Source organism: Rhipicephalus sanguineus, chromosome 9, assembly GCF_013339695.2.
Source record: "Rhipicephalus sanguineus isolate Rsan-2018 chromosome 9, BIME_Rsan_1.4, whole genome shotgun sequence".
Lineage (NCBI taxonomy): Eukaryota > Metazoa > Arthropoda > Arachnida > Ixodida > Ixodidae > Rhipicephalus > Rhipicephalus sanguineus.
In genome coordinates, this window is record NC_051184.2 from 64,523,179 (window position 1) to 64,595,267 (window position 72,089).

The following is a 72,089-nucleotide window of genomic DNA, read 5'->3' on the forward strand; positions in this document are numbered from 1 at the left end:
CTATTTACGTTCGTCGGTATTTACCATCAGGTAAAAGCTGGTTAAATTACCGCCCAGTAGATCATCCGGTGGATATTGAAAGAGCTTGAGCATGGCAGAAAGGGCTGGCATAGTAGGATTGCTTATGTCTGTGGCCAATACACGAAGGGGAGTGGTCTTTATCTTTATGCTACGACGCAACAGCTGGTTTAACACTTCATTTCTAATGGAAACAAAACATGCACTCTTGCATTTGGCGTTTTTGTTGGCCTCTACAATTTTTGTCTCGACAAAAGAACTTATTCTTAGCTCTACCTAGATCCTAGAACCAATATTTAGGCATTGACGGCATGTTTACAACATCATGCTACTTGAAGCTCTGGGTGTCAGAAAACATCGAATAAAAACTTGGAAACACGGAGGGATTCGACTGCACATTAAACCAATTCCAGTCATGCGTCCGAGCGAGTAACGTTTCCCAGAAAGTAACTCACAGACTCAAAGGGCCCTACAGTTTCCTTTAATGAACCGGACAGTCAGAGCAAGCTGTAGAAGCTCCACGGAACCACCACAAAATACGTGCAGGTGATAAAGAAATCCAAAATCAGCAATGTGAACAACGGTTTCATGGAGGCTCTAGAAATTTCGAAGTAAGTCTATAGAAACCAACCGGGCCTGTTGGCTTCGTCTCTGGTGTCTACAAATGAACCCCAAATGGAACATCAGTTTTATGTTCACCGATATGAACATATCTTAGGAGCAAAACTTATTTGAGTGCTGATATTGAATATGTGGTGTTAAAGGGGTCATGAACCACTTTTCCAAGTAATGATCTGATGACCTTAGTATCGGAGTTTACTGCCTCCCGAATCGATTGCCGCAAAAATTTCTTGAATCCGTCAAGAATCAGCGGAGTTACGGGGGTTTGGCGCACGCTCTCAGCTCTGTCTCACTTTTCTCGTGACGACGAGCGCACTGGAAGCTAGACAGGGAGGGATGGCACGGGGGTAAGAAGCTACGTCAGCGCGCGTCATGAAACGCGATCGCTCTACCGCTGTGATTCGCACGCACGAGTGCGGCTACCGTGTAAAGTTAGCAGACTGAAGAGTGCGGCGTGGGCAAGTGGCGGCACCCCGGCAAGAAGCGCATCTCATCCGGCTATCGGCCAATAAGCATGCTATGTCTCCGCGACGTCAACGTGCAGACGCCCCGCCCATAGATGAGAGTGAGAACAGGCCTCTGTTTGAAAAGAGGGCGCCTGAGGAAACGGCAACTTCGCGCTCCGCTTGTGGCCTTTACGCGGCGCGTACGACTGTAATATTTTGCAGAGCAGTTTAGAGCCGTGTGAGCTTTCCGCAGGTTGTGTTTTTTCAACAAGCCCAAGGGGTGCTTCATGACCCTTTAAAGGAGGAACTACGTAAACAGGATTAACTTTCGTTCGGCAGAGACAGTGTGGGAATAATGTGAGACCTGCGTTGACTGAGCTTTGGAATTTGCACTTGTGTACCAATCCTTGTTCCGAATTTAACATGCGCCTTAGCAGTGCAGATTGTAAGTTATGATAGGTTATACAAATAAGGACGGCTTACACAGGACCTATCATAGCTATTAAAGCCATGTGTTAATGCAAATATTGTACCACTTCAAGGAAAAACAAAAATTGATCATCATAATTATTTCTCGTAACATTTCTTTTAAAACCTATGCAGTAAGGGAGCTGTATTCCCCAAGAGTATATATTGATATTTCTTTTGCCGCAACAAAGGCAACTGAATACTTCCTGCAGCGTTTCAGAAACACAATTACAGGTTTCGAGTTTTATTTCATTTCCGACAATAGAAACAACATTTTCAGCTGTTATAGACTTGGGCTATGAAATACGTAATTATGTGTAGACTTCTGAAGTACTGTAAAAGCTTATACACACTACGATTATGTTATAGTAGGCCATGCTACGCTAGTAAAATAGCAACAACTATTTTAAACACTTACCGTTTCGGTGCCCGGCGATTGTGGTGTCTATGCGAAAACGAGGAAAAAAGGTGGGTTTACCGAAAGTAATGATTGCAATGTGAAGCTCGCCAATGCAGCTACGTTTGTAACTTCTGCTATGCAGAAATTTGATGCCACAGAATATATGAAATTGAGAACTGCATACGAGCCTGTACCACATGAAGCTTAGAGAGGAGGTATGAAATAACAAATGCTTACTAGGTTCTGCAGAAAAATCATTATTTGCACAGTTATACTGGTTCTGGGGAACAACAGCTTCATGAAACCGAACAACGGGCGAGTAAAATAAACTACGATGCCGTTCCGATGGACCGTTCATCGTTCTAGAGGAGCGCGTTACGTTCGATAGCAAAAGTAGCCAAATAAGGTCTTACGTTTGCTTGATTTAGGATGGGTATCAATGGTGACAACAGGATGATAGTGTACAGTATTTAGAAACTGGTGAGACTACCGTAGGTACTGGATACGCGCAAGAAGAATGAGGAAATAATCTTTTGGTAAAGGAGGAAGATTGCCAAAATATTATTTATCTTTCGCGAGCGTTATATATTGTAAACTTGTTATGTGAACTGCCAGAATGCCAAAGATTTGTTTTCAGTTGATAAATATAGGATTATCTAGAGACACACAAGCATCAGCATTCCCAAGCCAATCGTTTCAATAAACAAGAAGAGCTTTTTATTGTACACAGAAGATGCAAGACTCATGGGGCATCGAGTTACACATCTTTGACTGCCTTATCATTCGTCAGTTATCCAATGAACAATCATCGGTCGAGAAGATGTTGTTCGCAGCCTCTGATGGGCAAGTTTCATAAAGCACCACTGCAACTTTTTTCATTCAATTTGGCTTGTAGCAACTGCTTGTTTATATACCGCCATATTGAAATACGAAATATGCTGTGTCGCCTTTTTTTACTTAAGCTTCGCAGGGCATAAAGTATCCAGTAAGATTAAGGCAGACATAGAGATTGAACAAAAAATAACACCACTTCCATTCCTCAAGGTGCAGCTTCTCAGGGAGTAGCTCACAGACTGATTAGGCCCTATAGTTTTCTTTATTGTTACGGACTCTCAGAGCAAGCTGGAGCATCTCCAAGGAACCACCAGGTAATATGAAAAACCAAAATGAGTAATGTGAACAAGGATTTCATATAGTTCCTCGAAATGACGAATGATTGTCACACAAACTCACCGGGCCTGATGGCGTCGTCTCTGGCGTCTATAAGTGAAATCCCAAAGGCATATGAGTTCTACATCAACCGATGGTAAGAGAAACGCTCATATGGGTGCTCAAGTTGAATATGCTGAGTTAAATGAGGAACTACCCAAACAAGAACAGCTTTTGCTCACTGAATTTAGTATGTGAAAAGTGTGAGACCAGCATGGATAGAGATTTGGAATTCTTCCTTGTATTCCAATCCTTGTCCGCAGTTTAACATGGCTGTGTTAGAGGGTGAACCAAAGTTATGAGAGCTTATACAAAAATAGAGGCGTGGCACAGAAGCTATCATAGCCATAATTCCACACGTTCATACAAGCATTGTTCCACCCCATGGATAAACAAAAAAGCTTGTTCGTACTTTTTTCGCTGAATATATGTTTTAAAAACTACGAAGTAAGTTGTATTGATCATGAATACATAATAATATTTCTTTTCCCGAAAACACAGCCACTAAATACTTGCTGCAGCGCATTAGAAACGCTACTGCATGTTTTCGTATTTGTTTCTTTTCTCAAAAATACAAACGGCACTCTCAGCTGTTATATGTATACTTGGGCTATCAAACACGCTGTGACATGTAAGCTTATTAAAAACTGTTCAAGCTTATGCAGATTATCACTACGTTATAATAGGTTATCCTACGTTAACAAAATAGCAGCAACTGATCAAACACTTACTGTTTCGGTGCCCGGCGATTCTGGTGTCTATACGGAAACGAGGAATGAAATTTTATTACACGAAAGCACTGGCTGCTAGTTCAAGCTCGCCAATGTAGCTATAGTTTTTCACTTCTGGTATGCACTGTTTTGATGCAACACAATACATGAAACCGAGAACAGTACCCTAATCTGTAGCACTATATGCTTGGAAGAGCTTGAACAATAGCACGAAAGAACAAATACTTCATGCGTTCCGTAGAGAAATCACCATTGCCACAGTTATATCAGTTCGGAGAAAAAATTGTAACGAAACTTGGAACATTTTGCGAGTATACTAAAATAAGATGTCGTTCCTGGGAAGCGTTCACGTCTATACGTGTTCACTTCCGTTCCATGGCAATGGTGAAGATATAAGGTGTTACGCTAGCGTGAGTTAGGATGAGCATCAATGGCGACAACTGGATTATTGGGATCAATAATGAGATGCTAACGAAACTAGTCATAAACAAGGAGCGAACCGAACAGTATTGAAGAAACATTCCTTAGGGATAAGGAGAAAGAGTGCAAGAGATAGGAGCTATTTTTCGCAAACGCAATATATTATAATTACACGTATGAGCATTCTGTAGCGATATTCTAGGATTTAAAATCGTTATGTAAGCTCCCAAAATGTCAAAGATGCGTCCACAGTTGACGAAGATAGGTTAATACCGAAACATAGAGCATCAGCATTCCCGAGCCGATCGTTCTAATAAACGAGAAGAGCTTTGAATTATATACATAAGTTGCAGAGTTCATAGGGCATCGAGCTACACATATATATGGCTGACTCGTTATTGGTCAGTCATCCAACGAAAGACTGGTCCGTCTAAGTGGAGTTGTTCGCATGGGAAAGTCGCCATATAACACCACTAGAACTCTTGTCTCTCAATTTTGTGGCTTCTAGCAACTGTATCTTTGTATACTGCCATAATAAAGTGCGAATCAAATGCTGTCACCTTTTTGACGCCCCCTTCAATTAAAAAATAATATTATGAAAGCGCGCTGGTGATTCTTGCTACAGGAAGAGGTGTAGGCCTTAACAGAAGAATCTGAACAGAAGAATAAAGCAAAAACTGGTTGGAACACTTACTGTCTTCGTGCCCGGCGATTCTGGAGTCTATACGGAATCGAAGAAAGAAATTCGATTACCCACGAGTATTAGCTGGTGGTTGACGATAGCGAATGAAGCGACATTTTTGATACATATAGTTTGGAGCAGTTTCATGACCACTAATCTGATGCCACACGGTATATGAACTTTAAAATGCTATTCGGGCAGGAACCCCCCTATAGCTGTGCACAAGTCCTATTTGCATGTAGCTATTTTACAGGCAGCCATGAGCTGCGTAGCTTATTATTTTATAGGTCACCGCGAACAACCAGCGAGAACTTCGGCCTAATGAACACGGGCAGCATGACAGCTTTGCTGATTTCCTTGATTGAAACGCGAAGTGGAATAGGGAATCGTTTGACGGAAAGATTACCTTGACGTTTGATTTCTGGCGGAGACGAAAAGCACACGTTTGAGTTTTGGTTAGCTGTCGTATCGCACGCTAAAATAATTAAAGTAAAGAGACTATGTATATTTCGTTTCTGTATAAAGCAACTGACTAACTAAGCTTCGCTCGCATGATTATGTAATCGGAATAGTTAAGCTTTGCGTTGCAGAACGTATGAAATCAGAAAATGAGAACAATAAGGGGTTACTTATGGCAATTTAGGTCCACGTATTCAACCGATTCAACTCCTGCTGGTTTCAGCTGCAAGAAATTAGCTGGAAAACTGAGTTGAATTTTCAGTTTTTTTAATGTGAATGCACTGCCATGGCAAAACAGCAATATGTTGATGACACCGGGAAATAGCATAGGTGAATTCGATGTGGAAACGCACAGGGCAAATTCTAGAAAGAGCTTTACGTCAAGTCTTTCAGCATGTCGAAATAATTTCACAGAGACTTACCGGGCCCGATGGCTTCGTATGTGGTGTCTAAAATAAAATTCCCAGAGACGTTTCTGTGCTAAATCATGCCACATAAGTGCTCCAAACATGTTATGATTTTTCGTCTTCATCAATGTGGTACAAACATGAACAAAAAATGGAAAACAAAAGATTCATGAAGGTGAAATAAAAAATGATCAAACTTAATGACTGATCGGTCGAGAGCAAAAAGTTTCAGGCGTCTACAACTCAGAAAGCCAGGAATCTTGATAAACAACTTCATCTTTAGCGATAAAGTGGTAAGTAGTGCAAATTCAGTGAATGAACCTCGTGAGGTGCGAAATGTTACAGCAGAGTAAGACATAGATGTCGCATCTTCACATTTTAAGCCGTAAGCATGTAATCTATATCACTTTGGGAGATTACGAACAAACCAGAGGGTATATATTGATTCTCACTCAATATTTTCCTAAAAAGGAATTAGGTGCCACGAACAATGATGTTCATTGAATTCTTGGACGGGTCACTTCTAGATATGATTGTGAGCCCGAGAATATCTGAGAAATAGACCACATTCAATGTAACTGGAGAGAAAGTTCTTTGAAGTCTTGCGGACAAAGCCTAGATTTGTGCGATGATTGTACATCATTGTAAAAGTCACTACTACTATATACATACACACGTACTTATCAGCAGCTAAAAGCTGCTGATATTACCGCGCAGTAGCTCACCCGGAAGATATTGCAAGAGCTTCAGCCTCGCAAGCAGGGCACGCATGGTAGCATTGTTGATCTCTACGGCCGACACACTATGCTTAAGTGTCATTATCTTAATGTAAAAACTCAAAAGCTGGTCTAACGTTTGATTTCTGATAGAAATAAAACGTTCACTTCTCCGTTGTTCATGTTTGTTGGCCTCCATAATGCTGCCTGTATTGATAAAAAACTTGTCACCTGTTCCTAGATCTCAGAACCAACAAATAATCTTCGGTATCATGTTTAGAACATCATACTACTTGAAGCTTCGATTCCCAAACAGTAAAGATTCCCACAGAGTAACTTTACCCTAGGGAGTAACTCACAGACTGCATTGGCCCTACAGTTTTCTTTAGCGTGTCGGACTATCAAAACAAGCTATAGATTCTCAATGGAACCACCAAAAACTATGTGCCAGGTCATACAAAAAACCAAAATCAATAACATTAACAAGGATCTGGTCAAGTCTTTAAAAATTTCGAAGTAAAGCTATTGAAACTTACTGGGCCCGTTGGCTTCGTCTCTGGTGTCTAAAAGAGAGATCCCCAAAGCCACGTCAGCTTTAAGTCCACCAATGTAAATGTATCTTAACAGAAACGCTCATTTGTGTACTGACATTGAATATGTGGAGCTAAAGGAGGAACTTCGATGAAGAAAGCGCGTGAATGATTGATACATACATGGGCAGAACTTTAAAATTTGATTTTCTATACCAATCTTTGCCCCCAATTTACCATCGCTGTGTTAGCGATGTACAACCAAAACTGCGATAGCGTGTACGAAAAAGGGAGGCGTGACACTGGATCTATCATAGCTATCAGATCCACAAGTTCATACAATGTTCCACCACATGGAAAAACAAAAAACATGATCACCTTTTTTTCTCGAAGCTTTTATTATAAAAGCTGTGAAGTAAGGAAGCTGTATTCTTCATCAATAAATATTCATATTTCATTTGCATGAAATAACAGCCGCTGAATACTTTCTGTAGTGTGTTACAAACATTACTGCAGATTTCCCTTTCACACTATTTTTGACGATATGAACGGCACTTTTAGCTGCTATATATGTCTCCGAAGCAAATTATGCGTTGTGGGCTTCATACCACAGCAGCTCGAAATGTTAACACAACCTTGCCACCACATTGACGAAGTTGATTCAACGTTTTGACAACATTACGTGCTACAAGGCTAAGTACTATAAACACTTTTTTACACTATGTTTGCGTGACAGGAGGCCATGCTACGATAATAAAATAGCAACAACTGGTTCAAGCACTTACTGTTTCGGTTCCCGGCGATTCTGGCGTCTATGCGGAAGCAGGAAAATAAATTGGATCAAACGAAAGTAGTGGTTGCTAGTAGATGGTCGCCAATGTAGCAGCATTTTGTCATTTCTGGTATACACTAATTTGATGCCACAGAATACATTCTACAGTGAACAGTATCCGAATATGTACCAGTCATTGCTTGAAGGGGCTCGAAAAGGAGGTAGGAAAAGTCGAATACTTCATAGGTTCTCTAGAACAATCCCTATTTCCACAGTAATATCGTTTATGGGAAATTGCAGCATCAAGAGAGTCAAGTTAGAACGCCGCACGAGTAAAATGATCTACAATGTCGTTCCTGGCGAGCATTCATCACTCTAGAGGTATGCGTTTTCGTTCAATGGCAAGGGCAAGCTAATAAGGTCTTACGTTTGCGGGATCTAGGACGGGTATCTGTCTTGAAAACATGATTTTTGGATTCATCAGTAAAAAAACTAGCGAGACTATCATAAATAATGAAGGCACCGAACAAGATTACACAAGTAGTCCTTTGGTACAAGGAAAATATTGTAAAAGATAAGATTTCTCTTTCCCAAGGGCTATATATTGTGGTTACACATGGGAGCATACTGCATCGATAGCGTGGCGTGTAAACAAGTTATATAATCTTCAGAATGCCAAAGATATGTTCGGAGTTGATAAAGATAGGATATTCTCGAACCGTACAACCTCAGAGGGTTGTCGTTTCAATAAAGAAAAAAAAATTTCTTGCTGCTGTGATGCTCTAAGGCTCATTGGCTATCTGCTGACATATATAATTAGCGCATTTCCTGTTGGTCACTTATTAAAAAAAACACAGGTCCAGATGAAGTTGTTCACGGCGTTTTTAGTGCAAGTCGCTATAAAACACCCCCAGAATCTTTTTCTACGATTATTACAAGCAATATGTGATGTTCTAAATTCGTCATCTATTTAAATCAAAGCATAGAAACAAAGCGCGCTGGTGATTGCTGGTACAGGGAGAGTGTAGACTTCAACGAAAAATTCTGAACCCTTAGAGATATCGTGGTAAAACCAGAGCCTAAAGAAACTGATACTTATACAAATATTGAAACGATGTAAGAAACATTTTCAATAAGCTATAGCGACCTCAGCAGTTGGAGAAAGCAAGAAAATTAAGATCGTGACTGATAAAGGTGAAGTGCAAAATCATCAAAATTAACGACTCACCGATCCGGAGCCAGGAGTTTCGGGTGTCTAGACATGCGAACGCCACAATTTTTTTTCAGCAAACGACATCGTGTTTATCGACAAGAGCGGAATTGTGCAACATTATTGCGTGAATTGACCTCATGAAGTGCGACATGTTCCTACAGCAAGCTAAGGTATAAAGGCAACGATTGAATAATTTCCGTAAGCGCGTGATCTGTCACTATGTAGGAATACCAACAAACCGGAGCGATAGGTTGGTTCGACATTTATGAAATGAAATCAATCGCCACGAATATTGATGTTTATTGCATTCCCACGTTGTTCACTTCAGCATATCATCATGTCCAGGAAAAATCGGCGATATAGACTGTACTCTAACTGAAGAGCTAGTCGCTGGTTTCTACGGAGAAAGGTATATTTTTCAAGACATGTTTTTTAATGAGGTGAATTATCGGCAAGCAATTCGTAGACATTGGGGGAAATATGTGCTCAAATGGAGTGCGTTGGAATGCTTCCTTTATAATCGCCTTGGTCGTTACGAGGACATGCAGATAAGCCATGCCTTGCTGCGATAGCTGTCCGTCAATGTAACAAGGAAACTAGAATTTTCATGGTACCTTCAAGAAGCATTTCCGTATCATACGGAAAGCCAAAATGAAGATGTGATCAAAGATGCCATAAAGTCCTTCGAAGTGTCGAAGTAATGCTGCAGAAATTCACCGGGCCTGGTGGCTTTATCTCTGGTGTCTAAAAATCAAATCCCGATAGCCATATGAGCAATGATATCCCCGACACAGATATATCCTGACACACACGTCCACTTTGGTATCGACATAGCACATGGTAAAACGTAAAAAAAATGCGTGAACAGGAATCGATCAATATTTCCTAAATATAGCTTACATGTACCCACTTTCTCACTTTCACAGACACAGCTTTGGACATTAGTTTGAATAGCACGTCAGTCCTTGTTGCCAATTCAACGTGATTACACTAATCACGTTCAAGCAAAGTTAGCATAGAACATACGAAAAAGATAGACGACGCAATAGCCACCCTGGCGACGAAATCTTTAACTCTGTGCGGACATTTTTTTTCCCAACAAGGTGAAAAAAAAAGAAGCATGATCGTATTTATTTTCAAGAAAATCTCTACCAAGAACTGCAAAGTAATAATGCCACTCTGCTTAGCGTGAATGCAGATTAGCAACTCTTTTTCCGAACTACCGGTAACACAATGCTAGCCGCAGGGTATTATGGGCTTTGTCTTTTGTTTCCCTTCGAGCAATAAGATCATCACTACGCGCTGTTTACTGTCGGCCTCAAAAATGCTCCAACTTTGACATACTACGAGTTGTCTGAAGGCAATGAAAATAAAATAACAACCTGTTCAAATACTTACTGTTTCAGTGCCCGGTGATTCTGGTGTCTATGCGGAAGCGAAGAGAGAAATTGGGTTACCCGAAAGGAGTTCATTACTGGCGCTAGCGAATGTATCTATGCACATGTGACATTCAATATGCACTAATTATATTCGCGCAATATATGACTCTGAGTACAGTATATATGCCTCAAGTATTATATGCCTCGGAACTATTCAAGAGAATGTACACAAAAATACAAAACTTTACGCTGTACAAGTCACCTTTTGTAGGAAAATTAAGAGAGTAGTGAAACACAAAATGAGGTGCCAGTAAAGAAATGTGCAATGCCATTGATCGTTCAAGAGGATAGTGTTTCCGACCAGTTGAAAATGGGGAAATAAATAAGGCCCAGTGCTTGCCTCATCCGGATGAGTGTCAGTGGTCATTAAACGATTATTAGGTTTAGTAATCAGAAACAAACGAGACCATTGTTAAAAATGGAACTATCCTGGGTGACTTCATCACTATTATTTCGAGATTAATTTAAAAAACACTGAAACGAACATTGATCACTTTTCGAACATACCTTTAATTTAATTCTATGTCGAAGTATTGCAAGAGAAGTTATTTTATTCCGGTTAAGATAAAGTGGTAATAGCTAACTAAACTGCCACAACGCCAGATAAGTTGTAAGTTGACATGTGTATGGCTCATAAAAAAAAACGTTCATTGTTTTTGGGCAGCTCTTTCAAGACTCAACCAGTATTTGTTCGCTCATACATATACGAACTTTTTATTCGTCATTTATTCAAAACAAAACAAAAAATACTCACCGGTCCCGAAGGAGGAGTATGCGGCGTCTGAAGGGCAGGTCCCAATTAAACTCTATTAGAACTCTTGCCTTGCATCATTAGAGGTTCTAGCATGACATCGTTATGATTCCATCGTAACATCTTAACTTACTGAATCGTGTGCCGTAGAAAAATCATGTGTCGGCGGTAGCAGAGCTCACCAAAAAATGTAAAAATGCTTGTCACCAAGTCATTCAACGTGTAGAAAGAACATTATACAGACTTACCGGGCCTGGCGGCTTCGTCTCTGGTGTCTAAAAATGAAATTCCGAAAGCCATATTTCAACACTAAGTCCACTGGCGCAAATATATCCTTACAAAACAATCATTTGTGCGCCATATTATATCGTGTTTAATCAAAAGACGAGCTACTTGAAAAAGAATCTCTTATTGTTTAATAAGAATAATTAGCGTGCAAAACTATGATGTTGGCTCGGACAGGGCTTTGAAATTTGAAGGGCACTGCCGTCCTTGGTTCCCAAATCAACGTGATTGCGCCAATCATGTTCAAAGAAAGTTAGCATACAATATACGAAAAAGATGGACGACTCAATAGTCATCCTAGTGACTAAATATTTAACTCCCGACAGACATTTTTCCACAAGGGAAAGGAAAATAAACATGATCGTCTTTATTTTGAAGAACATCTGCAGCAAGAACTGCGCAGTTGTAATAGCGCTCTGTTTACTATGAATGCATATTAGTAATTCTTTTGCCGAACAACCAGTAACACAGGCTTGCCGCAAGGTCTTAGAACTGTTATTGTGGTCTTTGCCTTTTGTTTCTCTTCTGGCAATGAAATTGGCACTACGAGCTGTTATATACTCAGGCTATCAAACACATCATATTTCAGTTTCATGAATACTCTAACTTTGACATACTACAAATTTTTTGTGTGCAGGCCATGAAAATAACAGCAACTCCTTCAAATACTTACTGTTTCGGTTCCCGGTGATTCTGGTGTCTATGCGGAAGCGAGGAGAAAAATTCGGTTAACCGAACGAAAGAGGTCATCACTGGCTCTCGCGACTTTATCTATCTCTACGCTTGTGACATCTAATATGTACTAATTACATTCAGGCACTATATGACATTGAGGACAGTATCCATAAGCCTTGAACGGCTCAAGAGAACGTACCCACAAAAACGAGAATTTTACGCTGGACAATTAAGTCACATTTTGTCATAGAATAAAAAGCGTAGAGAAACCTAAAACGTGGTGTGAGTAATCTGCAGTGCCGTTCATGACGAACGTTCCTTGTGCCTCATTCGAGAGGAGCGTGTTTCCATCAGTTCAAAAATGCGAAAAAAATAAGGTTCAGTGTACGCCTCATTCGAGATGAGTATCGTTGCTCATTAGATAATTATTGGGTTTAGTAATGAGAAACGATCGAGACCATCGCAACAAATGGAAACCGTTTGGTGACTGAATGACTATAATTTGGAGATAAGGAAATAAAAAAAACACTGAAAAGAACATCACTCACTATTTGCGCAAACCCGTAATTTGATTCCACTTCAAAGTATTCTATTACGATAATGTGGTAATAGTTACATACGCAGCCAAAACGCCATATATGTTGTAAGTTAAGTGTATGACTCCTAACAAAGCATAAAAGCGTTGATTGTTTCTCGGCAGTAGTTTGTGAAGGTTACTTAATGGGCTAAACAAAGTTGAATAAACAAGAAAATGCGCGTTGATATCAGGTTGCAAGACTCCACCAGTGCTTATTTGCTCATAAATATAGTGAATTTGTTATTCGTCAGTTATTCAAAAAATAATACTCACCGGTCCAGAAGGAACAGTATGCGGCGTCTAAAGGGCAGGTCCCAATAAAACCCCATTAGATCTCTTTCATCGCATCATTATTGTTTCTAGCATAGCATCATTATCACACCATCTTAACATCTGGGCCTAGAGAACCGTGTGCCGCAGAGAAATTATGTGCCGCCGACAGGGAAAGTCAAAATAACAAACGTAAAAAATGTAATGGCTTAGCTCGGCTATGGCAGGATATACGTAGCGTGAGCAAAGTTCAGCTGATTATTCTTAGCTCTACTGGTTGTCTAGGATTAGCTTGATTATCATGCTTACTGCTGCTTCAAGGACACACACATGGTGTATGCATTATGTGACGCATGTATATTTATTTTTTGCTCAACGCCATTTCTCTCAACGTCATTGTAGTAACACGCTGCCGTCTCTATGGCCCCAAAGCACGCGCAACGCCGGCGTTGGGGCCATAGAGACGGCAGCGTCTCTATGGCCGCGTCTCGTGTCCGGTCGCAACGCCCGACGCATTGGTCACATCTGGTCGCGCATGCGCAGCACGCCTCTTGGACGTGCACGCGAAGCTGCTCAAGGACGGCCAGTGCAGCTAACGCTACAAAAAAAATGCTTGTCTTCAAGTCATTCAACGTGTTCAAAGAACATTACACAGACTCACCGGGCCTGGCGGCTTCGTCTCTGGTGTCTACAAATGAAATCCCGAAAGCCATTTCAGTACTTTTTTTACCGATGCGAATAAATCTTTGCAGAAACACTCATTTGGGCACGGCATTGTAGTGTGTTGAAGTAAAAGATTAACTATTTGAAAAAGAATGTATTATTGTTTATTGAAGATAGTTAACGTCCGAAACTGTGAAGTCCGCTCGGAAAGAGATTTCGACTTTAATTTGGAGATCACTGCAGTCCAACGTGGTTGCGTCCGTCGTGCACAGCGAGAGTTACAATAGTACACACGGTAGAGATGAACGACACAAAAGCCAGCCTAGCAAAAAAATCTTTAAGTCCATGCAAACCTTGTTCCACAACCATGGCGAAGAAAATGAGCACGATGACCTTTATCTTGAAAAACATTGGTATAGAGAACTGCTGAATAGTAATGGTGGTCTGCTTAGCGTGATTAAATATTCGTGATTCCAGAGTCATTTAATACATTTACTGGTCCTGAAGCTTCGCCGTAAATCTATGGGGGAGCTTTGTGTGCTGCAAGCGGCGGCCGCGGCGCGGCGCTGCGTCCAGTCTGTTGCCACCGGGCAAACGGCAGCGAATGCGGCTGCGGGTGTCAGAGCAAAATATCTTGGCGAGTCAGAGCGCAGTTTTCACCTTATGTCCTGTATTGTGCCTAGTTTGTTGTGCCTGAGGGTTGGAAAGGATGCCGCGTAGCTGCTGCGTACCATGGATTCGTTAAGGATGCATGGGAAATGACTAAACGGTGCCGGTACTCTGGTTGCATAGAGACAGCGAACGGCGGGAAATGTGGAAGCGCGCCATACCACGACGAGAAACCGGTGGTTTCACATTTGACTCCCCGCATGTGCGTGTCTGCGAAAAGCGCTTCGATGAGAAAGACATTGCTCGCGTGCACCAATGGCTAGTCGGAGGTGGTGTGACGTCGCAGCGCGATGTTCCGAAACTTTTGCCGGACGCTGTGCCGAGGCCTTCCGACAGCCTCCCGGCGTACTTGTCTAGTGCAAAAACTTGTCCAGAGCTCGCCCGCCTACATAGCAAAAACGTAAAAGATGCACTAAAAGAATGTGTTGTGCATGTGTATCAAAGCAAACATCTAAACTAAATAAAAAATATTTGGTTGCCAGTGCTGGTATCACAGGGTTTGAATTCGCTGAAGCAAAAAAAAAAATTTAACCGTCGTGCAAAGCAAGCCTGGTTCTGACACGCTAAATGTACATGTAATCAACACCTCACGAAGACCGAGACGCTAACGAATGCCGGAAAAAACAAAAATAATTTAGTGGAAGTCGTAACTGAAGAGCGGAATAAACTCACAGGGGCCCTTAAGCACTCGCCTTAGACTAATCCAACGGTTAAAGCCATCTTCTTTTTCTTCAGTCGATATATTGATCCTCCCCCGCCCTCCTCCGAAAGCTGTCTGCACCTCAGGTGGTTTTTCACTGCCTCCAGGATAGGAGGCATTGCAAGGTTTCTGCGCTTCACCTGTTTCTGCACTGCCCCCGTGATCGGTCCAACGATCGCGGAGGCAATGCAAAGCGGCGATGTCATGTGATGACGTGATCGTATGACGCTACGTTATGTGACATCATGATGACATCACAAATTTTGGCGATCTGTGACGTCATGAGGACGTTGTGTGGTGTCGTCACCACGTGATGATTTTGTGCATTACTCGCGTTCACGCTGCCGACGCGGGACGCCGCCGGCGCCGACGGTCAGTTTTCGCGCCTGATGAGTCATCTAAGGCTTCTGCCTTAAAAACAGTAAAGAAGCACTGCGAAAACTACACAGTATTGCATGAGCAACCGTACTTTAAACGCGGCACGGCGCCGTATTGATAAACGAACGCAAAAGAAAACACAAACACAGGAAAAAGCCGTATAAATATTCCTTGGTGCTCGTCAATTGCTAAATTCAAAGCACTGATTCATTCAAACTGACTGTTGGTTCGATAAAAAACATCACAGTTTCGCCGCAAGGGCGAAGCAATGAATGCGATAGCAAGAAACTAATGCTATACGAAGTGAGGCTCGCCAATGGATACTCTCAGTTTGAACAGCACTCCTGTTGCAAAGCCGGCCGAAGCAGCGAAGGAAACTAGCGTGCTTCAAGTGTCGGGCTGTGACACTTGATAGTTCGCGCTCATCTTCTGTTTGTTCGTTTAGCGGCGTCGTTTAGCGGCGCTCCGTAACATGAGCGCGGACATCACGTTGAAAGCTTCAAACATCCCTCTTTCCCTCACCACGAGACAACCGCGCGAGCAGACAGCGGAAGGCCAAGGTTCTCCTTGCGCAAATATAAGAAGCGAGCGAGCGAGCCGACGACTTTAAAATGCGCCCGTTGCGCTCCTAGCGCCATCGCGCTGGTAATGAAGAAACGATTATAAGCGCCGGCCATCTCTGAGTCCGTCCAGCGGCAAAGGGTGTGTATATAACGCTCGCCGCTAGCTACGTGGAGGACCTGCGTTCCGTGGCGTAGTGGCTAGCGCCGCTCGCTGCGGAGCAAAAGGTCCCTGGTTCGATTCCGCGCTTCGGAAGCATTTTTCTGAATTATTTTTGTTTAGGCCTTATATATATATATATATATATATATACATACTTATTCATATACGGTGCATGACGGCGGCGACGGCGACGGCAAAATTCAGCCGAGACTGTCCATATAATTGCTATCGCAATAATACGAGGCTATATAAAGACATCTTCGTATACAAACACTAGGTGTAAAGGCTGGAAGATTTCATATACGCGTTGAAGAGTTGCAGCCACTGTACTTTCGCGAGACATTAAGATCGGCCAGAGCCCTAGAAACACTGAATCATCCACAGATTTCCACTAGATTTTTAAGAAAACGGAAGAAACATCCTTTTATAGCGGTAGTATATCGCACAGCGGAGGCAGCATGCGGTTCTTGCCGACGAATTTCGTGCTCCAAGGCCTCATTCGACGCTAAATTGCACTGTATTAGAGCTTCCCCGAATGTAACTGAAGGTAAAATTAATCTGAAGATATAATCAGCGTTCAGAGGTACATTTAATCACGTTTTTTCACTTCCGATGCTTGTCGTAAAACAGCAGCGCCGGCTGCGCTCCGATGCCCCCACATGAGGTGCCTCGATGTGCTCCTCCGGAACAGGGTGCAGACACTGTTTTTGTGGACGTCATATTGGTTCAAACGTTCGCGTTCGGCGGCAATGCCTGGCATGCAAAGGTGGAACGCTTTCAGAGAAATCCGCAGAAATTTGGCTCAGTTTATCCCTTCTGGCGGTAGGGCTTCCACATATAACGTTGGTAACAAATATATTATGCACTAATTATTACGCACGAAGCATTTGATGGAGAAATAAAGGCATTCAAAGCGTATCTATCGCTCTATCTATCTCACTGGCTTCGAGTAGTTTCGAGTAGTTTTAGCGGGAACGGCTAAGTGTCTAACTTCACACGCGTTTGGTAGTGATGCTTTGGTCAAGTCAAGTCGTACTACCTTAATCCGTGCTAATTCAAATAGACTTAATCTTGCCATACAGGGTCATAAACCTAGCTGGACCAGTTCAACTTACTCATAATTTCGTTGATCAGGATTAGTTTAATCCATGATAGCTTTATCCGGCTTAATCCGTATTGTCTTATTGTGGCCATACTCAGTCATCTAAATGGCTAGGCCCTTTTAACTAACTCCAAATGGACTTGTTCAGGATTGGTTGAATTCGGAATAATTTAGTCTGGCTTAATACGGATTGGTTTAACGTGGCCATGCTCGGGCATCCAACAGGCTAGACAATCTCAACTCACTCCAATTCACTTGCTCGTGATTAGCTTAATGTGGATTAGCTTAATCCTGCTTAATCCACATTGCCTTATTGTGGCCATACTCAGTCATCCAACTGGATAGGCAATGTCAACTTACTCAAAATTTGATGGCTCAAGATTCGGACTATCCTAATCCAGCTTAATCGAATTGATCAGGATCGGCTTAATGTGACCATGCGCAGACACCCAAACGGCTAGTCATTCTCAGTTCACTCAACATTCACTTCTTCAGGATTAGCTTAACGCGGATTTATTTAGTCATGCTTATTCCGAAAAAAACATAGCCTAGTCGGGTCTAATCTACCTCATGGCTATGCCATCTCATCTTGGAGCGGATTAGTCTGATCCGACGTAATCTCCACTAATTTTGCCTAATCCCACTTGATAGGTGTCTATCAGTATAATTGGTATAGAGTAGCGTTAAAGTGACTTGTACAAACTCAATTACGCTCCCATATACTGACTCAAGTAGGCATTTTCTAATCTTACCCTGGTTTAATCAGGCGGCTTAAAGGGACCCTGAAACGGTTCTTCGAAGTTTTGTCAGCATTTAGACAAGAGCATGGCCTCCGATATTGCGCGCCGATAGGTTGAGCGCAATCTAGGAGGCCCAGTGTGCCCGGCAGCACGTCATCTGGCAACAAAGACGAAGCTCGCGGAGTGGATATCTGCTCCGACAGGTGCCGCCACACTACAAGCCCATCCTATTTTATTCTCCTGTACGGAGACAACCTGCAAAAGCATGCGGACAAACAAAAAGAAGTCGAGAACGATCACTGATAAGCGTAAACTCTGGCAATGTGGTTGTGTCGTCAGGGGTGAAGTTACAGCCGCAGACACGTGGATCGTGGCGTTGAACGGATAGCGATAGCGCGACGCTCATTGCAGCGACGAGCTGAAGGAATTCCGCTCGCCAGACGCCACACAAACATTACACGATGTCGCAGCTTTACAAGTCACCAAATGCTAGATATGTGGTACACAACACGGCTAGGGCAATTCGTTGTGTCCAAGAAAAGAAACCTCGAAATACACACTGTCGCTCAGTTCACGTCCACACGGAGTACGTTGTAACACAGGAAGACGACGCTCGCTGCCCAGAGGAGGTTCAGTGACGTGGACTGGACATATCCAATCAGATCAGCCGCCTGTGTGACGTGGCGCTTCCCAGACGACGCGCACTAGAAGTGGGCTGTTTGAAAACGCGCTTGGCTGAGCCGCTGTGGTCGGTGGCGATTCGCAGATTTAAAGCCTTGCAATAAATTACACAGTTTACGCACAGAGCTTCAATCGGTCTGTAAATGATCCTTAGGACTTGCTCTACCGACCCGATGTGTTTGTACAAAATCGTCAAAATCGTTTCAGGGCCCCTTTAATTGGTATCAATGAGTAGCAATCAGTATTGATTTGTATCGATTACTATTATTTGTTTTGACTATGCTTACTTAGCATGAGCTATGACTAAGTTGTATTCACCAAGCTTATCTAAGCTTATTGACAAGGTAGCCGAAGCATCTATTCGCTCCGCACAGCTTAACGCAAAGCTTAACATTCTCTTTGTAAATGCAGCTTCAAGCGATGATTATGCGATGCAGCTATAGCGAGACAAGCAAGGATTTCTTTAACAGCATGCTCACTGCCAGCAATAAAAAATGCACGGCCACATGATGGACAAGTCAACAACTAACCTCGCATATCTTGGCGCTGTCGGTCGAATACCAGCGGTCGCGTTTCAGTTTTGCTTCCCATTTTTTTCTTCGCTCGCTGTTACGAGGGAAGCGAAACATCCGTTGGCCTTTCGCGTGTGAACTAGTACACAGTGGCACACGGCAGCCTGTTATAGCGGTCAAAGAATGGATCTCAATACGTCAAGAACAACGTGTTTACGGCATCGTTCCCGCGCTAGCCTCTATGCGCCACTCGACACTTTTCAACCAATATGGCCGTCCGGCAGCGCGGAGTCTTTGAAAAGGTGTCTATACCCTGAAGCGGAGGCGCGCGCCCATCGAGGCACCCTACCCCCACACGGGCGAGGGCGCCTCTATCGGCTGCTCCGGTCCCTATATCAAACATTCCCGGAAGATTCACGACCAGTAAAAGTATTGAAGGACTCAGATAATTCTTTTGATGAACTGCCAGTAACAGAATGCTTATCGCATGCTATTAGAAACGATACCGGGGGCTTTGTATTTCGTTTTTTTTTTCTCGCAATTAGGTCGGCACTGTGAGCTGTAATATACTCCGGCTATCAAACACATTATGATTAATCTGTCTCATAAATACTGTAAGAACATCGAGTAGAACGATTTCTTGTCTGCAAGGGAGGCTACGCAAAAGAAATGGCAACATCTGGTTCAAACACTTACTGTTTCGGTGCCCGGTGATTCTGGCGTCTATGCGAAAGCGAGGAGAAAAATTCCGTTAACCGAACGAAAGAGTTCATCACTGACGGTCGCGAATGTATCTATCTCCACGCTTGTGACATCTAACATGCACTAAATACATTCACGTACTATATGACACTGAGGACAATATCCATCCCTCTACCACTATATGCCTTGATACGGGTCAAGAGAAGGTACCCCCCCAAAAAGAGAAATTTACTCTGGACAAGTTCTCTTTTGTTAGAGAATAAAGTGCGTAGCGAAACTTAAAACATTGTGTGAGTAATCTGCAGTGCCGTTCATGACGAACGTTCCTTCTGCCTCGTTCGAGGGGAGTGTGTATCCAACAGTTCAAAATGCGAAAAAAATAAAATCCAATGTGTACGCCTCTATGGGCATGAGTATCATTGCTCATTAGATAATTACTGGGTTTAGTTAGTAATGAGAAACGATCGAGACCATCGCAACAAATGGAAACGGTCTTGGTGACTGAATGACTATAATTTGGAGATAAGGAAATAAAAAAAACACTGAAAAGAACATCACTCACTCTTCGCGCAAACCCGTAATTTGATTCCACTTCAAAGTATTCTATTACGATAATGTGGTAATAGTTACATACGCAGCCAAAACGCCATATATGTTGTAAGTTAAGTGTATGACTCCTAACAAAGCATAAAAGCGTTGTTTGTTTCTCGGCAGTGGTTTTTGAAGGTTACTTAATGGGCTAAACAAAGTTGAATAAACAAGAAAATGCGCGTTGATATCAGGTTGCAAGACTCCACCAGTGCTTATTTGCTCATAAATATAGTGAATGTGTTATTCATCAGTTATTCGAAAAAATATTACTCACCGGTCCAGAAGGAACAGTATGCGGCGTCTAAAAGGCAGGTCCCAATAAAACCCCATTAGATCTCTTTCCTTACATCATTATGGTTTCTGGCATAGCATCATTATCACACCATCTTAACATCTGGAGCTAGTGAATCATGCACCGTAGAAAAATTGTGTGCCGGCGACCGGGAAAGTCACAATAACAAACGTAAGAAATGCTTGTCGCGAAGTCATTCAACGTGTTCAAAGAACATTACACAGACTCACCGGGCCTGGCGGCTTCGTCTCTGGGGTCTACAAATGCAATCCCGAAAGCAATTTCAGTACATATTTTACCGATGCGAACATATTTTTACAGAAACTCTCATTTAGGCGCCGCACAATAGTGTTGAAGTAAAGGATTAACTATTTGAAAAAGAATGTATTATTTTTTACTGAAGATAGTTAACGTGCAAAACTGTGAAGTTGGCTCTGAAAGAGATTTGGACTTTAATTTGGAGAGCAGTGCAGTCCTTGTTACCAGATCAACGTGGTTGCGTCCGTCGTGCACAGCGAGAGTTAGAATAGTACACACAGTAGAGATGAACGATGGAAAAGCCGTCCTACCAAATAAATCTTCAAGTCCATAGAAATATTGCTCCACACCCATGGCAAAGAAAATGAGCATGATGGTCTTTATCTTGAAAAACATCGGTACCGAGAACTGCGGAATAGTAATGGTTGTCTGCTTAACGTAATTAAACATTAGTAATTCGTTTGATGAACTGTCACTAACAGAATGCTTGCTGGAGGGAATTAGAAACCGAAATGGGAGGCTTTATCATTTGTTTCCTTTCTGGCAAATGATCAGCAATATGAGGGTCGATGTACTCAGCCTATCACACAGGTTAGAATTCAGCCGCCTCATCAGTACTGTGAGAACATCTACATACAACCACGCTACGCCTATGAAATACCAACATCTGGTAGAAACACTTACTGTTTCGGTTCCCGGTGATTCTGGTGTCTATGGGGAAGCGAGGAGAGAAACTGGGTTACCCGAAAGCAGTTCATTGCGGGCGTTCGCGAATCCATCCACACACTTGTGATACCCAACATACACTGCCTAGATTCGCGTAATATACGGCATTGAAGACAGTATCCCTTCCTCAACCATTATGCGCCTCCAAAAGTTGAAGAGATTTGCGAAAGCGAAGTTTACAATCGACGAGTCACCTTTTGTCGCAGAAATAAGTGCACAGAAAAATCTAAAGCCTGGTGTCAGTTAAGTAATCTGCGACGCCTTTCATGGCAAACGTTCCTCGTTCCTTTGTTGTAGAGGAGTGTATTTCCGATCAGTTGAAAATGCGGAAAAAATAGGGAGCAGTGTCCGCCTTATTACGGTCATTTCGGATGAGTATCAATGGTCAATACACAATTACTATGTTTAGTATGAGAAATGAACGAGAACGCCCTAAAAACTAGGAGCATCCTAGGTGACCTAATCACTAATATTTGGAGATAAATAAAAAACACTGAAAAGGATATCACCAACTTTTGTGCGCAAACCTTTAACTTAACTCTGCTTCGAAGGGTTCTATTACGATAAAGTATTTTATTAAGGTTACGATAAAGTGGTAGTAGCTACCTAAACTGCCGAAACGCTAGATAAGTTCGAAGTTGATTAGTGTATGACTCATAAAAAAACATAAAATCGTTCATTTTTTGCTGGCAGTCGTCTGGAAGCCTATATAATAGAAGAAAGAAAGTTGAATAAATCGGAAAAATATATCGCGTTGACACGGAAATGTAAGAAACAATCTGTATTGGATTACTCATAGATATACGGAACTCGTTATTCGTCAGTTACTGAAAAAATGACTCACCGGTCCAGAAGGAACAGTATGGGGCGTCTGAAGGATAGGGCGAATAGAATGCTATTAGAGATCCTTCCTTGCATGGTTAGGGTGTCTAGCACAGCACGATTATCACACCATCCTAACCTACTGAATGATGTGCCGTAGAAAAATCGTGTACCAGTTATAAGGGAACTCGCAATAACAAATGTAAAAAGGCATGTCGCCGAGTCATTCAACGAGTAGAAATATCACTATAAAGACTCACCGGGCCTGGTGGCTTCGTTTCTGGAGTCTACAAATGAAATTCCGAAAGCGATTTCAGCACTAATTTAACCGATGGAAATACATCCTTAGAGAAACACCCATGAATGCCGCAACTATAGTGCGTTGAATTAAAAGACCAGCTACGTGAAAAAAGAATCTTATTGTTTACAGAAGATAACGTGCGAAACAATGATGTTGCTTGGACAGAGCTTTGTTATTTCAGGAGCACTGCAGTCCTTGTTCCCAGATCAACGTGGTTGCATTAGCCGTGTATGAAGAGAGTTAGAATAGCCCATACAATAGAGATGAACAACACAAAAGCCATCGTAGCGAATAAATCTTAGTCCATACAAAGATTATTCCACAAGAAGGGCAGAGAAAAGGAACATGATTTTTATCTCGGAGAAGATTGCTACCGAGAACTGTGCAATAGCAATGGAGGTCTGCTTAACGTGATTAAACATTACAAATTTTTTTCATGAACTGCCAGTAATAGAAAGCTTGCCGCGTGGTATTAGAAACAATATCGGGGGCACCGTATTTCGTTTCTGTCCTGGCAATGAGGTCGGCACTGTGGGCTGTCAAACACATTAAGATTAATCCGCCTCATAAATACTGCAACATTGACATACAACGATTTCTTGGCTGCAAGGAAGGCTACGCCAATGAAATAGCAATATCTGGTTCAAACACTTACTGTTTCGGTGCCTGGCGATTCTGTCGTCTATGCGGAATCGAGGAAAAAAAGATTTGATTACCCGAAAGTTGTTGTGTTGTCAGTCGCGGGTCGCAAATGGATTCACACATTTGTCACAACCAATATGCGCAGATTAGATGTCGCACAATATATAACACTGAAGAGAGTACCCATGCCTCAAGTATTATAAGCTTTGAAAATAGTGAAGAGAAGGTATGAAATAAAAAAAACAGATTTTGCTGGAAAAATCACCGTTACTAGAGCTATCTTTTTTTTTTTCAGGGAACTAACAGCATCTAGAAACATAAAATGTGGTGCGAGTAAATATACATGCCGTTCATGGCAAGCATCCATCATTCTAGATGAAAGTGTTTCTGCTCAGATACAAATGCGAAAAACAAATGTCCAATGCCTGTCTCATTTCGGATGGGTATCAAGGGGACTATAGGAAGATTGGGTCTAATAATGAGAAACTAGCGGAAACACAGTGAAATGAGAACCCGCTACGTGATTGAATAAATAGTATTTGGCGTGAAAGAAAAAACTATGAAGATGACATCGTTCACCTTTTACGAGAATTCTACAGTTTCGGGTAATTTCGTCGCTTTGTAAAATTGGAAACAAAAAGTGAATGGCTGCAGGGGAATAAGAGGCTGAGAGAAGGGCGGTCCAAAGTGTCAATCACTGAGAACATGACACAACACAGCCGGATTTTGTTGCAGTCTGCGAAGCAATGGGCAGATCGCAATGACTTTAAATATGCGTGGCACCGCGATGGCAAAGTTTATGTGCGGAAAGGTGACGGGGAACGGGCTCATGTCATCCAACGTGCAGAGGATTTGACGCGACTGGCCGTGTAACGCCGCGACTAGCCGTGTAATGCTATAATTCCATTTGTACACTTCCTAATTCACGATGGATTCCCCGTATGTTTCCCCTAATAACATTGGAAAACTTGTTACTAAATCTACATTATCAGTGCTGCACATTAACATTCAATCGATCCGTGGTAAAGAAGATCTTTTAGAAATGTTTCTTTGCGAATTCAGTTTCAAATTTAATGCAATAATGTTGACCGAAACTTGGATGTTAGAGAATGACTCTTTCGCTCTTGAAAACTATGATTCTTTTTATTTGCATCGCGTTGGTAAACGTGGTGGAGGTACATGTTTGCTGTTGCTAAAGCACATGTACTCGGATAGGATTGAACATTTATGCGCTGTTACACCTGATTATGAAGTTCTATCTGTGCTTTCTGGAAAACTACTTTTCGTTGTTGTCTATCGCCCCCCGTGTGGTCGCATTGAAGATTTCTTTGCTTACATTGAAAGTGTTTTTGAATTTGCGTGTCAGTGCCAATATACTATTTTCCTTGGTGGTGATCTGAATATTAATATTCTTGAGAATTCTCCAGGACGCACACAGTTGTTGCTTCTGATTGAGTCTTATCTTCTCCGAAATGTTATCACTGTACCAACCCGTGTTACCTCGTCGTCTGCAACTGCACTTGACTTGATAATCACTAATGAATCTACTGAATGTGTTTCTGCAGGGGTTATTAACAGAGCATTGAGTGATCACCTCCCCGTATTTCTGTTGAGCAACGTCTCATTGGTTTCTAACAAAATTACTCACGACCCATTATTTCGGACACAAAATATTAACGCCAGCTCATTAGAAGAATTTCGTTGCATGATATTAAATTTTGATTGGACGCCACTGTACAGACACACGACTGCAGACGAGGCATTTAACTTTTTTTTAAAACACTTCACAATGTTTTACAGTAAGGCATTCCCATACAGGGTTGCGAAAAAACCGAAGAAGGCCCGTAAGCCTTGGATGACGTCTCGCATCCTTAAAATGATTTCCAAGAAAAACAACTTATATCAGAAGTTTTTACAGAGTCGCGAACACCCCGATCTCGTAGCTTTTAAAAAATTTCGCAATAATTTGAATGGCACAATAAGAAAATCTAAAAAAGAGTATCACATTCGCTTATTTTCAGGCATTAGTGATCAAAAGGTTCTCTGGAATAGATTAAACATGTTGCTAAAATCTGAACGAACGTGCTCACCTGCTTCTCTTACAATTGATGGTATCAACTATGTTGGGAAAGATTTAAGTGACAAGTTCAATGACTACTTTGCATCCCTTGTTCAAAGTGAGCATGACCCTAGCACTCTCGATTACGTGAGAAACCGAGCACAGGACACCATGGCACTTATCGAGTGTGATAGCGATGAAGTATTAGCCGCTTTCAGACGTATGAAAATCAGTAAATGCGCGGATGCTTTTGGTCTGACAATGAGACCCGTGCTACATGTACTTGATGTCATTTGCCCCTTCCTAACTCATATTTATAACTTGTCCCTCAGCACTGGTATATTTCCATCAGAAATGAAAAAGGCGAAAGTGATTATTCTCCATAAGGGAGGTGCTAAAGAAACCCTCGGTAATTATAGGCCCATATCCATTCTACCAATTTTTTCCAAGGGATTAGAGCGAGTTATTTATGTGCGTATTTCAAAATTTTTCGAAAAATACGGGCTGATAACCAATACACAGTTTGGTTTCAGGGAAAGATCATCTACGGAAGTTGCGTTGCTCACACAAAAAGAACTTATTCTTCATAATATAGAAATGAAACTATTGACTTTAGGAATATTTATAGATTTTTCAAAAGCGTTCGATAGAATTAATCATAAAACCCTTCTTTTAAAACTTCCAGCTTATGGTGTCAGAGGTATTTCTTTGGATTTAATATCGAGTTATTTGCGTAATCGTACTCAGTATGTGGCTATCGACAACCACGACTCGTCATGTAATAAAGTAGAACATGGTGTTCCTCAGGGTAGCCTGCTTGGTCCTTTGCTGTTCATTATTTATATTAATGATTTGATAGAAATAGACACTAGTGTTCAATATATTATATACGCAGATGACACGAGCTTATTCTTATCGGGTTCAAATGCAGATGATTTAGTCAATCGGGCCAATATCGTCCTAAATAAGTTACATACTTGGTCTCTTAAAAATTCCCTTCTTATTAATTCCAATAAAACTAAAGCAACATTTTTCAGAGCAAAAAATCAAGTTATTTCTGTCAGAGCCACACTTACCTTAGGAGGAAATGCCATAGAAATTACTGACACAGTTAGAACGCTTGGAGTCTACTTTAATGAATTCATGCTCTGGGATAGTCACATAGAACATCTTCAAAGTAAGCTTGCACGTGTAGTTGGCGTTTTGAGAAAATTCCAGCATCTATTGCCAGAAAAGGCAAAGCTTACGTTGTACCACGCCCTGTTTGAATCACAGTTAAAATATTGCGTATTGGTATGGGGAAGTTCAACAAAAACAAATATTAGTAAACTAGTCTCTATGCAGAAAAATGCGCTTAGAGCGATTGCTGGCGTGCCTTACAGAACGCACTCTGAACCACTGTTTACCACCTACCATATCATGCACTTTACCAACATGTACCATCATCGTCTTTTACAGCTCTACAAATCACAGATTGAACGCGGCATATTGTTCTTATGTGAAGTCGCTAACCTCCACACCAACATTCTTTGCTACCTTACAAGACACCACGAGTACTGGTCTGTGCCTCACCCACGTACTAATTACGGCTTTCAAACCCTAAGCTATACATTACCTTCCTTGCTTAACAAGTTTGGCTTTACTCACACCTCGATACGCGAACTTTCCTTTAACTCTCTTCGAAACTTATTTCGTTAATGTGTACATTTTTGATGATGATTTGTGATTTTTGATTTTTAATGTGTGCACCTTAATTATATTTTGTGTACGCAACTTTATTTGAATATATCTGGAGATATAATGTGTTTGTAGTGTCACCCATTTTATTGTGCACCGTGTTTCTTTTTTTCTGCTTTGGAGTTCTTGTTTGTTATGCTACAATGTTATCCTGTGCTATTTCTGTTTCGTGCATACCGCAGTGCCGATGTATACGGGGGGAAGGGAGCAATGTCAAGCCGCGACTGTGCGGCTTTTTTTCCCTCCTCCTCAGCCATGTATATATATATTTTTTTGTATGCATGTCTGAAATAAAAACTCAGACTCAGACTCAGACTAATTTCACGTCGAATTGTTCTAATAAAATAAAGATATAAGAGGGACCTAAACCGGCAAAGCACCAAATATGTGTTCTAGGTTGGTAAATATAGGACACGTATTAAAAGATAGAAGCATTGATCGTTTCGGGGTCAGTCATATCTGGTGCCTATTTAACGGCCGAAACAGATTTGAATAAAGGAGAAATGTTTTTGGCGTTCACAAAAAAAGATGGAAGACCCACTAACTATTCATTTTCTCATAACTTGTGGGACTCGCTATGGGTCTGTTTTTCAAAAAAAAGACTCACCGGTCCAGAAGGAGGAGTATGAGGCGTCTGAAGAACACGTCACAAATGAAACCGCATTAGAGCTATTTCCTTGCATTATTATGTGTTCTAGCACAGCAGCATTGTTACACCATCTGTTATTCAACATGCTCAATATACTATCACGTTTTCACAGGTCGAAACGTACAAGACGGAGGACGCGTTGATGATTCCTGCTACAGAAGACACACACACGTAAATATTTAAAAACAAATATATGGACCAAGAAAAGTACCAAGACGCTAGCATTCCCATATAAATGCTTTCTAAACCAATGTTGCGCCTATGAAAGAAACAATTTTAGAAAACTATGATGACATTTCAAGAAGAAATAGCACAGAAAGAATGAAAGTATATCAGAGAAAATACAGATTACACAGAATTATTATCGTTCGTGAGTCGTCATATATGAACCAATAATCTCGGCTGTCTGGAAGGGCTATTGCCAGGACTCACTTTCAGCAATAAACTTCACATTTATTAATAAAGGGGCCAACTGTGTTGCTTTATGTCGTGAGACGTGCTTATCACGTGCCACATCTCTCTGAAGCGTGTAAGGCGACGGTGCGAAATCTTGGGTCATTTATGCGTATGATGATCGGGAAGTATCTGCGGCAATAGACAGCGCTCACACTGACTGCAGCTCAGGTGTGTGTTCGCCTTACAGAAACATATATACATGCATGGTTTCGAACCTAAGTGGGTTTTTGAGTTCAAGGAAATCAGGAGCTCGATTCCAGTTGCTTCCATTGATCTCCATGTCGTTGTAGTAATTACTGTGGAACGTCATGCAGAGAAAGCAAACGCTGACTTTTAGTGGCCATTGTACGTTAGCGTAAGCTCTTCTTAACGTAATTAAACGTGAGTAATTGTTTGGCTGAACTACCAGTAAGAGAATGCTTGATGCAGAGATTTAGAAAACATATGGGTGGCTCTATCTTTTGTTCCCTTTCTGGCAATAGGATCAGCAATATGAGCGTTGATATACTCAGCCTAACGCACACGATATGATTCAACCGCCTCATAAGTACTGTGAGAACATCGACATACAACGATTTCATGGTAGCAAGCCACGCTACGCCTATGAAATAAGAACATCTGGTTCGAACACTTACTGTTTCGGTGCCCGGCGATTCCGGTGTCTATGCGGAAATGAAAAAAAACTGGATAATCATGAAGTAGTACTTGATCGATGGCGCTCGTGAATGAATGTACACATTTGTCACATCCGGTACGCACTAATCAGATTCTCGCTGTACATAGCACTGAGGACAATATCCATGCTCACCCAATATGCTTCGAAAAGGTTGAACAGAAGGTACGCAAAAAAGAACTTCATGATGAACAAGTCCACTTTTGTCGGATAAATTAGAGCATAGCCAAACGTCAAACCAGGTACGAGTAAAAGAATCTGTAATGCCGTTCACGACAAACGTGCCTAGTTCCTCATTCTAGAGGAGTGTATTTGCGATTAGCTGAAAACGCGAAAAAATTTTCGAGTGAACGCATCATTTCGGATGAGTATCAATGGTCATTAGACGATTATTCTATTTAGCGATGAGAAACAATAGAGACCTGCTTAGAAAATGGAAGCCTCCTCGGTGTCTGAATTAATATTATATTGAGATAAATAAAAAAAACACTAAACACATCGCTCACTTTTCACGCAAACGCTTCATTTTATTTTGCATGCAGGTATTTTTTTACGATAAAGTATTCTATGAAGCTGTATTAGCTGTTAAAACGGCCAAAACGCAAGTTAATTGCTAAGATAATTAGTTTATGACTCATAAAAACAAAAGCGTTAATTTTTTGTGGACAGTAGTTTCTAAAGCGTGTCTAATGGGCAAAACGAAGTTAAATAGGCAAGAATTTTTAGCGTTGATATCAAGGTGTAAGATTCAGTCAGTATTCCTCTGCTCATAAATATAGCAAACTTGTTATTCGTCGTTTATTAAAAAAAGAACTCACCGCTCCAGACGGAGCAGTATGGGGAGTCTGAAGGGTAGGCCAAATTCAACCTCATTAGAGGTGCTTCCTTGCATCATTACTGTGTCTAGCACGACACAATTATGACACCATCTTAAGCTACTGAATCATGTGACGGAGGAAAATCATGTGCCGGCGATACAGTATCTCACAATAAAAAATGTAAAGAAGCTTGTCGCCAAGTCATTCAACGCGTAGAAATATCATTATAGTACAGACTTACCGGGCCTGGCGGCTTCGTCCCTGGAGTCTACAAATAAAATCCCGACAGACATTCAGCACTAATTCCACCGATGGAAATATATCCTTAAAACACTTATTTGGATGGCGCATTATTGAGTGTTGAAGTAAAAGACGAATAACGTGAAAAACGATCGATTAATGTTCCCTGAATGTAGTTAGCGTGCAAAACTTTGACGTCGGCTCGGACAGAGTTTGGGAATCTGAACAGCACTGCAGTCCTTGTTCCCAGATCAACGTGGTTGCGTCAGTCGTGCACAGCGAGAGTTAGAATAGCACATACGATAGAGATGAACGGCGCAAAAGGATCCTAGCGAATAAGTATTTAATTCCATACAAATAATGTCCCATACCAAGAGCGAGGAAAAGAGGCATGAAGATCTTTATATTACAGAGCATTGGTACCGATAACTGCGGAATTCTAATGGAGGTCTGCTTAACGTGATTAAGTATTAGTGATTTGTTTGCTGAAATACCAGTAAGAGAATGCTTGTCGCATGGTTTTAGAAACAATATTGTGGGCTTTGCATATCGTTTCTTCTCTGCTAATGAGGTTGGCGCTATGAGCTGTTATATACTCAGGCTGTCAAACACATTATGATTCATCCGCGTCATAAATACTGTAAGAACGTTGGCATACAACGATCTATTGGCTGTAAACCAAGCTACGCCAATAAAACAGGATCATCTGGTTAAAACACTTACTGTTTCTGTGCCCGGTGATTCTGGTGTCTATGCGGAAGCAAGAAAATAATTTTTGTTACCCGAGAGCACTAGTTGGCCGTCGGAGCTCATAAATAGATCTATGCATTTGTCGGAGCCAATATGCACTAATTATACATGTTGCACATTATATGACACTGCGGACGGTTTCCCTGGCTGTGTTATTATCGCTTCGAAAATATTGAAAACATGCACGCAAAAAAAGAAATAAAGGTGTTCGCTTCAAAGCTAACCATTACTACTGTCATTTTTCTTCGAGGAATTAACAGCATAGGAAAAATTAAAACATAGTGCGAGTAAAGTGATCATCGCTGTCGTTCATGGCATGCCTTCACTGTTCAAGAGCAGCTTGTTTCCGTTCAGTTCAATTGCGCAAAACATAAAGTCCAAGACCTGCCTTATTTCGGATGAGTATGAAGGTGGCTGTAGCCTTGTTTAAATATTTTATGAGAAACTAGCGAGACCACCATAAACAAATAGACAATCCTACGCGACTGAAACTAGTATTTGGCGATAGAGAAGAACAATGAAGATGGCGTCGTTCACCTGTCATGAAAAACTCGACGCTGTGATTTCAAGTCGAACAGTTCTGTAACAATGAAGGTATCCTACTGACCTCAACGGGCAAAGCGCCAAAGATGTGTCCTAGGTTGCAAAATATAGGGCTCATACTAAAACACAAGTGCGCTCATTTCGGGGTCAGTCATGTCGTAGCTGATGCCTATTTAAATGCCGAAAAAAATTGGATAAACAAGACAGGCTTTTCGCATGAACAAAAGATGTCTGGCTCATTAAGTGTTCATTTGCTCATAGATTTTGTGAAGTCGTTATACATCAGTTATTCAAATGAAGGCTGAAAGAATATGAAGGCTGAAATGAAACAGTGTGTAGCGTATGAAGGCTAACCGCCAAAGAAACTCCATTAGGACTCTTTACTGGCATTATATGACTTCTAGCACATCAGTATCACACCTCGTGTTATTTCAGCATAAATAGCATGCTACTAAAATTTGATTATCCGTAGATCGGGATTACGATTAGCAGTACGCATTGGTGACTCCTGCTGCAGAAGGCAGATTCATTGACAAAAAATTAACGAAGAAAAATATTGCTGCGTCACATTTGTGTATAGCTATGCGCTGGCAACGATAATGAGGACAACTGATCTGCTCGAGAAGCGCAGCACGAAAAGATTAAGAAAAAGACGTTCTTTGCGACCCCGGTCCTTCAGTCTATCTTCGAGTACGACACGCCGTACTTCTGCTTTTCTCAATAAAGCCTCTGCGCTTTATAACCCGTGACAATGTCGTGAATCTAGCAGTTTCATAGATTTTTTCCTAAAGTAAGGTGCCCATGTCTGACACGCTTTTATTAAGCTAAAGTGAAATCAGTAGTTCAAGGAGAACTGTAAGAGGAAAATAAAATATATGTAGAGAAAATACAGAATACACAGTAATATTGTCGTTCATGGGTCGCCCTTTTTATGACCCTAAATTAAGGGTGAGTAGAAATATCAGCGTTCGTAGAGAAACCCATGAATTGTGCTTGTTGCCGCAAGGCGTGTCGATTATTCAAGAGGTAGTGGTTGGTATTCAGTTACATATTCTGTGAGAAGCCAGTTTATGTGAACATAATGCATGAAAAGAGTCGCTCAGGCGGGGCAATTATCGGCCAGGTCTCCTAGGCAAGCACCACCGTCGGCAACATCATCACCACCACCACCAGAATCATCTGCAGTACCGCTACAAGGAACCGCTTTGGACAAATAACTTCATATTTATTTACAAATAAGCCAATTGTGCTACTTCATTTCGATAAATGTGCTGATGAAGTTCCCCATCATGTATAAGCGTGTAAGGCAATGGCGTGAAATCTTGAGATTTGCAATTCGTGACCTAGTATCCGGCCTCATTTGTGCATCTATAGCCACAAAAGTACAGCGATTGATAAACTCCTTCTTCGTGTTCGTAGATAAAAATCGACTATCACAATCTTTGATATTTGGAGCGTTCGAGCTTTGGTCATTTCTGCGTACGATCATCAGGAAATATCTGCGCAATAGACCCCACTCTGACTGAAATCCACGTCTCCGTTCACCTTACAGAAACGTTTTTGATGCATGGTTTCGAGCCGAAGTGAGTTTTCGGCATGACAGGAGTATAAGTTCATGGAAATTGGGAGGTCAGTCTCAGCGGCTTCTACTGTTCTTGTCACTGTTTTGGTTATTTTGGAAGTTCACGCTGAGAAAACAAAGGCTTACTTTGTGACCGTTGTACGTCAGCGTAACAAACTTCACTATTTGCATTCATAGATTTTAGATGCAACATTGAGCTTCGCACAGGTGTTCAAACACAGACATCGAGAACTTAAGCCGGGTAAATCCCAGCCGCAAGGCAGTTTTCATACCTCATTTACTTGAGATACAAAGTGCAAGAGTGACGTTCCTCAAGTAACAAATCATGAGTTGACTTAATGTGTGATTTCAGGTGGATGCGAAACGATGAACGTTTGTGCTTGCTTTTTTTTTTATCGTTCTGAACCCATTCTTGTCTGAATAAAAGGAAGTGATGCAAAATGATCCATGATCGAATAGCAATAGTCGGGCAATAATTGAAGAATGGAGATATTAAAGCGGTAACTTCTGTTGTTTTCATTTCCCAGTGAGTGGTTTTACAGCAAGCTTAAAATCAAAATGTTCATTAAAGTGCGTAAACTGTCACCTCAAACACCAACATTTAGGTGGAACTGCAAACGGCCATGTGCGAGCAGTACGAAGACCTACAGTGAGAAATGTAAGAATGCTTATCATGAAGTCATAACATGCCGCAATAACTTTATAGATACTCACCGGGCCAGATGGCTTCGTCTCTGGTGTCTACAAAAAATTCACCAAGGTCATTTCAGCGCTTATTCCACCGAATAATTATAACTTCACAAAAACGCTGAATTTGTTATCCAAATGCATCGCGCAGAATTTCATGACGAACTTCATGAATGAAAAACGATTATTTTTTAATGGAGATGGTCAGTGTGTAAAAAGTGTCAGGCCTGCACTCATCAGCCTTGGGAATCTATAGCAGCCTTTTCGCATTTCGAACACGGCTGTGGCAATCGTGCAAAACCAGTGTAACCAAAGCGCATGCGAAAACTATGGACGACACATAGCAACTAAATTCATAATTTTATACAGACATTGTTCATAACAAAGGCAAAGAAAAGAAGCATGGTCACCATTTCGGACAATATTTGTAGAAAGGATTGTGGAGTTTTAATGGGGCTCTGATAATGTGATCAAACATTCGTAATTCCTTCGCTGAACTACCAGCAACAGAGTGCTTGCTGCAGAGTATTAGAGAAAACTACATTGGGGGCTTTACCGTTCATTTCTTTTATGGCAGGAAGATTTCTACTACGAGCCGTTATGTACTCACGCTATCAAACGTTATCGTTTGCCGGCCTCTGAGAACTTTGATATGCTATGCAGCTGCACAGGACGTGTTCAGCTGTCTGCGTAGTATGTCAAGGTTATGCCTTCTCCACATGCTTCTCATCTAACCGGACTCAATGTCACTTTCTGTGGCCAAAATTCTAGGACTACGGACATGTACCTCGAAGGCGCAAAATGCAACGACAGCGTTACCGACAAACGTAAAGCCAGCAGGTCTGTGCGACCAGCTGTGCTTCCACAGGCGCATGTGCTTCCCCAAGCGCGCGCTTGATTCTGTCCCTCTCACTCTATTCTTCTGTCTCTCTCTTCGCCCCTTTATCTCTTTACCCAGTGCAGGGTAGCAAACCAGACGTGCGTCTGATTAACCTCCCCGCCTTTCCTTGATTTCTCTCCCTCTCTCTGTCTTGACATACTACGAGTTCTACGCTGCAGGCCATGAAAATATGAACTGTTTGAAACACTTACTGTTTCGGTGCCCGGCGATTCTGGTGTCTATGCGGAAGCGAGAATAAGATATTGCATTACTAGAAAGTAGGAGTTGGTCGTTGGCGCTCCCGAATAGATCTATACATTTGTCACATTCAGTATGCACTATATAGAGTTGCGCAATATAGGACATTGATGACAGTATACATGCCTCAAAAATTGCACGCTTCGAAAAGATTGAAGCGAAGCAACACAAAAAACAGCCTAATTATTCCGACAAAGTAACGTTACTCCACTCTTCAATCTGAGGGAAATAAGTGTTTAGCGAAGCCTATAACTTGGCACGCGTAATGTACGATGTCTTTCATAGCGAGAGTTCACCCCATACAGTTGCAAATCCCCGAAAAAATAACGTCCAATGTTTGCCTCATTTATGATGGGTGTGAATGGTCACTACAGGATTGTTGGGTTTAGCGTTCTGCAACTAACGAGGCCTTCGTTAACAATGACAGCATCCGGGGTGACTGGATAACTATTATTTGGCGATACGTAAAAACACTTAAAAAATATCGTACACATTTCGGGAAAAATATGTTGTGAAACTGCTCGTTGAAGCGCTCTATTAAAATTAAGTGGTTATGGTTACCTAAGCTGACAGAGCGCCGAAGATTTGTTCCCAAGTATTGGATTCACAATAAAACAAGCAAGCGTTCATTTTTTGGGCATCATTCATATGTGATTCCTGTTTAATGGTGAAAGGAAAGCTGAATAAGCAAAAAATATTTTTATCTTTATATAAAGTGGTATGACTAATTGGGTATTCATTTGTTCATAGGCTTAGCAAAGTTCTTATTGGTCAGTTATTAAACAAAAAAGACTCACCGGACCAGAAGGAACAGTATGCGGTGTCTGAAGGGCACGTCCCAATAAAACCGCATTATAACTGTTTTCTTGCATAATTAGGATTTATAGCAGAAAATATTTACCACACCAGCTGCTATCTTAACAAATTGGATAATATACCTCTGCGTTACATTTTTTACAGATCCGAACATCATAAATGGTTGAACATAGGATTCATATTAAACCGTAAAAGCGTTCATGGTTTGTGGGCAGTCGTTTCCAGTGCTTGCTTAATGGGCAAAATAAATGTGCATAAAAAAGCATACTGTTTGCGTTGATACAGATTCTAATAACTGCTTTAAACACTTACTGTTTCGGTTCCCGGCGATTCTGGTGTCTAAGCGGAAACGAGAAAAGGAATTGCATTAACCGAAAGCAGTAGTCGGCGGCTCACGTTCGGAAATGGCTCCACGAATTTGTCAAATATAATATGCACTAAGTTGATGTCACACGGTATATGACAAGGAGGACGGTATCCACGTTTCAAACCTTATATGTTTCAAAAACGTAGAAGATAAGGTACGCGATTAAGAAGGTAATTATGCTGCAAAATCACCATTACTACAGTTATTCCTTTTGCGGGGAAACTAACAGCATGAGTATATATAAAACGTGGTATAAGTAAAGTAATGTACATGCCGTTCATGGCTAGCGTTCGTCGTATTCATTCACTTTCAAACGCGCAAAAAACTAGGTCAATTGTCTGTTCAATTCGGATAGGTATCAGCAGTCACTATAGGATTTTTGGGTTTATTATTCGGAAGCTAGCGAAGCAATCGTAAAAAAATGAAAGCATTCCAAGTGACGAAATTTTTTCTAGATAAACACTCAGAAGGACGTCGTCGGTGTTTCGCGAGAATCTTAAATGCAATTTGATATCAAAGAATTGTAATACGTTGAAGTGGTAATAGTGACCTGAACTGCCGAAACGTCAGATAAGCTGTAAGTGGCTCATAACAAAACGTAAAACTGTTTATCGTTTATGGGCAGTTGTTTCTGACGTTACTGTTTTTAATGGGCGAAAGGGTGTTGCATAAAAAGAAATATTTCTAGCGTTTATGTAATGTCGTAAGACTCACTAATTATTTATTTACTCAGATATTTAGAGGACTCGTTATTGGCCTGCTGTGTAAAGAAAAGACGCACCGATCCAGATGTAGCAGTATGCGGCGTCTGAAGGGCAGGTCCCAATCAAGCCCCATTAGAACTCTTTCCTGGCATTATTATGATTTCTAGCGCAATATCATTATCACGCCTGCTGTTAAATAAACGTAGTGAATGTAAAATGTAAGATATTTCGCATATCGAAACGTCGTAAATTACTGGGTGTACGACTCATAATAAAACGTAATAGCGTTGATCGTTTGTGGGCACTAGTTTGTCATGTTTACTTAATAGGCGAAAGAAACTTGAATAAAGTAGGAAAAACTTTCGCCTTGTTATACAGTTGTAAGTCTCACTAAGTATTTATGTGCTCATAGATTTTGGGAACTCGTTATTCTTCAGTAAATAATAAAGAAGAGACTCACCGGTCCCGAAGGAGTAGTATGGGGCGTCTGAGGGGCAAGTCCCGATAAAACCATATTAGAGCTCAATCATTGCATTTTATGTTGTTTTTAGCACATCATAATCACAACAGCTGTTATCTCAACATAGGGATTATACAATGCTGTTAGGAATCGGAACACAAACTCGCCCAGCGAGGGCCTCTCCTAGGCCACTTTTCTGTCCGAACGAGATGGCGGCTCAGCGGAATGCTCGGATAGCTAAGCTATCACCGGCATTGTCGTCTGGCCACTAGTAGACGCTTTTTACGCTCACAATGTGAGCCACGTTCAGTTTCTCACCAATTTCAACGAGAAAGAAATTAAAGATTTAACAGCTCTCTGATACATTTCTCTTGTGGACGCGATGCGGCATCACCTCGCACAGACGTCATACCCACGCGTTCATTTACTCGGACGACTGGTGCACTGTGGGCAGGGGCTCGATGCTGTCTTTAAGTTGTCAAAAGAAACAGTTGCCCATCGTTTCCTGGGCCGGAACAGTGGTTTCCCGCCTGAGGCGCAGGACATGTGACTTTCAGTCAAATGAAGTTGATACCACCACCACCAACTTGGACTGTTTACGGTCCTGTTCAGAATTTGGACACTACCCTATTAGCAACCGCCGCACCCTAGGCCTGATATATAGGTGTTGAACCAGATTCTCTTTCATGTATTCGAGAATTTGAAATGAGGTTTCATGCTTTTTGTAAAGAAGGAATAGAATCACTTCTTGTCACAGAAGTGTAATCATCGTTTTCTTTTTGTCCAAACAAGCTTGTGCTCCTGACGTGTCCGAAACAAAAAGCATTGCATTGTAATATCGTTATTCTAGCTCCGTCAGCAGTGCGACATCCATGGTCATTGGAAGGGCTCATGAAAAAGCAATCGTAATATTTTCACTTTATTTCGAGAGGATTTATCATGTAAGCATGCAGAGCAGAGTACGGGTCTGCAGTCATCATGTGCAGAAAGTCCGTCAAACCGATCATGCGAAACGGGAGTCAAGTGTCACTGAATGCATTCAATTTTTGCATGCAGTTTCATACACTAGAACTTAAGTCATGCTTCGAGCGAACGAACGAAGAATGCGAGGAAGCCACGCAGCCAACACTTGTGGACGCTTTTTGTCGTTCTTGGCATGAGACCTAGCTTTCTGCAGGATGCATTACAGATGCTGCTATTTTGGTAAGCTCTAACATAACCCATCTAACAAAAACCGATAAAGACATTGAAATACATAACGTCGAGGTGATATACAAAGCTATCTAAACCAACGACTCAGTATTCCCGAACGAGGAATCATGGAAGGCTACGATTAGCCGTGCTTGACTGCTTTTTCAGCAAATAGCTTCACAGGGAAGTGGTCAATTAAACCACTTAATTGTGTAATTTACTGAAGAACTTCGATATATCATTCAAGGCAATAACATCTGTGATGTATGCGAAGCAAGAGCTGTAGCGTTTTAGTTTGTTTCGCCCTGCAGGATGTTTGTCCAAATAAAAAAAATCAGGCAGCTACGCACTACTGGTGCGAAGACTGAGGAAGCAGCGCACCTAGGGCCATTGCCCTCCTCCTTTACCTCCACCTCACCCTCACTTCTATTTCCCACTTCTTGCTATACTGTACAAGACTGCTATGCTTTACCCTATCACCTCCTCCTTTCTCTCCCCTTTACAATCACTGGCTTTTCCCACCCCTTTTACACTATACTATACAAGAATATCCTGCGTTATACCCTCTCACCTCCTTTCCCTCCTTCTCATCCTCACTCTCACTTATCACCCCTTGCTGTGCTATATTATACATGGCTATGCTTGCTCTCTCTCTTTCTATTTATATTTCATGTCTGCATCTATCTATTTCTCTCTCGGTACTCGCTCTCTCGCCCATCGAAGTTACTGCATCCCATGAAGGGCAAACTGGCGAGTGTCTTCTCGGAGCGAAGGAGACGAAGAAGAAGACGAGGAGAGCGCGTGCTGCTTCATGATGATAGTTTTCTGGTGTCCCCAGATGGTATAGCAAAAATATTAACAGATCCACCGTAAAAAACTAATTTCTTTCAGTGCCTATACGCAGTAATAAATAATTATGATTTGATAGTGTATTTACAACATCGCAGTAATGAAGATTTGTGTGCCGGGAAATACTGAATAGTAAAATTAGGGTGCTAGTGGCAAGTTGAAAATATGATTGTAAAATATTTACTCCGACTTAACGCAACAAAAATATAACAAAATTACATAGACGTTTTGCCACGACACTTGCATCAACAATCGCGGCCCCCTACCGGATATTTACAGTGTGGCGAAGCCTTGGTACTGTTTAACGGTTGCGCTCTCCAGCGGCTTATAGTGGATCGTCCTCTCCTGAATACCGCTCGCACTCGGAGTCTGTGCTTTTGCCTTGAATGTCGCCATTGCGCATTTTCGCTGAGTGCCGTCCAGTAAACAGCTTAACAAATTGGTGGAGAGTGCTGTGCTCCCATTCGATGCCCCTGGAGCTTCGTTCCCGTACCCTGCCATCCACCATGCTTCAAGACGCCGCTCAGCAAACGCCGCCTCCCACACCAACCACATGTCCCGGTGTCCCACGCATCCGCGATCCACCTATTTTCACTGGTGCCGATGGCACCTACGTGGAGAACTGGCTCGCAAATTTACGAGCGCAATTTACATATGTGACTAACAATGGAGTGGGCGAACTCCGCTCAGTTGGTGCCAGTATATACTGAGGATGCTACCCGCATAGGTGGCGAAACGTCTATGTACTTTTGTCATATTTTTGTTGCGTTAAGCCGGAGTAAGTATTTTAGAATCGTGAACTCACCCGGCTTTTGAAACACTTTTGCAAGTTGAAAATAATATACAACCGTATATGCAAGCGATATTTCGTGTACTGATATTTTGTGAATCTGTTCAACTCCTGCTATTTTCATTTTCTACTCACTAGCTCGTAGCCTAATTTCAAGTTTTCGTTAACGTTCCCGGGCTATTCGAGGAAAGGGCGGGAATTTCGATGGCACCATCAAGAAGTACGTGCCGGCGATGCAGCAACCCGTGATGAGAAATGGCAGAATACCTCTAATTAGGTCACTCAACATGTCTAAATAACTTCGCAGAGACTCACCGGTCCCGATGGCTTCGTCTCTGGTGTCTAAAAATGAAATTCCAAAAAGAACCTCAATACTAAATTAAGCAATACGGGTAATATTCTTATATAATCACTCACATGAGTAATAGCACAGAACACGAAGACATAATAGAAAGTGATTTAGACCAACAGTAATTGTTGACTACAGACGATTAATGCGTGACAACTGCGATGTTTGCATGAACAAACCTTTTGAACTTTTCTCTAATCTTAATAGCAGGCCTTCTTACCAATTCAGTACTGCTGTGTTGCCGGCACACAACAAAAGCCGTTGTATGGAATACGCAAAAACTCACCAGGCTCGATCCAATTGGTTAACGTAGCGGCATTTTAAAAGCGGGGACTGTACAAAGTGATGGAATACCTCAACTTCGCCAATTTCTTTTTTTTTCGCTCGAGCACCCTGGCACATGTGGAAGCACGACGCGCTCGGAGCAGCAGCATCTTCCATCTACTTAAAGCCAAAAAGACTCACGCCTAAGTTGCAGTTGTACCCTTACAAGTACCACACTGAAGAGACGATGCTAGTATGATGAGAAAGGAGGGCATGATATAATTTTATTTCAGTTTTTCGGTGCCGACTGAAGCAGGTAAGGTAGTAGTGCATATTTATTGTTTAATCTGCTTGATATGCGAAGCAAATAATAGCTGCGACAAAGCTAGGTGTCATGTACACATACCACAAAATATTCAGTTACTGCATAGAATTTTAGCTGCTTAATGTATTTGTGAAACGGTTATGCTTTGCTCATGATTGTGAAACATGGGAAAAGAACCAACTGAAAAAAATGAGACGCACTGGATGCGCTCGGAGCAGCAAAAAATGTGTGTTTTGGAAGCGTATTATTGCAGGTTTGGCCGAAAAGTCTTACTCTGAAATATGATCCGCATTTTGTGGACTATATATAATGCGGAGGAAATAGAGTGACATAATGAAAGGGCGTCACTGATGCGGTGAAAAACCTAATTCAAATCACTGAAAGTCGTTCATTGCCGTCGTTCAATTAACATTTGCTGTTCAATGCGGCGGGAATTACACTGCGAAGGGAATTTACGTTGACATTAATGGCCAAGCGTGAATACATTTATACTGCACACTGTTTGTTGCGAATGCGTCGTATTCTCGCAGTGATAGCGAATAAATCTTATTATAACACTTGCTTTAGAGAGCGTGGCTATAGAGGGATCCACTACTACTCATGCGCAACTATATTTTGTCGGCGGTTAACCGTGAAAAGCATCTGGCGGTAGTGAACAATGCAAGGAAATATTGATTGTCAATGCAACAACGGCCCTCCTCAAGTTCTCACCTTAATAAACAGAGGTGTAGCGCACTGAAACATGGGCTTCGATAGACAAACCCCTTCCGTGACGTTGATAGCAACTGCTCTTATTCAAGTTGTTCCCTTACTGAAAATAGCTGCTTCTGCTAAGGGAGAAGTCTCATAGTTAGGGCAACCTTTCGATAGTAGTTCTTCTTTGGACAAAAGTATCGCCCACGCTCGAGTGGTCGGCCCAACGAAGGCACTTGTTATATTCATGGCCAAAAATATTTTGGGCTGCCTTGGTTCTTTGTTGCCTAAACATTTCCCGTTGTAGCCTAAATCAAGACGTAGTTGCCTTCATGCCTCCATGAAGATTTATACATGCTGAAGCGCCAGATCCACACAAAAAAACGCATATTAGTTGCAGCAACAACAGCCTCTCCTCTGTTCTCAGACAAACGTGAAACTTCAAATCCTTACCGTTTCTGATTCCGTGGATTCTGGGACCTACATAGAAAGAACCAATACGAAAAACATTTGCGTCCCAGCTAGGTCTTATTTGTACTTATCCGCACAGGAAGTTCGAAGGGTCGAGCTACAGCAGTAAGAATAACTGTTCGAGGCAAATGAATGGATTATGTATTAACGAAAATATATAACTTGCTGTCGAATCAGTTACAGTGCGAAAATAGCACTTCATGTGTTGCGGTATTGGCTGCGAGTGAAAAACGACAGTCTCCAGAGGCACTGAAATAAATACACTCATGCGGTTAAATATCTTAGCATTAACGGTACTTTGAGGTGAGCGGTATATAAAACATATTTTAAACTCTCTTCTTCCGTTTCCTGGAGTCAAACACCAATGATTGTGATGCTGATGGTCATGGTGAAGATACCAATGACATGCAACGTGTGAAAGACCTGACAGTATATAGCTCTACTTACCTTTGTAAAGCCTCTCTGTTACTGATAGAAGTGGTATATTAGAATGTACCTGTACCTTTACTAAGCTTCTCGATCATTGAGAGAAGTAGAAAATTGAAGTTTACTTTTACTAAAGATCTCAATCGTTCGACGTGCACGTCAAGCATTTTATGTGGAACATAAAAACACACACATACGTGCTAATAAAAGCGCTTTCTTATGCCTAGCCGCAAAGAAAATTGATCTTCATTGCACAATGTGTCAGGATGTCAGGAGTTTTTTATTAAAAGATAACAATTGGTGCTTTGGCTTTTTCGAAAGACTTTTATCACAAATAGGAATACCGATGGTGGTACAAATATATGGGCATCTGTGCAGAGTACGTCATAACATTAAATATTGCATTTAGAGCAACCGGATTTGCCACTTGAGCAATTAAAAATAATGTGGTGGGTGTGACTGAAATCTAACGAGCATTGTTACAAGCCATGACGAATAGAAAGGATGCTTTATCGAAGCGATGAAGACAACGACTGAAATAGAGCTCGCGCTTATGTGGCTGTTCCGGCATATTGGCCGAAGCTGCTTGTCCCTCTGTACGTTTTGCAAATACATTTGTTGCTTTCTTTTAGATATTCCCGCCCCGTGACATAGATATACAACTCTGAAATCGTATTAGTGATTCTGGCAAGCGGATTTAACGTCACTACTACTAGTATTCAGTATCGCGAGAAGAGATGCTCCTGAGTTTGCAATAGTGGAGCTGAAGAACGGAATGCTTGTTTTCTTCCAAACTATCATTATATGGCACCGCAAGTGCATTTCCGCTCTTTTTAGCAATATGTCAGTATAAATAGTACCGCATTCTCAACGAAGGTGGTTAGTCAGCCAGTTCCACAAGAAAGAAAATAACACGGTTTCAAATCGCGCTAGTGTTGATCATTCGACCCGTTGGCAGTTCACAGAATGACGCAGATGCAGAAAGACAGAGAGGAACTGCGTTTAAGAACTGTAAGTCAAGACAGCTGGGTCATTCCACGAGAGATCGACACGGGTCCGAAAATTGATATTTTAGATTTTATTGAGTATTTAATATTTTATGCACCTCTTACCAGGTAGACTGAAAGTAAACTTCATTTTATGATTAACGGCATAACTTACGAGAAAAAAATTATCGAACTTATCCAACACGGAGGGACCAATTCTGTCACCTGTGATTCTCTAAAGTTTGAGATGCTCTAAAAACACAAATATTATTGTTACAAGGGAAATATTTTTTTCCTGAAACTTATGCCTAATGGAGAATAAATTCATACGGTTTCAAGTTTGTAGAGCGAAGGAAAATAGTTTTTAAAAATGTCTAATTATGTGACATTTTATAAAAGGTTATGTATTCCCCATTTTGTTTCTCTGAAGGTAATGCAAGCAGCGCATTGAAACTTTACGAGTTGTGGGAATATAGTGTGTTCAATAAGCGCATAAAATATTGTTGCCGTAGGGCAAATACATATTTTTATATATTGCCTCAAACTTCTCATATTGGCGAAAGTGAACCTTACTGAAATGTGAATATTAAAAAACCCCATCTTCGATTTTTCTTAAAATCCCGTAAAGAGACAACCGAAGGCCATCGAAAAGTAATATAGAAAAATATGTTGCATTATTTTGTTTTTAGCGACAATATTCGCGGTACAAATCAGAGCTTTTCCAGAAGGCGCTGAGGTGCTGAGAAATCTAGAAATCGGAACAGAAAAGCGACAATCAGCTTCAAACGCGACTACACGTGACCGCATTTGGAGAAGAAAGGCTGTTTTAGTGGATCGGAGTAATTATTTTGAGCACGATATCCCACAGTACCTGAATTTGCACTTATACGTCGAGTACTGAGACTTCTTATATGTGGGCGCCTCTCCATTACTGACACACGGATAATAATAATAATAATAATAATATCTGGGGTTTAACGTCCCAAAACCACGATTTGATTATGAGAGACGCCGTAGTGGAGGGCTCCGGAAATTTCGACCACCTGGGGTTCTTTAACGTGCACCTAAATCTAAGTACACGGGCCTCAAACTACTGACACACGGATGCGACTGCTGTGACGGCCATGTGTTTTCAACATTTTGGTTAAGCGAAATAAATATGGAATAAGTTCACGAACGATCATTTGGGGCGCGGAGACTGCCGCTTTAGACTGAAGAACACGCTTTAGGGCTAGTTCTCGTCAGTCGTCTGCTCAACAGATTAATTGCTGCACGCCGCATCTCGGAGGCAATGCTTTAGATCATATGGTTTAAAGTCGGGACAAATATAACGCCATCTGTAATTTTATCGACAAATACTTTGTGAAATTCATTTGAACATACTACACTTCACTTTTGCATTCTCACTGCGGATACTTGCGCACTCTGTTTTACGTCTGCTCTCATTAAAGGTGGGAGACATATGAACAGACGACGGATAGATCGCTTTCGTGCTGCTGATTTCACGCATCTTTCTTTGTAAGAAAATGATAGCAGCATTGCCAGTGATTTGAGCCTTAAGGAGCGTGGCGATGGCTGACCGCTTCAGCCATGATAGAGTTTTTTGTGCAGATTACCTGATGGTGCACAAAAAGAAAATACCTTATCAAAGAAATTTCCGCAAGGTCGAAGACATCGGCCTGTTTGCCCTCCAGAAGCTTTTGCCGAAAGCTGCCCGCCATGCACATGACAACGACCACGTCTGCCAGAACTTCTTCAGACGCCTCAGAGATATGCTGTCGTCATCTGATGGCTCCTCAGCTGAAACAGTTGATGAGTTTTTGCCGGAAGAAGAGGAAGCCAGAAGTCAAGAGCGGTGCGTAAATACGCCTGAAGCATTGCCACATATGCGACTTGAGAAGCTGCATGCGCAAAATAGCAACGTTCATCCGGAGCAGAGCCAACCTAGCAACATTTCCACCGTGACAATGAAATGCCACCGTAATGTGTGTAACCGCCATTTAGAACCATCAGATCTAAAATGCAATGTGTGCGCCCAGTGGTTCAAGAACTTCAAACAAGCCTATGAAGCGTGCTCTTCTTATCAAGAGCGAATGCGTTTGTTGACACTCTTGCCGAGCGAATTGGAGCGCCGAAAACTCCAAGCGCTTATACCAAACTTGTCAGCTTACATGATATACAGATCCCGACGCTGGCGCGAAAAACACGGGATATGGTCAGCACCAAATGCGCTCAAAAGGACACGGCTGAACCAAATGGACGTCCAGGCAGCTATGGCCTACTACTCCAAAGATGAGTATGGCTGCTCTCGGCAGAGTCCCAACAAAAAAGATGTAATATCTGTTTTGATTGACGGGAAAAAGGAGCATGTTTCCAAAAGGTTTATGACCCGTTCGGTGCGAGAGGCTTACAGTCTCTTTAAAGAAGCTAATCCGAACACGTCGATTGGGCTCTCAAAGTTTTATTCTCTGAGGCCGAAGTGGGTCCTTCTTGCACCGCAGCAAGAAGTGTGTCTTTGTATATACTGTGCTAATGCCACGGAGTGTGTTTCTGCCCTACAAGGGGGGGGGGATGTCACCGATAGTGCCTACACGGCCGACTTCTTGAAAGAACTGTGCTTTGCAGCTCTCCTACAAGTGATTGTTTTTTAGGCAATTGTGTTTATTGTGCTAAGGAGGACGCTCTGACAGCTACATATTTGGGAATCCCTGAAGAAATTGAGGTAGCCTATGCAGTATGGGAAAATGGAGATCTAGTAAAAAAAACAGCACAGGCAAGTGCTTTTCTGCGAGAGCTAAGTCTGTGGTTTGTCAAGTGGATTACCCATGATTACATAAGACACATTCAAGAATCAGCCATACGCCCGGCAATTCACTTTGATTTCGCCGAAAATTGGACAGCCATTTTACCGAATGAGGTAGTCGTATCCCTGGCACAAAAGACAGGTGTCTATATTTACGTGTGTCGTCACAAGCAAGCATTGAAACCAAAGTTTTGCCGTCATCAGTGATGACACTTGCCATGATGCTGCACATGCCTGTTTTGCACTACAAATAATCCACAACTACATGAAGGAACAACTTAAGCCTGACACGCATGTTATCTATGTTTCCGATGGCGCCAGCAGTCACTTCAAAAACAAGTGCGAGTTGTTCGAGTTGTGTCAGAAAGATCACATATCAACAAAGTGGATTCTTTCGGCCACAGGGCATGGCAAGAACTCTTGTGACGGTGTTGGTGGCCTAGTAAAGCATCAGGCCACGCTCTACAACCTGAGAGCGGCAAGCTCAGCTGTGATTAAGTCGGCATCTGAAATGGTGGCGCAAATGAGCGCGAAGCTCAAGAATGTCAAGCTGCTGTGTGCAAATGCAGACGATCTAGAAACCTTCCGTCAGTTTAAGAAGAGCCAGTGGAAATTGTTGCCACGTGTTCCAGGCATAAGTTCTTGGCATGTTTGGCTAAGCACATCTGAAGGCACTGATCGTGGTCGTGTTTTGTTAGTGTCACGTACCGCTGAAGGTGATCTGCGAAAGATGCAGCCCTTTTGAGCGCATCTCTTGTTTGACGCATTCGTCACCAAAAGAGCAGAGTGTGGGTGCTTCAAGCGCATATGTTTTATCTTGCGAGACCCAAGACTTGCGTTGGAACACTTTCATGCATAAGTTTATCTGCAAATATACAGAGATGTTTTGCAACTGAGTTACAGTGTAGAAGATTTCCTCCGTTAGAGCTGTGTAATCAGCAGCATAAATGCGCCTTCATAGGTATGCATTTGTCACAGTGCTAAAACAGCCTTTCTTCTCCAAATGCGGTCACGTGTAGTCGCGTTTGAAGCTGATTTTCGCTTTTCTGTTCCGATTTCTAGATTTCTCAGCACCTCAGCGCATTCTGGAAAAGCTCCGATTTGTACCGCGAATATTGTCGCTAAAAACAAAATAATGCAACATGTTTTTCTATATTACTTTTCGATGGCCTTCGGTTGTCTCTTTACGGGATTTTAAGAAAAATCGAAGATGGGGTTTTTTTAATATTCACATTTCAGTAAGGTTCACTTTCGCCGATATGAGAAGTTTGAGGCAATATATAAAAATATGTATTTGCCCTACGGCAACAATATTTTATGCACTTATTGAACACACTATATTCCCACAACTCGTAAAGTTTCAAAGCGCTGCTTGCATTACCTTCAGAGAAAAAAAATGGGGAATACATAACCTTTTATAAAATGTCACATAATTAGACATTTTTAAAAACTATTTTCCTTCGCTCTACAAACTTGAAACCGTATGAATTTATTCTTCATTAGGCATAAGTTTCAGGAAAAAAATATTTTCCTTGTAACAATAATATTTGTGTTTTTAGAGCATCTCAAACTTTCGAGAATCACAGGTGACAGAATTGGTCCCTCCGTGTTGGATAAGTTCGAAAATTTTTTTCTCGTAAGTTATGCCGTTAATCATAAAATGAAGTTTACTTTCAGTCTACCTGGTAAGAGGTGCATAAAATATTAAATACTCAATAAAATCTAAAATATCAATTTTCGGACCCGTGTCGATCTCTCGTGGAATGACCCAGCTAGGCTCACAGCCTCTCCGTCGTATTAGATCAGTATGTGAAGCATATCCCAGGAGAGCATACGGCGATGCTAAGTCCAACCGTCAGAATTGAAGGAAAGACTTACTGTGTGTGTAGACACGTCTGGCCACTATGGAACAGAAACAGGGTAAAGCGAAACTGATGTTAGGTTCATTCGAAATGTTATCTTCTGTAACAGCAGCAAAATGTCACGACTCGGAAGAAAATCGGTAAACATTGCAAACTAACCGACCGTTGTGATCGCCTGTGCAATATACAGTTATGCAAGCAAGGCGAACGTTATTATTATTTTGCTTTAGATGCATGCGCTTCAAGAAGATGGATGGCAATAAAACTGCTGGAGGATAGCGTAATAAATACCATGTTTTGAACGTGGCTTCAGTATGGTCAGCTAACATTAGCCTCACTGGCTCGTTAATACTAAACATATTGCAGCCTAAGTAGAGTATAGTATGATAGAAATACTTACCCTGTCTGAAGTTGACTCTGATGTCGACTACAGGGTAGGAAGGAGGCAGAAGAGAATTAAATACGCTTAAGCCTTGTTGATGCTATACCGTTCAGGTAACATCAGGAAGAGCGGGATAAACAATAAAAAGACATACCGAGAGGATGCAGCAGTGTTCGTAAATTCAAAGCTATCGCAGTAACTTACATGAAAAAGTGCAGGACAAAATGTGCATTCAAGTATAATAAAACAGGACTGCAGAGATCGACTCGCCTGTTTTCACTAATATTTTTTTAATTATATACTACATAGTCAAATGAGACCATTTATTGAAACAGTAATCACATGGTGATGAAACTCTGCTCCTTCACGCAAACGAAGACAAAATTCAACGTACGCGGCCGCGGTGACATAGGTGCGTAGCACGCCTAATAAACATTATTCTCGCCTAAATTCTGCAAACTGATTGTGAAATCTCAAGACACTAAAAAAATCTTAACTTGAAGCCGTGACCGCTTTTGAGAATAACTTAAAACCGGCGCAGAAGAACCTATATTTTGCGCATTCTTGTCCGTGTCGCCTGAGGATTCGGATACCTAATGCGCCCGAACAGTTCAGCGCAGTAAAACTTCCAGCGCATGAAATGAGATAGCTGCACATGTATTCTGGAGCGTACGGTAACACAAAAGCAACGGTGGGTGCTCTGCGATGACTCTTCTGTTCATATGGTTGCAAAGTGTCGTAGTTTCAATTCGTCTTCTCGATGACGTTTTTTATATCTTAGGTGTCCATTAGGGCAATGTTATTGTTTGAATCGATAGTACTCACATAAAGGGCGAGCATGATAAGAAAAAAAACGGAACCGTTTAAACACTGGGCGAAAACAGGTCAGAGCCGTTTGAAAAACGCAGAGGAATACGACTAGGTTAGCGTCACGTGAACATGTGACCTCCTCATCGCTATATGGTTTGCGCTCATCCGGTCGGCAGTCAATGGACCTTGGCGAGATGTTAGTCATGGCGATGAGGTACGCGCTGGTGCGGTGGTCGCAATGCTGAAATATCAGGCTGCGCAGGCGTTCGCCTAAGACGTCATTCGCTGGGAAGTCGTACCGTGATCTAAGCTGCGTTGTTACGAAGAGGCGACAGAAGAAGTCAACGGAGCTCCTCGTTGGGCTAATGTACAGGGTAGGAGTACTCAAGGTGAACACGACACGCCGGTACAGTTTGTGCACAGTGAAACCTAGAGGCATTCTATGAATATTTGAAGTTGTGAATGGTTTCGATGGCTGGTTCTTGCAAGAAAGCGTAGGCCACGCCTGCTGCGCGTGCGGCAGATTCTACTTCTCGCAAAAGTCAGTGTTATCAAATGTCTTACTCTGTTTCTTGATTGAGGCCGTAGCGCTGAAAGGAAAGGGGCAAATGAAGACAACAGGACGTGCGCCTTTAGCCCTGTCTTTCCACCGTTATGATCACATTGAACGCACCGAACCAACCCAATTGTCTGTACTCTCTTTCTTGCTCGCGTATAAGTAATCGAAGCGAAATGCTTACACGTGAGCTCCAGCTCACGATGATTTGGAAGACCTGGATCGGAAGAACGTGTTGGAGGCTGCTGAAGTAAAGTCGCTGTGTTTGTACGTTGGTGGCACAGGTAAGACATCATGTATTATTTGTCCGCAAAAACAAAGACAACCGACGTTTTCACAGAGATCACACGTTGCGAGTGGAGACTGTCGACCCAAAGTTGGCTTTCTTCAGAGCACAAGAACGCTCGCGATTCCTTAACCAATCGCTAATCGCGAAAATGTTGAGGCTACATCGTTGATAAAGTTCCTTGCGAAATTTACACTTGGTAGTGTGGTCATATTTGTATTTGTTATCGAAAGAACTGCAGGAAAAAGGACAATAGTAGGCCCGTTGAGCTTCTTTTATTGCAAACCATAAAAAGTGAATGGTGATAGAAATAAAGCAAAATGTTATTATAAACGCTTGCTGTGAGCTAAGAATTACACTGTGTCAGAACATGTTCAAACTCCATGCTCGTGAAATAAAAGGAATCACGGTAGAATAAACGTGTACGTGTCAATTTCATTTCCTCTTAATGTTTGGTTACATGCTTCGGCACTGCAGCTTACGTCTTTATATGCCCAAACAGGAGTTGTATTTGTTCAACAGGTATAAAATTCCTAATGAATAGACATCAATTTGCTGTGTGAAACTGTAATTAAGATCGCCGGCGGTCTAGTGTACAGCCGAGATTTCAGCGGTGAAAGCGTCAAGCCGTGAAGTTAAAATGCGCGAAAACGATGAAGGCGCGGAATAGAAAACACAGGACGACGCGCCTAATATATTCTGCGTCGTCGTCCTTTCGCACCTTTCCAAGAAAAAGAATCATGATTCAAGAACGTTTATTTCCCCCATATGAAAAATGCTTAAAACAGAAGGCGTCGTTGGAGGGAAAGTTTCGACAAGCGGACTTAACTCCTTCAAGGCTGCAATTTTGAGAAAGTTGAAGCCGTGAAGAAGACAGGCCCGCTTCTCAAAACGTTGTCTGCAGCGACACCCCGTGTTCCAAAGATTTCTAATCGCTTCACGATTCTATTTTCCCCTAAACTTGTACCTTACATCCCACAAATATTTTTGAGTCGCCCCAGGCGGAAAGTAGCGAAATGCAGCTTCCTGATGGCCAATACACAAGGAAGCATACACATGACTTTATAGACACCATAAGTATAAATCACGTATAAGGAATATTTATAGTGGTATAGAAGAAAAAGTAATGAAGCAAAATACTGGCAAACAAGAGGACAGATATATACATTTTATGGACGTGCGTGCATAAACGGAAAAGTTGGCGTATACAAAAGTAATGACATTGAAACGTGATGAACACTGTCACATATATATATATATATATATATATATATATATATATATATATATATATATATATATTATATATATATATATATATATATATATATATATGTATATATGTATATATGTATACATATATATATATACATTACTACACGTGACACATTTACGTCACATGCGCTCATGTGACATATATCTGTAACGCGTCATGAGTCCAAAACAACTCGCCCAAGACGGTCATTGTGGTCACTACGCCATCACATCTATCCATGTAACTTTTTCGCAACAAGGATGTCACTTCGACACACGCACGACAAGAACGCGATAGCAGGTGCGTTAAAACTCAGAGTGTATGTCCCCAGCATTACAGAGCGCAGAATCGCCTTAGGGCCACGTATCGTCGACAGCTGTGACGGAGTGAAGTACAACATCCGAAGGCGCTTCTTGAGCAGCGCGTGTTTCTCGCACACGAAGTTTTTCCGTCTTTCGACACGTCCGACCAGAACAAGACGAAACAGATACCGTTCTAGAAGACATTTGATCATTCGCACACCAGACACGCTACAAACAATTTGCGCCCTATTAGAGCGAATGTTTTAACTGAAGGAGTAGGTACACACAGCGATAGCAGCGCCAACTTTATGATGACAGACGCCCAGACACGCGCGGTGACACCCAAATGCACTTCCCTCATAAGGACACACTAAAAGAAAACAAGGTTATCTACACATCATTCAACAAAAACATGCAGGCGTTTCAGAAAACCGCGTAAACATTCAAGGATGAATACGTGAACAAGGGGTGTCACTTGCGCCATCGTTTGGACAAGAGGTATTGTGTTCGTCAAGTTTCTGCCTTGAAGAAGGCAATACCACTTGTCGAAACGTTCGTCGCTCCAGCGATACCCGCTGTTCAAGCACTTTTAATTTCTTCAAGTGCCTTCTTCTCCAGACTTTCTGCCATCTCAACATTAGAGGCACACAAATTCGCGACAATGCAGAGCTGTCTATGCCTTTTTAAAATAATTGGAGCTTATAACTGATATACTACGCATTCGGCTCCCACTTTGAATTCAAGAATGGTACATTGACGGTACATTGACGACACATTTACCGTTTAAGCGGTACATTGACGACACATGCAAGGCTATGCAGGAAGGCGGTTGAAGTGTTGAATGAAGAAACAAAGGAGGGAAGTGCTGAAGTGTAAGGTTCCCAGATAAAGTACATCCTGCTTTCTAGTGTTTCCCTGCCAAAAGTGCGTCCACGTTAGAAATGAAAGCAGCGGTTATAAATCAGAACAATCACCATTTGTTTTATTCGTGGGAGCTAGTTGCACACAGTGCACTTGAGCGAATAAAGAACTAGCTATTTACACTCGGTGTCATGTAACGTCACCCCTTTCTAGCACATTCAGCGCTATCGTCATGACCACTGGGTTCATACATACTAGTGTTCACCTTCAGCGAGAAAATAGACCTCAAACTTGGTACGGGTTCATAGCCAGACAAGGCGGAAATCAATGCCGACATTAGCTATCACGGTAGCGCTCGTGAGGCTCGCATAAATCATATCGATCGAAGTGTTTTATGGACGCCTTTAGCCTGAACGACATTTTGCCCTTGACAGCCGAATGGCAAAGCTATCGTCAAGACGGCCAGTCTAATCATTTGAACAGTTGCGAAAGAATTCTACAACCTCCTGTAATCAAGTGAACGAAATATCTTTGAAATTTTCAATCACCGTTGTCGCAAGGAAGTCAATAGTAGAAATCATGTGAATGTGGAATTACTCGCGCTGCTTAGCCCATCCATCCAAGCTCCAAAGTAATTCTTCAGTTCGTATAGCGAAAACTTTAGCAAGCGCTGTTGTTTATAGTTTGGAAACACCGTGGCTACTTTATCCTTAAGAAACCCGTAATAAGCATATATACGGTAGTTGTCCAAATCATGGAACAGCCGGACGCAAACCAGTGTATCTATAAATTTCTTTTAAAGACAAACATAACCAAAAGCACATAATTGAGCACTTGCATATACGATACGCAATCGTTCTACGTAGCAGAACGTCGTGTCAAGTAATTACTTTTACAGGAGTTTTCTTGCCGACAATGGCACAAGAGGAAGAACGTTTCTATCAAATAAACTTACCTTTTGTGATTCGGGTGTCCCTGGCAACTAGAAGTAAGAGACCAGTAGAAGTATAATTCTTCAGTTTAACTATCGCGGCTTAGTGGGTGCTCTAGTAGCTAGGACACTGTGATATAGCGTACTCAAGGTAATGTTTCCTGTTTCTAAGTTCTATAGTAAACGTCAATGATAGATGCAATAAAAGATACTTACTGGGCCTGCAGAAACTGGTTCAGATACCTGAATAAAGCGGAATAAAGACGCCAGTGCATTGCGATGCTTATGTAGTCGTATTAAATTACGCATACGGGTGGAGATATCACATAAATTGCACAAGCGCACAAAAAACGGCACTGAAAACTGCGATAAATCGAATAATTGATAAAAAAGAAAAACAACTAATTTGCGACATACCTACCACGCCTGTACAATATAATGATTGCGCCTATTGCATATCCAGCGTTCCGGCAAAATATTCCCAATTGGTAGTTCGAAATTATGCGCTGCACATATACCGATCTGTTCATCAAAACGGAATATGCGCTTCAAGATCATTACGTTTCGCCGAGGGATACAGCATCAACGGAAGAAGCAAGGCAAACTACTATTCCTGGGCCTGTCGGTTTCGACTCCAAAGAAGGAGAGCGCACAGGATTTTCGTGGATATATAATAGGTTCTTATGATCTCGAAAAGAGAGAACCGCGCAATTCGACTATTCCAAGAACCGATCAACGAATCCAGGTCAGTTAAATATTCAAAATTGATTTCTGCGAATGGAACTGTTCTTTCTCTCCGCTAAAACACAAGCGAATACAACCTAGCCTGTTTCTCTTTCTTTATCATTTTCGATCCAAAAACACCGAGCACTGCAGTTACTCCACCAAGGAATTGCCATAGCTACAAGGACAGAAAGCACGCAAGAACCGAACTTCCAAAATTCGTGATTATTGCTATTGATGCTTATAAATATTTCACAGAAGTTGTGTAGAGAAGATGGCGGAGTCTCTAGGCATATATAGTCAGATCCCGTACTTAACATTATATAACCTTCAAGACAACTATGGGCGTCGGATGAAGGATGTCGAAAAAAAGGTGTGTACTCTAGCAACTTCCCACACCTGGTGTAATTATCTCTGCTCGCTACAGTCAAGGTAGCAAAAACAGCATGAACATTTCACACAAATACTACCAGTGTGAATGGCGAAGTGAAATACCCTATGGAATGTTTATATCGAATGCGTAAACTACGCATTTTCAAAAAAGTATGGCAGCTACACCTTAGTGGTGCGAAGACTGAGGTAGCAGCGGAGATGGTCGTGTTCTCCTCCTCCTCAAACTCACCTTCCTACTTTTTCTCTCTTTATAACTCTCTCCATTTCTTTCTCTGTCACAGTCTTTCTTTCTTCCTCTATCTTCTACATCTTTCTCTCTATCTCTGATTTCTCGCTTCCTCTTTCGATCTATTTCTCTCGCTCTCTCTACTTTCTCTGTCTCTCTTTCATTCTCTCTCTTGCTCTCCATATTTATTTCTGCCTTTCGTTCTCTCCCTGCATTTCCTTTTTTTTCTCTGCTATATTTAACTCTCTCCTCTCCTCCTCTACCCCCTCCTCACCCTCATGTCTGCCCTTTACCTCACTCTTTTTCACCCCCTTGTTAAGCTGTACTCTACAAGGTTATGCTGTGCTCTCCCAGCCACTCACTTTCGCATGGTGTGTACAAAGGTTCGAATCTCGCCTCGCCAAGGAATTACTTTCCCGTAGGATTTACCTCTTTCTCCGATTTTATGTATTGCGTTGTATGTACTCAGAGTTGGCGGCTCACCGCCGTCGCTTCGCAGCCATTTCTTGGTCTAACTGTTGCCTTCTCATATTTATGGACCAGTATGAGTAGTGGTATTTGCCCCAATTTTTTGGAACAAACCCGTTCATGATAGTTTTCTGGTGACCATGCATGTTTTACGATCGGCTAACAGCTTCGCTGTTAAATAGCAGAACTCACTTCTCCTAGTCTTGCAGGTCATGATCCCTACATACAAGGGAGACAAGATCACGGAAAAATATGTTAAGTGGGCCTGTCAAACCTTGAGTTCCAGCTGTAACCGACGATCGCTTAAAACTCGGCGCAGCTGTGCAAACTGAAGTGGTAGCATAACATAGTCATGCCATTGCAACTGACAGTATAAAAAGAGGTGAATGCTTTAGTAACAGCGCTAATAATCATATGGAATGCGTAAGCCAGAAAAGTCGCAAACATGCCGAACTAACTTCTCCTGGTCTTGTTGTGCTGGATTCCTATTACAATAACAAGATACAGGACAAAATATCTTTTTCGCTTCCCAAGCATTTTTAGCACCCTTGACTTCTAACTTATACGAGAAGCAATGTCGTGGTGTACTGCAGGCCGAGGAGAAACTCAAAACAGTTGACGGTATTACTGCGTCTAGTTTCCCTTTTCTGCCTTCAGTGAAAACTTTGCTAAACAATGACAGAAATGATCTCATAAGGGTATATTGACGCACTGACCAAAATCATAAACAAATTTTCAAGGCCACCAAATTACCTATTAAGATACAAGGATGCAGAATAACCAAGGCACACTTACTTCCGAACCTGTACTTCTCAATCCCTAGGAAAGATAATCTACAGGATTTGTATCATGAATTATGAATTTTCCAGATAGAATTTATTTCAACATGCGCTTGCACTGTTTATTACGAGCAAAAGAAACAGGGTTATGAGCTGTTTGGACTGTAGATCAGCGAACGCAACATACCATGCCTCGTTTCGATTTTCTGGGGTCTAGACTACAAGCGAATGGAAGGAAATTTATTTCCCTTTCTTTCATATTTTCGAAATGAAATAGTTGCTTGAGCAACACCGTTTTTCAACAAAGAATTGCTCATTATTAAAAGAGAAAGCATACAGAAAGTGAACTTCCATAATTTCCTCAACATATTTTTGAAGAACTTATCAGAGACAAGGAGTTCTGTTTATTAGATGAGATATACTGAAAAGCGTATTTTTCAGTTAGCAACCTACCGCGTCAAGTTCAGATTTCTCTGACGGCTACAACGAAAGCAAAGGAAACGGCAACGTTTTCATTGAATATTCCATCTGGTGCGCACGCCATGCTAAGAGCACTAATGAATAATTATAGGGAATGTGGAAACCACGAATTTCGCAAACATGCAGAACTCACTTCTCCTGGTCCGGTTGGTCTGGATCCCTATTTACAATGGAAACAAAGTAACGAAAAAAATATATTTTTTGCGGTGCCTAAGCGTTTTTCACATGCTTGAGTTCTGGCTTCTATGACAAGCAATATCATGCTGTACTGCTAGTCTAGAGGAAATTCAAGACAGCTGAAATTGCTTTGCTTAGTCTTTCCAATCCGCCTTCAATGACAACTTTGAGAAAGAATGACTGGGGTCATCCGTTAAGGGTACATTGACGTACTTATCAAAATCCTTAACAACTTCACAAGACCACCGTATTTCCTATCTGATTAAAACAAATCAGAGTAAGCAAGGCTAACTTACTTCCGGACCTGTAGTTCTCGATCCCTATGAAAGATAGTGTCCAGGATTTCCATCAGAAAGCATGAATTTTAAACATACAAACAACTTCAACATGCGCTCGAACTGGATCAAAGCAGATCGAGCAACAGCAAAATTCATGGGACATTTAGACTCTAGAGTTGCGAATGCCAAAGACCCTGCCTAGCTTCGTTCTTTCTGGGAACTACAGCACAAGCGAATGGAAGCAATTTTTTTCCTTTGATCATTGTTACAGACACAAAATTATGTCTTCAGCACAAATAACTCCTCCTCAATAGGAAAAGGAAAAGCTTGCAGAAGTCGAACTACTCTACTTGGTGTCCATATTGATGTTTATCCCTTTAACTGTTGTGGAAAAAGAAGGAAATTGTACGACGTTTACCTGAAAGATATTTTTCCGCTTTTTTGGAGCTTTTCTTTGTATACATTGGTACAATTCTTTTTTTAAATGGGGTTTCTTTATTTCAGAAATTGTGAAAAAATCTCGATGGAGGGTTTACCACGTTGCTACACAATTAAACAGGCCCATAAACATAAAGCCCCGGAAGCGGTGGCACAGCATAGACAAGTGTAGCCATTTTGCGTAAAAAAAACAAAACCTAAACAAGTGCAGTCGTATTTCGTGGCAAGGGGAACTAATTCTTGGTGATGTGGATCATCAGTCATTTTTCTACAAAATATGATCACAACTATACTCTTTAACAGGAGGGATAGGTTTACGCGAAATCAAAGCGAAATTTTGTGAAAAAGATGTGGAGTTCCACCTAGGGGCAAATCGCATTCCCTACTGAGGGCCCTATTATTATAAACCATTTCGTCCATTAGATGGGACATACTGAGAAGATTATATTTTAGTTAGCAACTTTCCTCGCTAGGTTGAGTAGTGTCTGACCACTAGAATCAGGAAATCAAAGGAAACACGCACGTTTTTCAGGAAAATTTGAATCCGGTTTGAATGCTCTACTAAGAGCGCTAATATTCATAAGGAATGTGTAAGCCAGAATAGTCACAAACATGCCAAACTCACTTCTCCTGGTTTTGTTGTCCTGGATCCCTATTATAATAGAAACAAGATGCTAGATAAAATATTTTTTTCGGTGCCCATACATTTTTAGCACGCTTGAGTTCTAACTTATATGAGAAGCAATGTCGTGGTGTGCTGCAGGCCGAGGAGAAACTCAAAACAGTTGACGGAATTACTCTGTCTAGTTTCCCTTTTCTGCCTTCAGTGAAAACTTTGCTAAACAATTACAGAAACGATCTGATAAGGGTATATTGACGCACTGACCAAAATCCTAAACAAATTTTCAAAGCCAACTAATGTCCTATTAGGATACAAGGATGCAGAATAACCAAGGCAGACTTACTTCTGGACCTGCACTTCTCGTTCCCTAGGAAAGATATTGCACAGGATTTCCATCATGAGTTATGAATTGTCCACATAGAATTTATTTCAACATGTGTATGCACTGTTTATTACGGAGATCGAGCAAAAGTAACCGAGTTATGGGCTGTTGAGACTCTAGATCTTCGAACGCAACATGCCATGCCTCGTTTCGATTCTCTGGGAACTAGACTTGAAGGAAATTTAGTTCCCTTTCTTCCATATTTTCGAAATAAAATTGTTTCTTGAGCGCAACCGTTTTTTAACAAAGAATTGCTCATTATTAAAAGAGAAAGCATACAGAAAGTGAACTTCCGTAGTTTCCTCAACATCCTTTTGAAGAACTTATCAGTTACAACGAGTTCTGTTTATTAGATGAGATATACTGAAAAGCGTATCTTTCAGTTAGCAACCTACCGCGTCAAGTTCAGTTTTCTCTGACAGCTTCAATGAAAGCAAAGGAAACAGCAACGTTTTCATTGAATATTCCATAGGGTGCGCACGCCATGCTAAGAGCACTAATGATTAATTATAGGGAATGTGGATACCACGAATTTCGGAAACATGCAGAACTCACTTCTCCTGGTCCGGTTGGTCTGGATCCCTATTTACAATGGAAACAAAGTAACGGAAAAAAATATTTTTGCGGTGCCTAAGCGCTTTTCACATGCTTGAGTTCTGGCTTCTATGACAAGCAATATTGTCACGGGGATGACGAATACACGAGAGAGACAGCAGCAAGTATATTTACAATATTTACAAGCAACTGTGCCACCGAATGGCTGCCAGCATCTCGCGCGGCATTCCCGCTTCTTCCTCGTCTCTTCGTCTCCAACGGCGTGCTCATCCACAATGCCTCGTAACATCACCCCCGGCGGACGGAGCGCCGTCACGGCGCCTCCTAAGTCATTCAGCACTGGGAGTGTAGTAGCGTTTGAGGCGCGACACATGAACGACATCAGTAGGTGGTGTAGGAGAAGACGAGAGCGGATGGACGGGAGTGATGAGGTAGTCAACGTCAGTGACCTTGCGGAGAAGTTTGTAGGGCCCTGTGTATCGAGGGAGAAGCTTCTCGCACAAGCCTTCGCGTCGACACGGCGTCCAGAGTAGGACAAGAGATTCGGGCGGGTAGTCGACGTCGCGGTGCCGGTTATCGTAGCGCGCTTTTTGCGAGACCTGGGAATCACAGAGCCTGGCGTGGGCGACTCGGCGAGCCTCGCGGGCGCGAGAAGCGACATCCTGAGCATACACGCTTGGTACGATGGTATCAGAAGGGAGGAGCGTTTCGAAGGGCAAGGTAGGATGGCGGCCGTACAGAAGAAAGAACGGCGAATAGCCGGCGGTGTCATGCCTCGACGAATTATAGGCAAAAGTAACATAGGGTAGGGTTGCGTCCCAATCACGGTGGTCAGCAGAGACGTACATTGACAACATATCCGTGAGAGTACGGTTGAGGCGCTCGGTAAGACCGTTAGTCTGCGGATGGTAGGCTGTAGTAAGTTGATGTTCGGTAGAGCAGCTACGGAGTATTTCGTCGATGACTCTTGCGAGGAAGCAGCGGCCCCGATCCGTAAGAAGCTGGCGCGGAGCACCGTGTCGAAGAATGACGTCATTGAGCAGAAAGTCCGCGACGTCTGTAGCGCAGCTAGTTGGCAAGGCACGTGTTATGGCATACCTGGTCGCATAGTCAGTTGCGACAGCAATCCATTTGTTACCTGACACGGACGTAGGAAAAGGTCCGAGCAAGTCGAGACAGACGCGGACGAATGGTTCGGATGGAATGTCAATAGGTTTAAGCAGGCCAGCCTGAGGAAGAGCAGGACGTTTGCGCCGCTGACAGTGCTCGCAAGCAGAGACATATCGGCGCACAGAACGATAAAGGCCAGGCCAAAAGAACCGCTGCCGCACGCGGTCATAGGTGCGTGAAACGCCCAGGTGTCCCGCAGTCGGAGCATCATGGAGATGTTGAAGAATGGTTGCACGCAGGTGTCGGGGAATAACTAACAAAAGTTCTGGACCATCAGGCTTCATGCTGCGGCGATACAGAATGTCATTGCGTAGGACATACTGGCGGAGAGAAGGGTCGGAACGTCCCGAGGAGACTTGGTGGATGACCATCTTGAGGCTTGCATCCCGACGCTGTTCTGCGCCGATGTCGCACAAATCAGATATGGCGAGTACACAAGAATCATTGTCATGGTCAGCGAGGCTAGCAGGGTCCACCGGATGACGCGAGAGACAATCGGCGTCTTGGTGCAGCCTGCCCGATTTGTAAATTACGTCGAAGGCATACTCCTGAAGACGTAGAGCCCAGCGACCAAGGCGACCAGTTGGGTCCTTGAGTGATGACAGCCAACAGAGAGCGTGGTGGTCGGTAATAACCGAGAACTCACGGCCATACAAGTAGGGGCGAAATTTTGCGACAGCCCAGACCAACGCAAGACATTCGCGCTCCGTGATCGAATAGTTCCGCTCAGATGTGGAGAGAAGGCGGCTGGCGTATGCAATCACACGTGTTTGGCCCCCCTGGTGTTGGCCGAGGACGGCGCCGATTCCATGCCCACTGGCATCTGTGCGAACCTCCGTAGTCGCCGACGGGTCAAAGTGGGCCAGTATTGGTGGTGAAGTGAGCAAGTTGATCAGCGTCGAGAATGCAGCCGCCTGGTCCTGGCCCCACGAGAAGGGGACGTCTTTCTTTAGAAGGTCAGTGAGCGGTCGGGCAATGGTGGCGAAATTGCGTATAAAGCGTCGGAAGTATGAGCATAAGCCAACAAAGCTCCGAACATCTTTAGTAGAAGAAGGCAGAGGGAAGTGCTTGACGGCGCTAATCTTGTCAGGGTCAGGTTGTACACCAGTAGCACTTACAAGATGACCAAGCACAGTGATTTGTTGCCGGCCGAAATTGCACTTTTTGGAGTTCAGCTGGAGTCCCGCTCGACGAAAAACAGCAAGAATGGTCGACAAACGAGTTAGATGACTCTCAAACGTTGGGGAAAAGACAATGACATCGTCGAGGTAGCAGAGACAGATGGACCATTTATAGCCACGGAGGAGAGAGTTCATCATGCGTTCGAACGTCGCCGGGGCGTTGCACAGCCCAAAAGGCATAACCTTGAACTGATAGAGGCCGTCCGGTGTGACGAAGGCAGTTTTTTCTCGGTCTAAGTCGTCGACAGAAATCTGCCAGTAACCCGAGCGCAGGTCTATGGATGAGAAGTATCTCGCACCATGAAGACAGTCAAGCGCGTCGTCGATTCGTGGCAGCGGGTATACGTCTTTGCGGGTTATCTTGTTCAAGGCACGATAGTCGACGCAAAATCTCCAGCTGCCATCCTTCTTTTTGACCAAGACGACAGGTGACGCCCATGGACGTGAGGAGGCCTCAATGACGCCTTTTGAGAGCATCTTATCGACTTCTCGTTGTATGACCTGGCGTTCGGAATGGGATACACGATATGGCCGCCGTCTGACAGGACTAGCATCGCCGGTATGTATTTGATGCCGTACGAATGACGTTTGACCTAAAGGGCGCTCATCGAAATCGAAGATATCCTTATAGGTCGTTAAAACATGGCGAAGTTGCGCAGCTTGACGCGGTAGAAGATCAGGCGCAATCATTTTCGCGATTTCGTCGGGGGGTGCGCTTGCTGAGCTGGCTGCAACACCGGACGAGCACTCTCCTGCGTCTAATGCCACGATGTTACACGCATCAAGTGCTGATATGTTGGCCAACGAAATGCCTTGCGGAAGAACTTGGGTCGAGTTACTGAAGTTGAGGAGAGGGAGCTGTACGTAGTTGTCGACAACATTCACGAGGGTATGCGGCACAGCAACATTCCGGGCCAACAGCACGTCAACTAATGGGGACACTATGTAGTCGCCGTCGGGAAGAGGTGGTGATGTCGTCAAGGCCACACACGTGGTGGCTTGCGGTGACAGCCGAACATAATCCACAGAGCACAAGTGGTTTGGCGGTGAAGCTGCGCCATCAGCAAGCCGAGGCAGTTCAAGTTGAAGAACGCCGGTTGCACAGTCAATGAGGGCGGCGTGAGTAGACAAGAAATCCAATCCGAGAATGACGTCATTTGGGCACTGCTCAAGAACAGCAAACAAAACAGATGTGTGGTGATCGGCGATCGTGATGCGTGCTGTGCACATTCCTATAACGGCAGGACTTCTTCCGTCGGCGACACGAATCATACCAGGAGCAGCCGGAGTAAGCACTTTCTTCAGGCGGCGACGAAGTCGAGCACTCATCACGGAAATATGTGCCCCAGTATCAACAAGTGCGGAAACAGTCAGGCCGTCAACGTCAACGTCGATCAAATTTCGTCGTGTCGGCAGTACAAGAAGAGGATTTGAGGTGGAATTAGAAGATGCAGCATCACCTCTAAGAGCTGCATCTCTTAGTTTCCCTGTCGAAGATTGAGCGGCGAGGTCGGACGTCGTCGTAGAGGAGACGGAGACGACGGGCGACGCGCTGGCGGCAAACGGGACTGGTGACCTCGGGGCGACGGCGAGCGGCTGTGCGGCGTAGCAGTGGCATCGGCGTTGTATGGCTCGAAAGGCTGGGAACGGCGGTAGTTATCGGGGTACGGCTCAGGAGGCTGGGAACGGCGGTAGCTGTCGACGGGGCTAGCAGTGGCATACCGGGTTCTTAAAGGCGAAGACCAACGGTTGTTGCAATGTCGTGCGACGTGACCTATACGGCGGCAGTTGAAGCAGATCGGCCGATCATCTGCAGTTCGCCATTCAGCCGGATTACAAGACCGTGGAGAAAACCATTGTTCCTGGGGCGGCGACCTGGGGCGAGGCGGCGACCTTGGGCGAACGTCAGATGTCCGGGACTGAGCAACGGCGCAGACAGCGAAGCCCAAATTGCCGAGTTCCTCCCGCACAATTGACTGGACGAGGGCAACTGAGGGCAGGTGCGAATCAACGTGACCGTTGTTGGGAAGAGCAGGTGCAATTGCTTCGATTTTCCGACGGATGATTCGTGTAATGTCGGATGCCGGTGACGACTGCAGACGAGAGGTCTGTCCATCTTCGCATGAAGACGTCGCAGCTGTGTTTGGCAGCCGAGAAAATGGCTTTGCAATACGTCGGCTTTTGGCCTGTTCAAAACGCCGGCATTCCTCAATAATTTCGTCGACGGTCGCACAATTACGGCACAGTAATAGATTGAACGCGTCGTCCGCGATACCCTTCAGCACGTGGCCAACCTTGTCCGACTCCGACATGTCGCTGTCGACTTTACGACAAAGAGCCAGCACGTCCTGAATGTACGATATGTAGGGTTCAGTGGACATCTGAGCACGGGTGGATAGCTCTTTCTTTGCGGCTGCCTTTCGACCCATGGGCTTTCCAAACAAGTCGCACAGTTTTCGCTTAAATGTGTCCCAACTTCCGATCTCCTCCTCATGGTTCTCGTACCATACCTTTGCCGTGCCTTTTAGGTAGAAGAGCACGTTGGCCAGCATGAGAGTCGGGTCATAACGATTGAGAGCACTGGTACGCTCATAGTCAGCAACCCAATCTTCGACGTCGACTTCATCCGTACCGCAGAACGTCCCAGGGTTTTTCGGATGCGTCAACACGTACGTTGGCGGCGTTGTGGCCGGTGCAGGCGTTGCCGGGGCCGGTGCATGCATTGTCGTGGCCGATGCAGGAGTAGTCATAGCATCGGTCTCGTCTTCCATCCTGGAAACTCCGAGTCGACGACCACTGCGGAGCTCCGTTGTACAGCGGTTCTTCTACCCCGCAGCTCCACCAAATTGTCACGGGGATGACGAATACACGAGAGAGACAGCAGCAAGTATATTTACAATATTTACAAGCAACTGTGCCACCGAATGGCTGCCAGCATCTCGCGCGGCATTCCCGCTTCTTCCTCGTCTCTTCGTCTCCAACGGCGTGCTCATCCACAATGCCTCGTAACAATATCATGCTGTACTGCTAGTCGAGAGGAAATTCAAGACAGTTGAAATTGCTTTGCCTAGTCTTCCCAATCCGCCTTCAATGACAACTTTGAGAAAGAATGACTGGTGTCATCCGTTAAGGGTACATTGACGTACTTATCAAAATCCTTAACAAGTTCACAAGACCACCGTATTTCCTATATGATTAAAACAAATCAGAGTAAGCAAGGCTAACTTACTTCCGGACCTGTAGTTCTCGGTCCCTATGAAAGATAGTGTCCAGGATTTCCATCAGAAAGCAAGAATTTTAAACATACAAACAACTTCAACATGCGCTCGAACTGGATCAAAGCAGATCGATCAACAGCAAAATTCATGAGATATTTGGACACTAGATTTGCGAATGCCAAAGACCCTGCCTAGCTTCCTTCTTTCTGGGAAATACAGCACAAGCGAATGGAAGCAATTTTTTTTTCCTTTGCTCCTTGTTTCAGACACAAAATTATGTCTTCAGCACAAATAACTCCTCCTCAATAGGAAAAGGAAAAGCATGCAGAAGTCGAACTACTCTACTTGGTGTCCATATTGATGTTTATCCCTTTAACTATTGTGGAAAAAGAAGGAAATTGTACGACGTTCACCCGAAAGATATTTTTCCGCTTTTTTGGAGCTTTTCTTTGTATACATTGGTACAATTCTTCTAATTAAATGGGGTTCCTTTATTTCAGAAATTGTGAAAAAATCTCGATGGAGGGTTTACCACGTTGCTACACAATTAAACAGGGCCATAAACATAAAGCCCCGGAAGAGGTGGCACAGCATAGACAAGTGTAGCCATCTTGCGTAAAAAAAAAACAAAACTTAAACAAGTACAGTCGTATTTCGTGGCAAGGGGAACTAATTCTTGGTGATGTGGATCATCAGTCATTTTTCTACAAAATATGATCACAACTATACTCTTTAACAGGAGCGATAGGTTTATACGAAATCACGGCGAAATTTTGCGAAAAAAGATGAGGAGCTCTACCTAGGGGCAAATCGCGTTCCCTGTTGAGGGCCTTATTAATTATAAGCCATTTCGTCCATTAGATGGGACATACTGAGAAGATTATATTTTAGTTAGCAACTTACCTCGCTAGGTTGAGTAGTGTCTGACCACTAGAATCAGGAAATCAAAGGAAACACGCACGTTTTTCATGAAAATTTGAATCCGGTTTGAATGCTCTACTAAGAGCGCTAATATTCATAAGAAATGTGTAAGCCAGAATAGCCACAAACATGCCAAACTCACTTCTCCAGGTTTTTGTTGTCCTGGATCTCTATTATAATAGAAACAAGATGCCAGATAAAATATTTTTTCGGTGCCCATACATTTTTAGCACGCTTGAGTTCTAACTTATATGAAAAGTAATGTCGTGGTGTGCTGCAGGCCGAGGAGAAACTCAAAACAGTTGACGGAATTACTCTGTCTAGTTTCCCTTTTCTGCCTTCAGTGAAAACTTTGCTAACCAATTACAGAAACGATCTGATAAGGGTATATTGACGCACTGACCAAAGTCCTAAACAAATTTTCAAGGCCAACTAATGTCCTATTAGGATACAATATGCAGAATAACCAAGGCAGACTTACTTCTGGACCTGTACTTCTCGTGCCCTAGGAAAGATGTTGTACAGGATTTCCATCATGAGTTATGAATTGTCCACATAGAATTTATGTCAACATGTGCTTGCACTGTTTATTACGGAGATCTAGCAATAGTAACCGAGTTATGGGCTGTTTAGACTCTAGATCTTGGAACGCAACATGCCATGCCTCGTTTCGATTCTTTGGGAACTAGGCTACAAGCCAATGGAAGGAAATTTAGTTCCCTTTCTTCCATATTTTCGAAATAAAATAGTTTCTTGAGCGCAACCGTTTTTCAACAAAGAATTGCTCATTATTAAAAGAGAAAGCATACAGAAAGTGAACTTTCGTATTTTCCTCAACATCCTTTTGAAGAACTTATCAGTTACAACGAGTTCTGTTTATTAGATGAGATATACTGAAAAGCGCATTTTTCAGTTCGCAACCTACCGCGTCAAGTTCAGTTTTCTCTGACAGCTTCAATGAAAGCAAAGGAAACGGCAACGTTTTCATTAAATATTCCATCTGGTGCGCACGCTATGCTAAAAGCACTAATGATTAATTATAGGGAATGTGGAAACCACGAATTTCGCAAACATGCAGAACTCACTTCTCCTGGTCCGGTTGGTCTGGATCCCTATTTACAATGGAAACAAAGTAAGGAAAAAAGTATATTTTTTGCGGTGCCTTAGCGTTTTTCACATGCTTGAGTTCTGGCTTCTATGACAAGCAATATCATGCTGTACTGCTAGTCGAGAGGAAACTCAAGACAGTTGAAATTGATTTGCCTAGTTTTCCCAATCCGCCTTCACTGACAACTTTGAGAAAGAATGACTGGGGTCATCCGTTAAGGGTACATTGACGTACTTATCAAAATCCTTAACAAGTTCACAAGACCACCGTATTTCCTATCTGATTAAAACAAATCAGAGTAAGCAAGGCTAACTTACTTCCGGACCTGTAGTTGTCGATCCCTATGAAAGATAGTGTCCAGGATTTCCATCAGAAAGCATGAATTTTAAACATACAAACAACTTCAACATGCGATCGAACTGGATCAATGCAGATCGACCAACAGCAAAATTCATGGGATATTTAGACTCTAGATTTGCGAATGCCAAACACCCTGCCTAGCTTCCTTCTTTCTGGGAAATACAGCACAAGCGAATGGAAGCAATTTTTTTTCCTTTGATCATTGTTTCAGACACAAAATTATGACTTCAGCACAAATAACTCCTCCTCAATAGGAAAAGGAAAAGCATGCAGAAGTCGAACTACTCTACTTGGTGTCCATATTGATGTTTATCCCTTTAACTATTGTGGAAAAAGAAGGAAATTGTACGACGTTTACCCGAAAGATATTTTTCCGCTTTTTTGGAGCTTTTCTTTGTATACATTGGTACAATTCTTCTAATTAAATGGGGTTCCTTTATTTCAGAAATTGTGAAAAAATCTCGATGGAGGGTTTACCACGTTGCTACACAATTAAACAGGCCCATAAACATAAAGCCCCAGAAGAGGTGGCACAGCATAGACAAGTGTAGCCATCTTGCGTAAAAAAAAACAAAACTTAAACAAGTACAGTCGTATTTCGTGGCAAGGGGAACTAATTCTTTTTGATGTGGATCATCAGTCATTTTTCTACAAAATATGATCAGAACTATACTCTTTAACAGGAGGGATAGGTTTATACGAAATCAAAGCGAAATTTTGCGAAAAAAGATGTGGAGCTCTACCTAGGGGCAAATCGCGTTCCCTGCTGAGGGCCTTATTAATTATAAGCCATTTCGTCCATTAGATGGGACATACTGAGAAGATTATATTTTAGTTAGCAACTTACCTCGCCAGGTTGAGTAGTGTCTGACCACTAGAATCAGGAAATCAAAGGAAACACGCACGTTTTTCATGAAAAGTTGAATCCGGTTTGAATGCTCTACTAAGAGCGCTAATATTCATATGAAGTGTGTAAGCCAGTATAGTCACAAACATGCCAAACTCACTTCTCCTGGTTTTGTTGTCCTGGATCCCTATTATAATAGAAACAAGATGCCAGATAAAATATTTTTTTCGGTGCCCATACATTTTTAGCACGCTTGAGTTCTAACTTATGTGAGAAGCAATGTCGTGGTGTGCTGCAGGCCGAGGAGAAACTCAAAACAGTTGACGGAATTACTCTGTCCAGTTTCCCTTTTCTGCCTTCAGTGAAAACTTTGCTAAATAATTACAGAAACGATCTGATAAGGGTATATTGACGCACTGACCAAAATCCTAAACATATTTTCAAGGCCAACTAATGTTCTATTAGGATACAAGGATGCAGAATAACCAAGGCAGACTTACTTCTGGACCTGTACTTCTCGTTCCCTAGGAAAGATATTGCACAGGATTTCCATCATGAGTTATGAATTGTCCACATAGAATTTATTTCAACATGTGTATGCACTGTTTATTACGGAGATCGAGCAAAAGTAACCGAGTTATGGGCTGTTGAGACTCTAGATCTTCGAACGCAACATGCCATGCCTCGTTTCGATTCTCTGGGAACTAGACTACAAGCAAATGGAAGGAAATTTAGTTCCCTTTCTTCCATATTTTCGAAATAAAACTGTTTCTTGAGCGCAACTGTTTTTTATCAAAGAATTGCTCATTATTAAAAGAGAAAGCATACAGAAAGTGAACTTCCGTAGTTTCCTCCACATCATTTTGAAGAACTTATCAGTTACAACGAGTTCTGTTTATTAGATGAGATATACTGAAAAGCGCATTTTTCAGTTAGCAACCTACCGCGTCAAGTTCAGTTTTCTCTGACAGCTTCAATGAAAGCAAAGGAAACAGCAACGTTTTCATTGAATATTCCATCTGGTGCGCACGCCATGCTAAGAGCACTAATGATTAATTATAGGGAATGTGGAAACCACGAATTTCGCAAACATGCAGAACTCACTTCTCCTGGTCCGGTTGGTCTGGATCCCTATTTACAATGGAAACAAAGTAACGGAAAAAAATATATTTTTTGCGGTGCCTAAGCGCTTTTCACATGCTTGAGTTCTGGCTTCTATGACAAGCAATATCATGCTGTACTGCTAGTCGAGAGGAAATTCAAGACAGTTGAAATTGCTTTGCCTAGTCTTCCCAATCCGCCTTCAATGACAACTTTGAGAAAGAATGACTGGGGTCATCCGTTAAGGGTACATTGACGTACTTATCAAAATCCTTAACAAGTTCACAAGACCACCGTATTTCCTATCTGATTAAAACAAATCAGAGTAAGCAAGGCTAACTTACTTCCGGACCTGTAGTTGTCGATTCCTATGAAAGATAGTGTCCAGGATTTCCATCAGAAAGCATAATTTTAAACATACAAACAACTTCAACATGCGCTCGAACTGGATCAAAGCAGATCGATCAACAGCAAAATTCATGGGATATTTAGACTCTAGATTTGCGAATGCCAAACACCCTGCCTAGCTTCCTTCTTTCTGGGAAATACAGCACAAGCGAATGGAAGCAATTTTTTTTTCCTTTGGTCCTTGTTTCAGACACAAAATTATGTCTTCAGCACAAATAACTCCTCCTCAATCGGAAAAGGAAAAGCATGCAGAAGTCGAACTACTCTACTTGGTGTCCATATTGATGTTTATCCCTTTAACTATTGTGGAAAAAAAGGAAATTGTACGACGTTTACCCGAAAGATATTTTTCCGCTTTTTTGGAGCTTTTCTTTGTATACATTGGTACAATTCTTTTAAATAAATGGGGTTCCTTTATTTCAGAAATTGTGAAAAAATCTCGATGGAGGGTTTACCACGTTGCTACACAATTAAACAGGGCCATAAACATAAAGCCCCGGAAGAGGTGGCACAGCATAGACAAGTGTAGCCATCTTGCGTAAAAAACAAAAAACTTAAACAAGTACAGTCGTATTTCGTGGCAAGGGGAACTAATTCTTGGTGATGTGGATCATCAGTCATTTTTCTACAAAATATGATCACAACTATACTCTTTAACAGGAGGGATAGGTTTATACGAAATCACAGCGAAATTTTGCGAAAAAAGATGTGGAGCTCTACCTAGGGGCAAATCGCGTTCCCTGCTGAGGGCCTTATTATTTATAAGCCATTTCGTCCATTAAATGGGACATACTGAGAAGATTATATTTTAGTTAGCAACTTACCTCGCCAGGCTGAGTAGTGTCTGACCACTAGAATCACGAAATCAAAGGAAACACGCACGTTTTTCAAGAAAAGTTGAATCCGGTTTGAATGCTCTATTAAGCGCTATTAACGCGATAGCGTTAGAGAGCTCGTGTCGCAGAAATTCCGTTGTCGGTGTCGGCACCGTTGGTTGTGAGGGAAAAATCGAGAAAGCAGCAAATAAAATGAAGAATAACAATTTCGGTTTCATTGAGGATCGAACCCGGGCCGTTCGCGTGGCAAGCAGGTGTCCTACCACGAAGCCACGAGGTTACTTGGAGCTACTTCGGAAAAAAACACTACATAAATGCTATGTAGTGGAAGGAGTCTCCTTAACGCATTTTGTTCGGCAGGTGTCACGACGAAAACGACCCCATTCCCCGATTTGTAGGCGCTTTTGGGAGACCATCAAACTACGTCGAAAAAGGCCGGGATAGTGCAGCCATCGCCGCTAAAAACACACACGAACTTTCAAACAGCTCTAAAAATGGACAACTATGTCCATCTAGCGGAAAACATATCAACAAGCAAACAGCAAACGCTAGATAATGTGCTGCCATCTGTGAGGCATTGTGAGACTCTTCATGGCCTCCGAGATGTAGAGCGCGCGGCGTGTACCTTAGAGGGCATGCGACTCTTGCTTTAGATCGAAAACCTGTGCCATTCGCGCGCGCGCGCGCGCGCGCGCGCGTGTGTGTGTGTGTGTGTGTGGGTGTGTGTGTGTGTGTGTGTGTGTGTGTGTGTGTGTGTGTGTGTGTGTGTGTGTGTGTGTGTGTGTGTGTGTGTGTGTGTGTGTGTGTGTGTGTGTGTAACAAAACACATTAATAAGTATGCACTTAGTGGTTGAAGTGCGCACTAGGGGCCGGATTTCGCTATTGCGTTCAACTCTTAAAGGCGAAGCTTAAGGGTCCCCTAATTTTTTCATAAGGAGTGTGTAAGCCAGAATAGTCACAAACATGCCAAACTCCTCCTGGTTTTGTTGTCCTGGATCCCTATTATAATAGAAACAAGATGCCAGATAAAATATTTTTTTTCCGTGCCCATACATTTTTAGCACGCTTGAGTTCTAACTTATATGAAAAGCAATGTCGTGGTGTGCTGCAGGCCGAGGAGAAACTCAAAACAGTTGACGGAATTACTCTGTGTTGTTTCCCTTTTCTGCGTTCTGTGAAAACTTTGCTAAACAATTACAGAAACGATCTGATAAGGGTATATTGACGCACTGACCAAAATCCTAAACAAATTTTCAAGGCCAACTAATGTGCTATTAGGATACAAGGATGCAGAATAACCAAGGCAGACTTACTTCTGGACCAGTACTTCTCGTTCCCTAGGAAAGATATTGTACAGGATTTCCATCATGAGTTATGAATTGTCCACACAGAATTTATTTTAACATGCGCTTGCACTGTTTATTACGGAGATCGAGCAAAAGTAACCGAGTTATGGGCTGTTTAGACTCTAGATCCTCGAACGCAACATGCCATGCCTCGTTTCGATTCTCTGGAAAATAGACCACAAGCGAATGGAAGGAGATTTTGTTCCCTTTCTTGCATATTTTCGAAATAAAATAGTTGCTTGAGCGCAACGCTTTTTGAACAAAGAATTGCTCATTATTAAAAGAGTAAGCATACAGAAAGTGAACTTCCGTAGTTTCCTCAGCATCCTTTTGAAGAACTTATCAGTTCTAACGAGTTCTGTTTATTTGATGAGATATACTTAAAAGCATATTTTTCAGTTAGCAACCTA

The 72,089-nt window shown here is 42.3% G+C and overlaps 1 long non-coding RNA gene across 1 annotated transcript; it reads right to left on the reverse strand.

Moving 5' to 3' along the window:
* Positions 1-48,293: 48,293 nt before the first annotated feature.
* Positions 48,294-53,901, reverse strand: LOC119404159 (uncharacterized). Its single transcript, XR_005186192.1, has 4 exons — positions 53,879-53,901; positions 53,687-53,713; positions 48,680-48,706; positions 48,294-48,319 (listed from the first exon to the last, which is right to left on the reverse strand). It is a non-coding gene; the product is annotated as an uncharacterized LOC119404159 (long non-coding RNA).
* Between the last annotated feature and the right edge of the window lie 18,188 nt (positions 53,902-72,089).